The sequence below is a fragment of the Mustela putorius genome, unplaced genomic scaffold (assembly GCF_011764305.1).
Source record: "Mustela putorius furo isolate JIRA1106 unplaced genomic scaffold, ASM1176430v1.1 tig00003983_pilon_pilon_pilon, whole genome shotgun sequence".
NCBI classification, from domain to species: Eukaryota; Metazoa; Chordata; class Mammalia; order Carnivora; family Mustelidae; genus Mustela; species Mustela putorius.
Genome location: NW_025422123.1, coordinates 4,319,352 through 4,377,357, shown reverse-complemented (window position 1 = coordinate 4,377,357; position 58,006 = coordinate 4,319,352). Strand labels below are relative to the sequence as shown.

Sequence of the window (58,006 nt, the reverse complement as noted above, 5' to 3'; positions counted from 1 at the left end):
AATATTTTCATACGCTTCAACCAAAACAACACAATTAGCACAGAAGCAAATCTGAATGTCCAGGGGTCTTCTAATGAGACAGACAAGAACAAGAAAGAGACTTGCAAAACTGGAAAATATAACAGAAATCCATTCTTGGGTTAAATGCCCCCAATCAAAAGACACAGGGTATCAGAATGGATAAAAAAACAAAATCCATCTGTATGTTGCCTACAAGAAACTCATTTTAAACCCGAAGACACCTCCAGATTTAAAGTGAGGGGGTGGATAACAATTTACCATGCTAATGGACATCAGAAGAAAGCAGGAGTGGCAATCCTTATATCAGATCAATTAGATTTTAAGCCAAAGACTATAATAAGAGATGAGGAAGGACACTATATCATACTTAAAGGCTCTGTCCAACAAGAGGATCTAACAATTTTAAATATGCCCCTAATGTGGGAGCAGCCAACTATATTTTGTTATATTAATAACAAAATCAAAGAAACACATCAACAATAATACAATAATAGTAGGGGACTTTAACACTCCCCTCACTGAAATGGACAGATCATACAAGCAAAAGATCAACAAGGAAATAAAGGCCTTAAATGACACACTGGACCAGATGAATATCACAGATATATTCAGAACATTTCATCCCAAAGCAACAGAATACACATTCTTCTCTAGTGCACATGGAACATTCTCCAGAATAGATCACATTCTTGGTCCTAAATCAGGTCTCAACCGGTATCAAAAGATTAGGATCATTCCCTGCATATTTTCAGACCACAATGCTCTGAAGCTAGAATTCAATCACAAGAGGAAATTTGGAAAGAACCCAAATACATGGAGACTAAACAGCATCCTTCTAACGAATGAATGGGTCAACTAGGAAATTAAAGAAGAATTGAAAAAATTCAAGGAAACAAATGATAATGAAAACACAATGGTTCAAAATCTGTGGGACACAACAAAGGCAGTCCTGAGAGGAAAATTCATAGCAGTATAAGCCTTTCTCAAGAAACAAGAAAGGTCTCAGGTACACAACCTAACCCTACACCTCAAGGAGCTGGAGAAAGAACAAGAAAGAAACCCTAAACCCAGCAGAAGAAGAGAAATCATAAAGATCAGAGCAGAAATCAATGAAATAGAAATAAAAAAAAAATAGAACAAATCAACGAAACGAGGAGCTGGTTCTTTGAAAGAATTAATATGATTGATAAACCCCTGGCCAGACTTATCAAAAAGAAAAGAGAAAGGACCCAAATAAATAAAATCATGAATGAAAGAGGAGAGATCACAACTAATACCAAAGAAATACAGACAATTATAAGAACCTACTATGAGCAACTCTACGCCAACAAACTGAGGGTTGCTGGGGGGAGGAGGGTTGGGAGAAGGGGAGTGGGGTTATGGACATTGGGGAGGGTATCTGCTATGGTGAGTGCTGTGAAGTGTATAAACCTGGCGATTCACAGACCTGTACCCCTGGGGATAAAAATATATTATAAGTTTATAAAAAATTTAAAAAAAGTAAATTAAAAAAGAAAAAGAAATCCATTCTTCTCACTGCCCTGTTTACTTGGGGGAAATAGTTATTTTTCATAAAAGCAATATTTTTGTTCATGTCATGGGTCATTAATATGATTCTAAATGAATTAGTAAATGTTTAACACTGTTTTATCCCTACTATGGTAAACATTGATAGATAAAACCCATAGATGCAAAATTACCCTTGGGATCCTCAGTAATTTGTAAGGCCATATAATATAGATAGACTGTGATCAAAATGTTTGAGAATCACTGACTCAGCCACGACTCAGGGAGACTGGGTGATAAAGAGCGCTCTGTGCAGTAAGAGAGGAGTCAGGGCAAAGTTGCAGGTCCCAGGGAAGGCCTGCCTCTCAAGTCTGGTGTCTAGGGCGTGGAAGCCTAGTGTTGGAGAGTTCCCCTCTCCCTGGGTTTCACTTATCCCTCTCACCACGTGTCTGGTCCTCCTGGCGACTGCAGTTCGCAGTTCCATTGGGTGTCGGGGATCTGGCGAAGCCAATCAGCGGCACCGCGGTTCTGGGTTCTAAAGTCCTCACCAGACCCACAGGGACGCACCCACCTCACATCCTGAAGGTCTGGACCATGGGGCCCCGAGCCCTCCTCCTGCTGCTGTAGGGGGTACTGGCCGTGGAAGAGACCTGGCCGGGTGAGCGCGGGACGGGAGGAAAGGGCCTCTGCCAGGCGGGAGCGAAGGGACCCCGGGGAGGGAGGAGGGAAGGCGCCTCTCCGCAGCCCCCGCCCCAGACCCCCAGCGGCCCCCGGCCCCGCCCGGGCCTGTGCTCCCCTGTCCCTCCCTGCTCTGCCCCATTCGGTGCCCCTTCCCCTGCCCTCCCGGCAGTCTCCACCTGGTCCCCCGGAAAGGCGCCGGGAGGAGCGTTGGACGGGGTCTCAGCCCTTCCGTTCCCGCAGGCTTCTCTGAGGTATTTCTCGGCCCGGACGCGGGGAGCCCCAGTACTGGGAAGTCGGCTACGTGGACAACACGCAGTTCGTGAGGTTCGACTCTGCCAGTGGGAGGATGGAGCCGCTGGTGCCATGGATGGAGCAGGAGGGACCGAAGTATTGGGACCAGCAGACCCAGAACGCCAGGCACCACACACAGACTTTCCAAATGAACCTGCATACCGCCCTGGGCTACTACAACCAGAGCGAGGCCGGTGAGCAACAGGGCCCGGGTCCAGGTCACGACCCCCATCCCCACGGACGGGCTGGAGTCTCCCCGGGTGTCCGGGTACGAGCGCCACGCCAAATCTGTGGAAATTCCAGTTCCCCGACCTTAGAAGAGCACCCCGAACTTTCAAGAGGTTTTACTTTATGTTTGGACTTAGTCGCTCGTCCACCAGCAGGGGTGGAGACAATCTGAGAGCTGACCGCGGGGGCAGGGCCAGGGTCTCACACCCTCCAGGGGATGTTTGGCTGCGACCTGGGGCCAGGCGGGCTCCTCCTCCACGGGTATGAGCAGTTGGCCTACGACGGCGTGGATTACATCGCCCTGAATGAGGACCTGCGCTCCTGGCCCGCTGCGGACACGGTGGGGCAAATGACCCGGCGCAAGTGGGAGGCGGCAGGTGCTGCAGAGCACTACAGAAGCTACTTGGAAGGCACGTGCATGGAGTCGCTCCGCAAGTACCTGGAGAAAGGGAAAGAGACGCTGCTGCGCACAGGTACCGGGGCCGTGGGGCCTCCCTAATCTCCCACTACTGGGGCTGGCTTCCCAACAGAAAGGGAAAATGGACTCAAGGTCAGAATACCAACCACCCAATGGGTGAGGAGAGGGAGATCCGCCTTGGTGTTCATATTCCTACTGAGTGACTCACCCAGAATCACTTTTCTCTAAAGGACAATTGAGGAATCCAGTCTCTCCAGGGAGGCAGGTGGAGACCATTCCTGAAATAACACATCAGTAGTTCCCTTTGACCCTGGCAGCCACCTTGGGAACCATGACAACCTCCATCTGAGAATATCTCCAGATATTCCAGATATCTCAGATGGATATTCTCCATCTGAGAACATCTTTGGACATCTGACTCTGGGTTTTCTGATTCAATCACCAGCCACACATTGTTAGGACCAATAGTGTGCTTTCTCACTTAGACCTACAGTGTCCTACCCTGGGCCATCCCTCTATTTTAGAACTTTGCAGGATTAAAAGATCCCAAAGACTGGCCCAAAGGTCAGTCAAAGGTGACTGGACTTTGTACTTCTTCCATCCAAACTAATTGCCTGGTCCACTTCAGGATGGTCACATGAATGCCATTTCAGTGGCCCATAAAGGTAAACCCAAGTGTGGATTTTCTGATTCTTCTTCCTCAGAACCACCCAACACACAGATGACCCAACACCCCATCTTTGACAAAGAAGTCACCCTGAGGTGCTGGGCCTTGGGCTTCTACCCTGCGGAGATCACCCCGACCTGGCAGCGTTATGGGGAGGACCTGACCCAGAACACAGAGCTTGTGGAGACCAGGCCTGCAGGAGATGGGAACTTCCAGAGGTGGGCGGCCATAGTGGTGCCTTCTGGAGAGGAGCAGAAATACATGTGCCACATGCAGCATGAGGGGCTGCGTGAACCCATCACCCTGAGATGGGGTAAGGAGGGTTTGGGGGTAGAGCCTCTTCTCAGGGAAAGCAGAGACCTTCTGGAGAATTTTGGCAAAGTGAGGACTCCTACTACAGGTCTTGGCCCCTCACGTTCCTTTCCCTTTCCAGACCCTCCTCCTCCCACCATCCCCATCACCTGGATCATTGCTGGTCTGGCACTCCCTGTGGTCATTGTGTGGTTGGAGCTGTGATCTGGAGGAAGAAGTGTTCAAGTAGGGAATGGAGTGGGGGGGATCTGAGTTTTCTTTCCCACTGGGGGTTTCTTAGGTAGCAGATTGTCCTGCCTTGTTACTGTCAAGTACCATCCACACATAAGTACTTGCCTGGTCTGGAGCTGATTACTAACATTCACGCTATAGCAAGACATTTATGAAAAGGAAGGACAAATTTTTCATTTTGGTAATTCTGGTGCTGGGACCTGATCCCCAGCAGTCATAGGGCAGGGAGGAAGGTCCCTGCTGAGCATAGACCTTCAGCAAGTCTTTTGGTCCAGTAACCCCACACTTCTTGTCATGTTTCCTCATCCTGTTCTGGATCTTCAGTCACAATTCTGCAAACTTCCTTTTGGATCAGGACTAGGGAGCTTGGACTAGGATCTCATGGCCCAGCCTTCTCCAGGCTTTTGACAAGATGTTTTCTTCCCACAGATGAAAGAAGAAACCACTCTCATACTGGACATAAGTATGGAGGGGGTGATTCCTGAGACCCCAGGGTAGTGTAGACAAGACCCCATGGGGAGCTCACCTATTCCATAGCTCCTCCTTTAGTCTCATCTCCTATGGACTCTGACCATGTCCTCTTTGTTCTCCCCTAGATGATGACAGAGGCCAGGGCTCTGGTGTGTCTCTCATGATAACTGGAGGTGAGACCTCGGAGGGCCTGATGTGGGGAAGGTTGGGTCACTAGAAACAATTTGAGCATGCAGGGGGCTGTTGAGAATGTCAGCTCTTATGTGATTTACCTAAATTTGTACATGATAGTTTATCACAGTATGAGACCAGCTTCCTTGTGGGGACTGAGCGTTGCAAGATTTATTCACACTCCCACTTGGTGACACCAACAATCCCTTTATGCAAAAGGTGTCAGAATGTGTCTGTGTTCATATGAGTATAATGTGAGGAGGTGGGGAGGCTGGTCAACCCTGCCCACCATGGCCCCTTCCCATACTGACCTGTGTTCTCTTCTCTGATGTGCTTTCCTATTCCAGTAGAGGCTGGGCTGGACCATCTCCATCTCTGTCTTTATTTTGTGTTGGGCTAGTACAAATGACTTCCCTATTGAAAATGAGAATCCAGATAAGAGTTTATGTTTTTTAACACTTGGTATGTGTGGCTGATGAGGTAATAAAAGAAATTTGTAAAGTTGAGACAGCAAATAAATGGAAGCACTGAGAACCTTCCAGAATCCATGTGTTTTTTGTGCTGAGTCTGTGGCAGGTGGGGGTAGGAGTAGGCTGTGAGGAGTCAAGCAGAGACGGGGCCTGTGCCCAGTCTGTGCTCAGTGCATCAAGGGCATGACATTCTCACTCTTCAGCTGAGTCATCTCTCTGCTCTCTGTCCTGCCCCTTCTGTGGAAGCTTGTCCCACCAGGACCTGTGATCACAGGGACTTGGACGTCACCTGTCACCAGGAACTTCTGCAGCCAGAGCTTGCTGTCACTGGGTCAGCCTCACCTCAGGCCTGGGTCACCACATAGCTCCCATTTGGGGGTGTTTGTTTCATGGTTTCTGTAGTATCAGGCCTGTTCTTGCTCTTGTATACTTGTCCCATTCTCCCTTGGGTGACCCTGTCAGTTATAGCAGCAGGTGTCCTTTGGGCTGTCATTCCCATAGGCCTAGGTCAGCCCCTGCACACAGGAGTCTCTCTGGTATGGAGGAATGAACTTTCAGATTCATCTATCTCTTCTCTTTCCTCTAGGGCTGTTTTCTGGATTACTATTTAGAGTCTGGAGCTAGAGAGAAGAAGAATCTGAGAGATTCTCATCCTTATTAAGCTTCAGTTAGTTTCTGCCTTCCCTGCTACTCTGGCCTCTCTCCCCACCCTTAGTTTAGTGATCCTAGTGCTGGCTCAGTTCCAAGTTCACAGATTTATAAAGCAGAGTCAAACATAGATTTCTGTGTGGTTGGAGAAAAGAATACAAAAAGCCTAAGTACGGTGTTTCTGAAGAGAACTCTGTGTGCTGTGCTGTGCATGAGAGATGGTGTAGCGGGGGAGGGCCTGAGCAGAGAGTGGGAGGGGAGGGCAGCCCTGTGAGAAGAGAGAGGCAGCCCGGATGGTGAGGTGGGTGCACATGGGGCGGGAGCTGCCTTGGAAGAGCTGTGCCTGAGACTCATCTAGAAGAGGGAGTCCTCTATCTGCTCATTCATTCCACTGATAATTGTCATGTGCCTCATACAGGACACACTCTGTTTACATCTAGGACAGCTCAGTGAGATGAAGAAGAGGCAAAATGTGCTGGTCTCGGGAAGACTACATTCTAGTGGTAAGGGGCATTCTCCTACTTGTCTCTCAATGTGGGGATTGGGGCAGTGGCCTGCTTGTACTGTCAGGAATCCAGGTAAAATTTTGACTCCCCAAAAACTTGAGTACAAAGAGCCTACTCTTGACTGGAAGGCTTAATAATAAAATACACAGTTGCTTAACACATATTTTATATGCTACATATATTATATACTGTATTCTTCTAATAATTAAGCTAGAGAAAATAGTAAAAAATAGTAAGGAAGAAAAATGCATGGATGGTATTTACCGTATAAAAGTCCACATGGAAGTGGTGGTGCCCAGTACAAACCAGGGTCATTGAGAGGTGAACTGTGTCTTGTGTAAGCACAGTCCATAAGGGAAGGGTTTAATTAGGAAGTTGGCAGGAGCTGTGAGGAAGGTGACCCAGAGAGCACCTGTGCTGGGACGGGGACGATGGCTTCTTTACTCCAGGGATCAGGGGAGTCTCACTGAGAAGGTGACCTCTGAGAGATTTGAAGGACATGAAGGAATTGTGTAAGAAGAGGTCTGGGGGGAGTTCTTTCCAGGTAGGGAGCCTCCGGGGCACAAACACTAGGGCAGGAGCATGTCCTGCGTTCAAGGAAGGGTGAAGAGGCCACTGAGGCTGCAGCAGAGAGCAGGTGAGATGAGGTCAGAGGTCAGTCTCATCATGGAGGTCTGAGGACATTAGAAGGTTTTTGAGTTTTCTCTGAGTGAAATGTGGAGTTACAAGAATGAACATATCAACATGACTGATGTTTCTTTAGCAGCACCTGTTTGCTGCTGTGCAGAATCGAGAGGGGCAAGGTAAGCAACCAGCAGAGAAACTGTAGGAAACCAGTGCAGTGTCCCAGGAGGGGGGTGTGGGCTGTATGTCATGGTTGAGAGGAGGGAAGTTACTAAGAAGTGATTGGCTGCTGGAGATATTTACAGATGGATTTTGCAGCATTTCCTAGTGGAGTCATTCTGGGTGGTGAGAAAGGAATCGAGGAGGGTATCCAGTAGTTCAGACTGCAAGTAGAAATGTGGAGTGCCTTCCTTGGAAACAGGGAAGACTCTGAAAGAAGCACATTTGGGGAAGCAGCATCACAGTCATCCACTTTAGAAATGGTGAAACTGACTATGTCTATTAGAAATCCAAGCCAGGCTGGCGGGCGGATAGAGTGCAGGGGAGATTTGGGAGGTGATAGCATATAAATGATGTTTAGAGTCTTCAGCAGAGATGAGGTTACCAGGGGGGCGAGGGCCATAGAAGAGAAAGCAAAAGGTCTAAACCCCGGACTCCTCAGGGCTAAGCAGGCTGATCAGAGAGCATACCCAGAGTGCACTGCACAGGCTGGTTGTGCGTCTAGAAGGCACGTAGACCAGGGAGACCCAGCCTTCAGTGAGCACAGGAATTTCCCGGACTATGAAGATCTAAACAGGCTGGAGTAAAGCGTGAGATCCTGGGTTGATAACAAGGTTGGTGCTGCTGCTGCTGGTCTTCAGATCCCACATGGAGTAGCGAGCAATTGGAGCAGGATCCCCACATGGCCATGCATCAGCCCCTCCTGTAGGGCTTATTACATAAGTGATTCCTGGGCCCTTGTCAAGCATTCTAAGATGATGGGTCTGGGGAAAGGAATGAGTATTTTGTAACAAAGCCACAAGCAATCCTGGGGCTCCTCCAGGTAGGGAAGCACTGAAGTCATTGGTGAGAGCGCTCATTGTGGGAAGAGTTCTTATAGACACATTTAAATGCTTTTTGGGGTATACTTGGGTGGCTCAGCCGGTTGAGTATCCAACTCTTGGTTTTGGCTCAAGTCATGATCTGAGAGTCATGAGATTGAGCCCTGAGTCAGGTTTCCCACTCAGCATGGAGTCTGGTTGAAATTCTCTTCCTCTCCCTCTGCCCCTCCCTCATATGGGCATGTACTCTCTCTCTCTCTCAAATAAATAAATAAATAAATAAATAAATAAAATCTTTAAATGTTCTTTTTGTAGAAAGAAAAATGCAAGACATGCTGGGAGAAATGTATCTTCTCCCCTCTGGGGCAAAGCAAGGCAGATTGAGGAAGTGCTTATCAGCTCAACGTAAAATCTTGGGGTTACTAAGAATGTAGGTCTTAAATGTTCACACCTCATAAAAGGAAATGGTAACTATGTGACATGATACAGGTATTAGCTAATGCTATGATTGTAATTGTTATCATTTTGTGGTATAGAAATATATTAATCAACAGATTTTTATCCTTAAACTTACTTATACGATGCTGTATGTCAATCATAGCTCTATAAAGCTGGAAAAAAATATGCCTGAATTCTTGCTCTTGGAAACTCTTCCCTGCATGGGTTTCTGACTCCTTATGATACATATGTACAGTTACAGAGAGATTTAGGGAAGAGAGAGGGTATACAGGATCTTGTTTTATTTCCAGGAAAGCCACAATAAAGGCTTGAGGCTACACAGCCAGGAACGGAATCCACACTGGACCCTAGAGGTGGGCCCACATACAGCCAGTGCCCGTTACTGGGTATTGATGCCACTGTCCACACCACTGACTCCCCTGAGGGAGGACACTGGATCCTGAAGCTGGGACTGCTATCGCTGCTGCCCCTGACAGTTGCAGGACACTACTGTGACATCACTCAAACCACCTGTGCCTAGTGCATGGACGCTGTCCCTATGTGTCTGTCATGTGTCCTGAGTCAAAGTCTGGCCGGTGGTCATGTGACTATTGACGCTTCATGTCATGTCCAACTGCAGGACTGGCGAAGTGGGTTCTCCTCTCTATGGATGGAGGTAGTCTCTGCCCCATCAAGATTCTTCAAGTGTGGAATTCCTTTACTTGGGAAGAGAGGTACAAGTTCTGGGAGTAGACATTGAGGGCAGGAGTGGAAAAGAAGGACAAATTTCCACGTTTGGAGGAGTGATCTGAGACTAGAACTCAACTGGGTACACTGTAGGCATTCGAGTCCTCTTGCATGAAGGAGTGACTCATAAATGGCACCTTTCAACTTATTCCCTTGATGGTTGTTATGGGTCCAGCTTTTGTGCACTCCAGTTCCTACTCACAGGTAAGTGGAGTAGCACCGTTGGGTCATAAAGTGATTGTTCAACACATCTTCTCCTAGCCTTTTTTCTTCCTGGGATTAAAAACCCAGATCTATATCACTTCAGATGATCCACATATACACGCTGACATTTTACATCTCTTTATATGTGCACATATTTCTGAGGAGAGTGTCCATAATTTTATTAGGTTTTAGTGGCTTCCACAAAAGTCTAAAAAACTTCTCTATTTTAGACACTGTCCCACTTCATCTCTGGTCCATGAACAGCTAATGATCACAGTGTTTTAGCAGATCCAATGATGTGATATTCATGCTCATTTTTGTCTTGGCAATGACCAGTCTCAGACAGGAGAAAGGAGAGCTTCCTTGCTCACGCTCACTTCCAATTTCTGTATGTATCTTTCTGTGGTCTGAATAACAGTTTACCGACCCGGGCTGGTGCACGGAAGACCCAGATCACCATTGGTTTAGGTGACTTACACTCTAGCACCTACGCTGGTGCCTAATAAATAGTAGAGATGAAAAATACTCACTGAGGATTCCATTTCCACTAACACAGTAGACTAAGTTAAGTTTAAGGCTGCCTCTTCTCCTAAAACAACTAAAAATAATAGGAAAAAAACACACAAATCATCCAAAAAGTGCAGTAGAACAATCAAGAGAATAATCATTTAGGCCAAAATTTATAAATGGGCCGTAAGCCAGACAGAAGAGTTGTTGTGATCCTTAGGGTATTTTTCAAATCTAAAAAATCTTGGTTCGGTTTCTCAGGCTTGTGAACTTCACAGAGAAGAGATAAAGCCCAGAGCTTCTTCATGTGAGCAGCAGGAGAAACATCCCCTCCCTGAAAATCTGCAAACCTAGGATTCTATCCTCAGAACAGGGTGACACAAACCAAATCTCTTCTATTTTTAAGTACGAGAATATTTGGGAAACTCAAAAATATGCAGAATTTAACAACACACTTCTACATAAGCAAAGGGCCAAAGAGATATCAAAATGGAAATAAGAAAATATTTTGAAATTAGTAGAAGACAGAGCATACGCAAACCTAGATGGTGTTCCTAAAGCAGTGCTCAGAGGCAAATATATAGCTGTAAATGCCTATATGGAAAAGAAAATTCTCAAAATGATTACCTAAACTTCCACATTAAGTCAAGAAAGGGGAGCAAACTAAATGAAAAGCAACCAAAAGGAAAGGGAAAAAAAGTAAAGGTTAGAGTGTAAGTTAATGAAATAGAGAAAAGAGAATAAAATAATGATATCTAAAACTGACCAAATCAAATATGATCATTTGAAAGATCAATTAAAAAAATTATAAAAAAGAAAGATCAACTAAACTGACAAATCTCCCACTTGACTCACTAAAAGAGTGAGAGAAATGTCCCACATTACTGGGATCATCAATGAAAGAGGGGATATTATGACTGACCACCAAGAAATAAGGAGAATTATATGAGATCATGATGAAGAAGTATATGCCAAAAAGTTAACTTACTTAGACAAAACAAATTCATAGAAAGACACCAAAGACTAATGCTGACTCAAGAAGAAATAGACCATGTGAATGTACCTATAACAAGGTAGAAGATAGATAGACTCAATTGTCAAAATCTATTCCTCAAAAATGCCCAGTTCCAAAATGCTGCATTTGTGAATTATACCAACCGCTGAAAGAATTAGTTACAATTCTTTACAAACCCTTTCCAAATGGAGGAGGGAATCCTCTCTATGAGGCTAGGATTATTCAGATACCAAAACCAGACAAAGACATTGCAAGACAAGAAAACTATACACCAATATCTCTTATGAATGTAGAAGGAAGAAAGAAAGAGGGAAGGGAAGGGAAGGGACAGGAGGAAGAGGGGTGCCTGGGTGGCTCAGTCGTTAAGCACCTGCCTTCTATTCAGGTCATGATCCCAGGGTCTTGGGATGGAGCCCTGCATGGGGCTCCCTGCTCAGCGGGAAACCTACTTCTCCCTCTCCCACTTCTCCTGCTTGTGTTCCCTCTCTTGCTGTGTCTCTCTTTGTCAAATGAATAAATAAAATCTTTTTTAAAAAAGTAGCAAATCGGATCCAGCAACATATAAAGAGTTACATACATGCCTAATGAAATTTATTCCAGGAAAGCAAGATTGGTTAAACATCCATACTAATCAATATAAAACACCATATTAATGTAATAGGGGGAAAAAGCTACCTGCTTCTCTCAACAGATAAACAGATAAGAAGTATTTGATAAAATCAGACACCCTCTCATGATAAAAACTCAACAAACTACTAACAGAAGGGAATTTCCTCAGATTAAATGCATTTACGAAAGCCCTTAAGCTAACATCTTACTTAATGGTGAAAGACTGGTTCTTTTCCTCCTAAGATCAAATAGAATGTCTACTCTTCTCAATTCTTTTTTTTTTTATTTTTAAGATTTTATTTATTTATTTGACAGAGGGAGATCACAAGAAGGCCGAGAGGCAGGCAGAGAGAGGGGTAGCAGGCTCCCTGCTGAGCAGAGAGCCCAATGCGGGGCTCAATTCCAGGGACTCCGAGATCATGACCTGAGCTGAAGGCAGAGGCTTAACCCATTGAGCCACCCAAGTGCCCCTGTCTTACCACTTCTATTAAACGTGCTGGAGGGGCCCCTGGGTGGCTCAGTGGGTTAAGTCTTCAGCTCAGGTCATGATCTCAGGGTCCTGGGTGGGATCCAGCCCCATGGCAGACTCCTTGCTCAGCCAGGAGTCTGCTTCTCCCTCTATTCCTTCCCCCGCTCGTGTTTTCTCTCTCTCTTTCAAATAAATAAATAAAATCTTCCAGCAAATTATCCTGGGTATTCTAGAGCAAGAAAATGAGATACAGTGCATCCTGATTGGGGAAAAACAGAAGTAAAATTACTTCTATTCACAGATGTCTTGTACATAGAAAATCCTGGAAAATTAAGAGCTATTAGAACAATTAAAAAAGTTCAGCAAGGTCGCAGGATATGAGGCCAATATAAAAAAAATCAGTTATATTTCCATACACTTTAAAAAAAAAACTATTTATTTTTTTATTTAGATAGAGAGAGACACAGCGAGAGAGGGAACACAAGGAGGGGGAGTGGAAAAGGGAGAGGGAGAAGCAGGCTTCCCGCCAAGCAGGGAGCCCGACACAGGGCTCTATCCCAGGACCCTGGGATCATGACCTGAGCCAAAGGCAGATGCTCAATGACTGAGCCACCCAGAAGCCCCTCCATACACTTGCAATAAGTAATCCAACAATGAAATTAAGAAAACAACTCCACTTACAATAGCACCAAAATGAATAAAATAATCTATTTCACAAAAGAAGTGCAAAAGATGGACTCTGAAAACTACAAAACATAATTGAAAGAAATTTAAACACATCTAAATGGAAAAATGTTCACAGATCATAAGACTTAGTATTGTTTAAATGGCAATGTTCTCCAAATTCATTCATAGGCTTAACACAATCCCTATGGATACCTAACTAGCTCCTTTTTTTTTTTTTTTAAGATTTTATTTATTTATTTGACAGACAGAGACCACAAGTAGGCAGAGAAGCAGGCAGAGAGAGGAGGAAGCAGGCTCTCCTCTCAGCAGAGAGCCCGAGGCGGGCCTTGATCCCAGGACCCTGGAATCATGACCTGAGCCGAAGGCAGAGGCTTTAACTCACTGAGCCATTCAGGTGCCCCTAACTAGCTCCTTTTTAAAAATTGACAAATTTTTAAAATTTGATTTTTTTAAAAAATTGATTTTAAATTCACAGGAAAATTCAAGGGAGTTAAAATTGTCAGTCTTTAAAAAGGAGACCAAAGTAGTGGGACCTCCAATTCAATAAAGTCAAAACTTGTTGCAAAGCAATGGTAAGATGATGTCAGGGGATTGCTTCAAGATGGCAGATTACGAGGATCCTGAACCCATCTCCTTCCATGGACACAACACAATTACAACTACAAGTGGAATAATCTCCTCTGAAAAAGACCCAAGCCTCCACAACAAAAGATAAAAGGGCAGCATCAAAACAGGTAAGAGAGGCAGAGACACTCTTGCCAAAATGAAAAAAACCCACCCCAGTCACGAGAATCCAAAATATGGAGGAATCGCAAAAATACAAAACTTTGCTGTGAGAAGCAATGGGTTTGTGCTCTACACCAGGCACTAAGCCCTAGGTCCTGACAGGAGAGATGAGCCCCTAACATACCTGGCTTTGAAAACCAAAGGGATTATATTTAGGAAAACCAAAAAACTACAGGGAATGAAGAACTTACTCTTAAAGCCTGTGTATGGAGCCTGTATAATCTCACTTACCTCAGGACTCAGTTTAAACACCAGTTGGAAAGTGCCTAGGATTTAGTAAGGAGACCCACTTACTAATCTTTGTTTTGTTTTCATTGTAATTGCAGTACAGTTAACATACAGTGTTATGTTAGTTTCAGGTATGTAATAAAGTGATTCAACAATTCTCTGGTAACCATCAGTTTGTTCTCTATAGTTAAGAGTCCACTTTTCGGTTTGTCTCCTTTTTCTTCTTTGTCTTTTGTTTGTTTCTTAAATTCTAAATATGAGTGAAATCATAATGGTATTTGTCTCTAACTGACTTATTTCACTTAACATGATAACCCTCTAGATCCATCCATGTTGTTGCAAATGGCAAGATTTCACTCTTTTTTATGGCTGAGAAATATTCCATTGCATATTTAGCTCACATCTTTATCTAATCATCTGTCAGTGGATACTTGGGCTGCTTCTATAATTTGGCTAAATAATGCTGCTATAAAACATAAGGATGCATATCATCTTTTTGAATTAGCATTTTCATATTCTCTAGGTAAATACCTAGTAGTGGAATTATTGGATCACATGATAATGCTATTTTTATCTTTTTGAGGAACCTCCATACTCTTTTCCACCATGGCTGCACTAGTTTGCATTCCCACCAATAGTGCACAAGGATTCCCTTCTCCCCACATCCTCACCAACACTAGTTTTTTCTTGTGTTGTTGATTTTAGCCATGCAGAAGAAGAAAAGGTGTGTGATGATATCTCACTGTGGCTTTGATCTGCATTTCCCTCATGGTGAGTGGATACTGAGAATCTTCTCATGTGTCTGTTGGCCACCTGTATCTCTTCTTTAGAGAAATGTCTGTTCATGTTTTCTGCTTTTGTTCTAATTGGATTACTTGTTTTTTTGGTGTTAAGTTGTATCAGGCTTTTTAAAAATATATTTTGGGTACTAACCTTTTATTGGACATGTCATTTGCAAATAACTTCTCCCATTCAGTATGTTGTCTTTTAGTTTTGTTGACTGTTTCCTTTGTTGTGCAGAAACTTTTTATTTTGATGTATTCCCACTAGTTTATTTTTGCTTGTTTCTCTTGCCTCAGGAGACATACCTAAAAAAATGTTGCTGTGGCCAAGGTCATAGAAATTACTGCTTGTGCTCTTTTCTAGAATTTTTATGGTTTCAGGTTTCACATTTGATCCATTTTGATTTTGTTGCTCCTTAACTCATTTTGAGCTCATTAATCCATTTTGAGTTTATTTTTGTGTATGATGTAAGAAAGTGGTCCAATTTCATTCTTTTGCTTGTAGCTGTCCAGTTTTCCCAGAACCATTTGTTGAAGAGACTTTTTCCCATTGCATATTCCTGCCTCCTTTATCGAAAATTAACTGACCATATAATTGGGGGTTTACTTTTGGGTTCTCTATTCTGTTCCTTGACCTATGCATCTGCTTTTGTGCCAGTACCATACTCCTTTGATTACTACAGCTTTATAATATAACTTGAAATCTGGGATTGTGATACCTCCAGGTTTGTTCTTCTTCAAGACTGCTTTGGCTATTTGGGGTCTTTTGTGGTCCCATTCAAATTCTAGAATTATTTGTTCTTATACAAATTTCTTAAAGATTTTATTTATTTGTTTCACAGAGAGAGACACAATGAGAGAGGGAACACAAGCACAGGGAGAAGGAGAGGGAGAAGCAGGCTTCCCACAGAGCCCGACGCTAGGCTCAATCCCAGGACCCCGTGATCATGTCCTGAGCCGAAGGCAGACGCTTAATGACTAAGCCACCCAGGCACCCCTCTTCTATTAATTTCTATGTAACAAATTATAAATTTGTTAAATTAAATTATTAATTTATTATAGAAATACAATAGTAATATTAATTTATTACATAAATAAAAGTACATAATATATATATAAGAAAAACATCCAAGATTATTTCCATAAAGGAGAGTACTCATAGGGCAAAGCTCATCATTTTATTTGGAATGAGGACAACCATGTTTGGTTATAGAACTGTTCCTGCCCTTACATACTAAATCTACACATCAGTTCTCTGACTTCTAGCTCTCTCCTTCAGATCCAATTTGTTGACTCTACAGATTATCTACCCCAGGCTCTGAACTTATCTACTTCCTACTTACCACCTCCACGATGTCTTCATTTTCCACTAGAACCAGCCTTGAATCCAAGGTTATTACGTCATCCCCTCTTCATCCCCATTGCACCCTCTTATCAAAATCCCAACCCTGGATCCACGCAGCTCCATTTTCTCCAGACAGAGCTGAGCCATGCCAGAAGAACCACACAAAAGTACCTACTGGTGTCACAAGACCTTTCACGACCCCCGTTGTCACCATGCCCCCATGCAACCCAGCAATCATTCTGTCTCTCTCCTATTCTCTGCAGCAGCTATTTCAAACCTTGATCTTCTTCCCCTGTCCAATCCCAATGCTCTGCCTTCCTTCACACGGGTCAGAAAAGATCCTTTCCAACTTCATAGAATAAATCAAACTATCAGTAGGAAAAACCCTCAACCTCTCTCTACCATATTTTCAGACTTTCCTCTCCAACTATATTCTATTTTTTTCTTCTCCCCTTCTGAAATATAACAAGTCCTTATTTTTCACACCCTTCCTAATACAGAGCAAATGGTTGTTTTGCCCCCACACGTCACTAAAACAGCTCTTCCAATGAAATCCCGGATGCTAATCCCATTGATATTTTTAGTTCTTGTCTTACTTGATCAAACAGCAAGCTTCAGCTCTGTTAACCACTCCCTAATTCCTGAAATGTTCCCTTGCTGTATGAGTCAGTGTTCTCCAGAGTGATAGAACCAATATGATATAGGTAGGTAGGTAGGTAGGTAGATAGATAGATAGATAGAAAAGAAGAAAGAAAGAAGACTTAGTATAAGGAAATAGCTCATGTGATTATGGAGGCTAACAAACTCCAGGATCTGCAGTTGGCAACTGGAGACTCGGGAGAACCGATGGTGTAATTCCAGATGAAGGCCTACAGGCTAGCGACCCAGGAAGGGTACATGTTTCAGTCTGAGTCCAAAGATGGGGGGGAAAAAAACCACGTCCAACTCAAGGAAGTCCAGCAGGAGGAACCTCCCACTTACTTAACAGAGGGTCAGCCTTTTATTCTATTCAGGCCTCTCACTAACTTGATGGGGACTCCCACATAGGGGAGGGCAATCTGCTTTTCTCAGTCGACAGATTCAAATGTTAAATTCATCCGGAAACACCCTCACAGACACCCAGAATAGTGTCTGACCAAATGTCTGGCATCTCATGACCCAATCAAGTTGACACATAAAATTAACTGTCACATTTGCCTCTGAGATATACCACCACTTATTTCTCCTACTGTTTGCCTACTACCCTTACTTGGTCTTTGCAGGTGGCTCCCCTTCTGTATCACTGGTCTTCGGTGTTCTGTTTGGGACATTTTTCCTTCAGCCTCCTCTCCCTGAGGGATTTTATTCTCCCTTATAATTCCTGGCACTATCTGTACACATTTGTATCACCAGTCCAGGTGTCACCTCTGAGCTCCCAGCTCTAGGTGGAGAAGTCTCAAAGCCCTTGTGAGACAATTCCTCCATCCCCAAGCAGTAGCTGTCTCATGTCCTGCCTGATGTGGATAGCAATTTCATACAATCGCTTGATAGGGCACTTCTTTTAATCGCAAGTGTCAACCACAACGCTTACTTGAGTGCACTTCACACATGGATTTTTCCACCCTTGCATGAAAGATCTTGAATCAACAGCTCTTCTGCTCCAGCACTTATGCTCTCCCAGTTTGCGAATATTTATCTTGACAGCCAACTTAGTGCATGTTGGAATGGATGTAGGTCTGATATCATGTGGCACACTGATTGCCTTCGGGCATCATGGTAAATTCTCAAATCCACCTGCTAACAGTTGAATTCCTAAAAGCAGCTATCTAGGACTACTTTATTTCTAGCCATTGCTATGGAAGATGATGTCCAGAAGACTATCTGGAAAAACTAAAATGTTTGTGGACTGTGGAGGGGAGCATACTAATTAGCACGCATAGGGATTCACACCATGCAATTTTCTTTTGGGCATTATCAAACTCAACAATCCCCACACAGAAATTCATGCTTGATCAATGTTTCCCCAAACATTTTCCTCTTCCTAAGTTACTTCAGTGAATAATCTCACAGAGATCATTGTCCAAGGCAGAAACTGAGTCACCACCCTAACTCTAGCCTCTCCCTCATCCCCATATCCAATCAGTCAGAAGTCTTGCTCAACATACCTGCTAAATATCTGTGAAATTCTTCACTTCTCCCCATCCCCACTGCTAATGCCTTACTTAACTCAGGATATCTAACCTCTTGCTTGGATTACTGGAATTGCTTAAGTGGCCTCCCTGGATCCTTTGTCTTCCCATCTCTATCTAACCTACCCACCACACAGCAACCAGATTGATCTTCCCCAAACAGAGGAAAATGTCACTCCCCAATTCTAACCTCCAATGATTGGTCGCTGTTCTTAGAATAAGGCCCTAACTCCATACTAGGGACTGGTCACTTTGGCAGCTACATTTTCACTTCCACCAATGTGTGTCCCCTTGGGCAAGTGACTTGATCTCTCATGACCTCCATTTTCTCATCTCAACAAAATGGAATTATAATGGTTGAATTAACAAGAGTTAATTCTTTTAAAGTGCTGGTAACAATGTTACTTATCTATCATTAACTAATACTATTACTTTTCTTTTAGAAACTTTACAATCCATTCACACAGAATGCCTTTCACTTCTTCAAGGAGGCCATGCTCTCTTTCACCTTCATGGCTTTCCACTTATCTCTACCCAGAATACTTCCTTCTCCCCTCCCTCACTCTACTTTCTCCTCATCCTTAACCTGGTGACCACTAGTTGTCCTTCAGGTCTTAGATGTCTAATGCTCTAGGAAGACTTCTATGCCCCTTAGTCTGTGCCTGTGCTCTCTTGACTCCTAGTACTATTACTTTTTCTTTTTTTTTTTCTAATGACTATGAGAACTCAGGTCACTGATCAAGTGGGGATGCAGGGTGTGGCATGGCATCTGCCTTCTCTCTAGGCTTCCAAGATTAGGTCCAGCCCCAGTGTTTATGGGACTGATGGTCAAAAGAAGCTTGAAAAACTGGATATTCTGAAAGTGTCCATGGTTCCAACGGTGACTAAGTGTGGCCTAGAGTTGTGGGGAGGGCTGCTCTGCCTCTGCAGGGGCACCACTGCCATCCTGGAGCAATTCCAGACTGCCAGGAAGGAGATAGCATTCTTGGCCTGACTAGTGGCTTTTTCATGAGAACTGGGAAGACCCAGGGTGAGAAGGCCTTAGGAACCGTGTGGGGAGACGCCAGTGATATCTGACATCTGATAAATGTTTAACTGGCTATCCCTGTGGGGTCAGAGGGGGCTCCAATTTGTGGCACTTTGCCATATTTCCATGATGTAAATAATCTCACCATGACTGATTTCAAACTACCAACATGGCCTCACTGAAGGTAGAATTAGGAAGAGACACACACATTGAGCTCTTGTGAGTCAGGGCACCACTGGGAGAGGCCTAGGTAAGGAGCTGAGAAGAGTCATAGGTCGGGAGAGTCCTTACAGCTAGGCATAAACTCACAAAGGCACATGTCCTAGAAACCTGCCTGGTCTCACCCATCTCCAGGCTCAGTGTGGTGTCAATACTTACTTCAGACACATTTGGGTGTGCCTACCTGGGCTGAAGTCCTGTCACCTTGAAGCTCCCTCAGTGGTCACCTAGGTGACTGCCTACATAGGGCTATGATGGTCTCATACAGTTCTGAGGGGGTCTTCTGGGCCTGCCTCCCATGCTGGGAGGGCCCAAACTTGCCTCAGAGATGTCCTTGACGGCCCCTGGCTAAAGCAGGGAGAGTTACATCTCAAGGGGAGGCAAATGGATGGAAAACACTCTGGCGACCGAGGTCCTGAAGGTATGAAATTTCAGCTTTATATCTTGGAGTGGATCCAGTCTGACATCTGAGGAATGTGAAGACACATCCCATATGCTAGCTCCATAGGCAGCACTGTTAAACCCCTCCCACAGGAATGTAGTAAAGCCTTTCTGGGAAACTTTTGACCCCTCCTAGAACAGACTATAGGCTCACAGCAGCTTTTTTTGTGCCATACCCCAAACACCTAGAGCAGGACCTAGTCAAAAAATGGGTATTCAATAACTATTACTGAATCTACTGGAAACATCCAGAATTCAAATGGCCACTGTCTGACAAAAAAGTTACACCAGATTAAATCATTCACAGAAGCCAAAGGGAAATGTGTAGTGGAGACAGTGGGTCTGGAAATTGGATCTGAGGTGGGGATCTGCTTTAGAATTTGGTAAGGAAACACAAGCAGGAAATACGCATGGAGATTAAAGTAGTGAGCTCTGGTAACCCCTAGTGGGTACACTGCTCCTGGGTGGTACAGACAAGAGAAATACAGCATGTAGATATGGAGCAGCTACTACAGACCCAACCCTCTCCTGGGATTTGTATGTTTTTCTAAATTGATGAAATCACTAATACAAGGCCCATCTTCTCCCCAGAAGCTCCCTACTCATACTGCCTCAGCTCCCATTTATAGAAAAAGCTTAAAGAATTGACCAAGTGGGAAGTTTAACTTCAGAATAACAAGCCCTTGGCCTACTGTTACCAGTGGCAGCATTCTGCTCAAATGAGGTCCTGCACCCATTAATAAGACTGCATCTCTTGGTGGGGGGAAGTGATTACATGATTCTCTTTACTTTTGTAGGTTCTGAGGTTAGGACCACAGTGCAAGTTAGATGTTCCTTCTCTTAATTTCTGTGTCAAATATAGTTAATTGTTAGACTTCTTTAGAGGCCTAAAATGTGTTGTTGAGAACATTTAGGGCATCCCTAATTTCTAGGTTGCCCTTAGATATGAAGCAGGGAGCTTCTATCCAGAGTCAGAATGTAAAAGCAAACAGGAAGCTGGAGAAAACTGCCCATCCCAGGTACTCTGGCAGCTGTGGTGACTACCTGGATAGTCGCTCAGAGAAAACAGTTGTGAGAGAGAAGAGCTGGAGATAGATAACAAGGGGTCTTAGGGCTTTCTGTAAAAACAGTGTCTTCCAATTGGAGAAGCAGATGACAAGTATCCAGCTATCAAAACCACAGAGGGTAAAGTCCCCCGCCTGGGCACGGTCTGATTGCATGCCTAGAGGTAGAGTAAGCCCCTTCTAGGTTAACAGAATCAGATATATATGGGACACCTGCCACTCACTGCAAAGCACTTCACAAAGCAGGCTGGCTGCATTCATCTATGTAATAAAGCAGAATCAGAAACAAACGCTCTTCAGTTTCTTAGAGCCCCATTGTAGAGAACATGCCTTTAATTAGAGTCAGACTACACAGTGGTGGGGCTCTGCTATACTGTGGTTTGGTGCTGTAGGCAGAAAAGTTACCATGTATTTTTCTAGGCAAGCAAAATGCGGATGATGTTTAATATCAGATATCTTTCCAGGGAAAGAACATCCTGTAGCAAAATAATGCAAAAGTTTGGGCTAGTTTTTGGTTTGTCTTTTAAAAACAGAATATTCAGGGGTGCCTGGTGGCTCAGTCATTAATCGTCTGCCTTTGGCTCATGTCATGATCCTAGAATCCTGGGATCAAGCCCCATGTTGGGCTCTCTGCTTGGCAGGAAGCCTGCTTCTCCCTCTCCCACTCCCTTCCCCCTACATGTGTTCCCTCTCTCTGTGTCTCTGTCAAATAAACAAACAAATAAATGAATGAATAAATAAATAAATAAAATTACATTATCATAAAACCATTGCCCTTGATTTCTGACACTGGCTAAAAGAGATTTGGGGGCACTTGGCTGCCTCCATTAGTGGAACGTATGACTTCTGAACTCAGTGTTTTAGTTTGAGCCCCACACTGGGTATAGAGTTTACTAAATAAATTAATAAATAAAATAGATTCAGGAACAACTTCCTGAATCCCAGCTGAGAAAGGGGAAGCCACCTGGTCTTAAAACCAAGTAAGCAGTGACCTACCTCTGGAATGAAAAGGAAAAACAGTCAGGGCCGTAACAGAGCCCCTCTGCTATGGCCATGATCTTGAGTTTGGTTCTTAGGCTGACATTCACTTCAGTCTATCATCTGATACCGACACTTTCTTGGTTGCAATTTATGAGCTGTCAGTGTTTACTTGTGAGACTATGTGGGAGCTAGAAGGGAAGAAGATAAATACACCAAAGCCCAGCTGAGCAACTGATAGGCTTTACATTTTATTTCCAGGAAATGACATCTTGTTTTTACAAAGAGGTAGGCCATCCTCTCCAAGAGAGGCTGCCTTGGCTTTTAGGGTCAGCCGTAGGGGTTCCACCCAACCTGTCCAAAACAAATGTCAACTGACGTGCTTCTGAGGTACCCAAATGATAACAAAAACAATAAATTTAAAAAGCAGAACAGAAATACATAACCCATTCAACACACAGTGAAGCAGTCTATCAAGTACCCGGAAGCAGCCCTCGCAGGGAGTACCAGCATGGCCTCAGAGAGCGGTGGCAGTGTGGCCGGCCAACATGGAGGCTCATGAGGAGGACTTCCTAACTCAGTCTCTGTCCCACGTGGCTCCGTCCCATGCTCTATCTCAGAGCAGCCCAAGACCTGGCCACAGATAATCCTCCAGACCATCCCAAGCTCCCATTGCCTGGCAATCCCTTGAACGCCCCTGGAGCGTGGTCTTCAGGAGAGTCTCTTGGCTTGGAAGAGAAAGAAAAGAGAATTAAAGGAGAAGCCTGTATTTCCCTGGCCTGGCCTCCCTGCTGCCATCCTCATGTCACGCTGTTCAGAGCCTGCTCCTCATCTCTCCCAGAGTATTATGAGTTCAAGGCCCATGAAGGACCCTGAGGTCCTTCTGTGCTACCCTCCTCGCCACCATGGTGTGCTCCACTGGCTGCCTCGCTGCTCCTCCACTACCCCCCCTCAAAAGTGTTCCCCCTTCCTGTGGCCACTGCCTCCAAGGCCTTACTCCAGTACTGCCTTCTCTCTGCCACCTTCCATGACTACCCTACCAAAAATGGCAATGATCACTCTCTGATCCCTTGCTTTTTCTTGTAGCACTAATCACATCTAACTTACTAGATTTTCGCTTCTCTTTCTATTCCTGGAAACTATAGCAGCACTTGGCACAAAGCTGGCCCTCAAAGCACACTGTTGAAGGACGAAGGAATTATATACATAGCGAAGGAATTATATACATAGCACTAGGCAAGGACAGGAGAAAAGGGAGGAGTAGGAGGGATAATTTACTGCTATGTACTGTTTCTGCTTCCTCAATCCGGGGAAGCAGGGATCCCAGCCTAAGAGCACAATAAAGCTACCAAAGAGACTGTCCTGTTCCCTGAGATTGAGGTCCTGAACACTTGGTAGGAGGACCGACAGGATTATAAAATCCTACCCTTCTCCACTTATGGGCAGCCTTGGAGAGCTGAGAGAACTAAGCGAGTCTCCCTTGCAGCTAAGGCTTCACCTAGTAGCACACCAAAAAATAAAAAAAGCCACAAGAAAGAAATTCTCTTGACTCTCCTCAAGCAAACCGCCTTGCCCACCCTCCCACATTAAACCCTTCTCTCTAGATAACAGGATGTACCCTCCCACTTTTAGACACTAATCCCCCCATCTGTTCTATGCATTCCTTGTCCTGCCCTCTCCTGATTTCCAAAGAATCTGGCCCTACCCACTATCTCAACTTCCCAGCAGCTCCTCCTCCACAGGCTCAGCAACTAAACACACTCAGATCTCTCGGTGTCTTCAAAATCAAAAAACAAAACAAAAACTTCCTCTTATCCCACCTCCTCCTCCAGCTATGACCTTCTCTTGGTGATGTCCCTATGTCTTAGTGGTAGCCAAATTTCTTGAGGAACTTGTCTATCTTACTTTACTTCCTAACCTCACACTCATTCTCCAATTCATGGCAAACTAGCTTCTCACCCCACCAGTCCCCCCAAACTTGTACCAGATAAAGTCATCAATGTCCCACACTCCTGCTATATCCAAAAGGCAGTTTTTCCTCTGATGCCCTGCTTACTTTTATCCCCAACACCTGGCACTTAGTAAGAACTGAGAAGGAAAGGCCCAGATGATAGGAATCAAGGAAGAGATACTCTTTGTGGTTGGTTCTGATTCAGGTTTCATGGGACAAGGGTAAAAGGGGTCCAAACTCTCCAGAGTAGGAAAGCAGAAAGCAATTCAAGCAGATGTCTTAGCCAGGAATAGGAGCATGTCTGGTCTCATCAGATTTCTTAAAAATCACAGTGGCAGGCAGTCGGGCAGGATATATATCCAGCTGGTGCAGAGAAGCCCCAACGATGATGCACCTAATTCTATGACATTCTATGGGGGGAGGGAGGAAGAAGCATAGTCAGTGACCCCAGCCACTCTCTGAGATTAGTTCATGGAGATCTAAAAATGATCTGTGTTCATCTAGAATTAAGTGTAGAAACCAAGAAACTCTCAAGGAAAATCTGCTTTGGTTAATAACACTCCTCTGTATTTACACAGGTGGTCTTCTATAATAAGAAGTTCCTGAAAGTGTAGGTCTGTAAAGGAAATCATAAAGTTACATGCTCGGGAAGGGAGAATCCATTTTTTTAGAGAACCAAAATAACTCTATTTTATCATTAAGAAGACAAAAGGGGCGCCTGGGAGGCTCAGTTGGTCCAGCATCCAACTCTTGATTTCCGCTCAGATTGTGATCTCAGGGTGGTGGGATGGACCTCTGCCTCAAGCTCTGTGCCTCAGGCTCTACATTCAGCACGGAGTCTGCTTGGGTTTCTGTCCTAATGCCCTTGCTCCACTTGTGCGCATGTGTACATTCTCTCTCAAATAAATAAATAAAATCTAAAAAAAAAAGTCTAAAGGACTCTAGTCTCAGCAAGCAATCTGAAGTTCTAGGCCATCATGGGCTGCTACTCCACACATGGCAATTAATCCCACAGCTGACCTCTACTCCAATCATGGTCCCCTCCCCCACTGGGGAGACAGTTCCTGTGCTGCCCTTGTCGTTTCCAACTATGCATCTGAGATGCCACAAGGGTGATGGGGGAGACGCCCATCAAGGAAGAAGGAAAGGAAGGACCATAGACAAAAAAAGAGAAGGAAAGGAAAAATAAGGGGAAAAAATGGGAGGTGGTGATGGAAAAATACAAAACTGTTTCTAGGAACAAGTCTACTAATTTTCTATTCCATGATAATTTTGCAAAGGAAGAATCTTTAAAAGTCAAAAAAGTCAAAAATAAGTGTTACGAACTATTTGCGTGCATGCCTGTGGACACCCCAGCCCGTGGCTACCTTGCTGAGAGCCATTTTCCCCTAGATGAACTGTCCTGCGCTGGGCAGGTATGCTGACTTGATGCGTATGACCCTTCAGACTGTCTAGGGGCAAGGCTGGGTGGATTCAAAGTACTTGCTAATAAGTATGCTCTGTGGATGAGCTCAGCTTGCCAGATACCATTACTGCGGCCATGCCCACATACTCCTTTATGAGGCTCTGTCTTTCAGCAGAGGGTGATGGGCATCATCAAGGAAAACCTTGCAGCTAGGCAGGCAGATACTCTTAGATGACTGCCAGTTTCTCCTGTCCCATGTCTAGATCACTCTCCTCAGAGCCCACAGGAAACTGGCAAGAGACACAGGCCCTGTGGTCTGACCTGAGTCTATCTCCCTAGAGACCCTCAACCACTACAAGGGTCTCTGTGTCACAGATTCAGGAAAGCTGTGGTTCATAAATCTTTCTTCTCACCTCAGCATACCTAAAGGCCACAGCCTTGGTTCAATGTAATAGTATCAAGGGAGCCAGGGAATGTAGCTTGAAAAAGCCCCTGGACTGAAAATCACTCTTCTAAAGGACCAACAATTTTATTTCTAGGTAATCTGCTTTCTTCTTTTCTGAGTACAACCCAAAGAAACTGCTAGGGAAAGCTAAAAGTGAGAATGTTAACACTCTGTCAACCAACCAACATTTAATGAGAACAGAACAAACAGAAGAGGGGGCGTAGCTGACAGAAGACTCTGCTCCAGCACCCCACCAGCTCCGGAGGGAGATCCTCTGCAGGGAATGTCAAAAAATGTCTTCCCTTCAGAAAATTTCATGTCAAAATCCCAGAGAGCCACAGTTATTCATGTGACAAGCACTTACTAGATGTCTGTTATCTGCCCCACCTCCAGAGCATCCTTTTTCTAACACAGGATCTGGTCTCCAAGCCTTCTCCTCCTCTCCTCTGTATAATCGGGCCTCACAGAGTTTATGAGGGTCAGTGGCTCATCAGTCATGTGGCATCAATCCTCCCATGGGGATATGGAACTACAAGGCAACCACCAGCCAGGAAGGCCTAGAGTGGGGCTGCTCCTGGTGGAATTAGCACCCTACACTGCCACAGACAGAAGGGTTTCTCCTCCCCGAATCTGTGGTAAGAGCAACCCCTGCCCGGGAGGCAAACAGCCCTTTGGTGGTATCCGAACTCTGACAATTAAGGCCTGCCAATCCTGGTTCCCAGATTCTAAGTCAGGTCCTTTTTAAAAATTCCCATGCACTGGGGATTAAAGCAGCTTTCAATTGGCAAGGAAAGTCGGTATTTGAACTGGGAATTTCCTCTAAACCTCATACTGTAGACCAGTGGAGCTCTTGATGGCTCTGGCACATGTTTCCCTAAATCAGGACTCAGAACCTTCTGTCTCTGTGGAGAACTCCTCAGAACTGCAATTGCTGCGATAACCACAGAAATAGAGACCAGTGTCAGCGCCCCTCCCACTAGGAAGCATGGCGGGGAGTCCGCTTCAGCTCATGAATAGGCTCCGAGGGTTACCAAAAAGGCATAGAGGCACCCTCTGTAGCCTCTGGAGGGAGAAGGGGGGGGGGGTCTGATGTGATTTCTTCTGCAGTTGTAACTCTGTGTGAGGAGAGCCAGAGGTGAACTTAGGACACGGGGCTCTTCCTTCCCTTTCCAGTGCTGCATGAAGCTATCTATGGCACTTGTGCACATGAGAAGAAACCCAGTTAGTGGGCTCAGAGAAGAAAGTACGTGCATGTTCCTCATGCCCTGCTCCAGCACACTCCAGCTGGAAGGCTGACAGTTAAATCTGGGTCCCGGGTCATTGCCCCTCGCAGAAGGCATTTACCACACCTCAGCGGAACACTTCCCAAGTCGGTGGCTGTCCTCACGTTGCTCTGGCACCACGTGGCCATTCTGTTACCTATGGGTCACAAGGAGGCACTGCTAGGAACACTGCAATGCTTCTCTTGCCTCGACCCTTCATTTGCACTGCAGCCTCTGCTTGGGAAGCACCAGCCTTGGGAACCTTGAGACTCTGTTCAAATGGTACTTCCATGAAGCTTCCTACTGTACCTCCACCTGCCCAGGCCAAACTGACCGCCTGCTCCTCTGCAGTGTCTCAGCACCCTGGCCTGGAACTCGTCCCACTGCCTCCCTGCCTTTCTCCCTTCTCCACGGACTGAGTGCTGTGGGAGCTGCAACAATGCTGTATCTTTTTAGTCCCGTGTGGTGTGTACTGTTCCTATAACTGTTGACAGAGTGAGAAGTGAGGGGAAAAGCAACGGGATTCTTCCAGAATCTAATGGCTCCTGTGAGGTAAAAGATCTGGGAGGGCCCAAACTGACAAAATCTATGAGCACATAGCTGTCAATGGAAAACACTTGGGTTCCAAAGAACCACCTGAGGGCTGTCCCAGCCTTCCACAGGTCAGAATGCCTTCCTTGGTAGAAGAGGCTCAAGGCCACTTCCCGCTCAGCAGCTACTTCACCTGGCTCTGCATAGGCTTGCTGCCTCGGCTTTGGCTGACCAGCCAAGTGCCAGGGTCACAGAACAAATGCCTGTATTTTAGTGGCAGATTCCTGGCCTTACTCAAAGTGGCTGACATCCACTGAAGGGCTAGCAGGAAGGAAGTAGCAGACAGATCCTGCTCTTAGCAGCATGGCTTTTAGGGCTTAAGTTTCTCTGGACTTAGAGACAGGTACATTCAGAGACACATATGAGTCTGGGTTACCAATGGCCGGGTGGTGGTGGGGAGCTCCTGTAAGGGCAGTGAGGTTCTGGGTCTTCTTCTCTGCTTGGCCTTTATGTGCAGCCGACTGACATCACAGCACCTTGGCTCTGATGCTCTCCCACAAGGTAGTGCTGTGCTGGATTATTAGAGAGACTGGATCCACCCTGCTTCTGTGAGCTCTCACCCCTGGCTAATAACCAATCCTTTTTCCTCTCCATTAGCTTCCTTGTGCCTTGCCCCAGGGTGCATCTTTTGCCACAAAAACATTTAAGTCTCAGGTGGAGGGGCTCTGCAACCCACAACACAGCAAGCTCCAAGGGAGATGGGATCACTTAGTTGAATAAGTGGATATTCACCAAGGAAGTATGGCTCATTAGGGGAATTCACCCACCCATTTCCCCAATCTCTTTATCCAAATTCTCTCCAACTGGGAAACGAGCTGGTAAACATATTAGAATTCCCAAAGATTAAATTTATCTAATCTGACATCATATCCAATTTGTGTAATTAAGCTATGATTTACTATAAAACATGTATTCTCACCAAGCATTCTCCAATTTGCCAATCTGACTTGTTCATCTCCTGTTGATAACTGTGTACCCAATCCAAAATTTTTGCCAACACTTAGACAGCAACTGAACTGTCTTGGACAACAGCACCATCTAGTGATCAGTACAATAAGCCTTCTGACCTTGTGTTTTCCATCCACACCCATAACCAAGGTACATACAATTAAGTCTCCCCCTTTCTTACTACTCAAATAGGCAAGTCCATTCTCCCTCAACTCTTTCTACAATGTTCATTACCTTTAACTCTCTTTTTTCCCATTTCTCCCTCCTCTTCTTTAGCTTAAGAATCATTTATCTCTCTTCCCAAACCAAAAAAACCTGCTTAAGTTTGTCAGTCTTCTGTTGAGGGAACTCACCTTCTTATTCATACCCACTTACCTTTTCGTTCCCTAATGAGGACAATTCGTCGTTCTTTCACTTCTGAGCTCAGATTATCTACCATCTTATTAATGCAATTATCCAGAACCAGGGAGTGGGTTTTGGACTTGATGTCCTTCCGACAAATGGGGCATTCTACCTTCCGCTTCATCCACTCATTGATACAGTAAGAGCAGAAACTGTGGGCACAGTTCAAGGTGACAGCCTATAAAGGGAATGCAAACACACACATCAGAACCATCATGCTTACTTTTCCAGGGCTGTTGTGATCACAAATCTAGCACAGGCGTTCATTTCCAAGGCCAAATGGAAATTTAACCCTAATTCCATCTAGAGGGCTTACAGATGGTATTAGACTTGTTCTTGAGGATGGGAAATTTTAAGTCAGATTGTTCAGCTTCTTTCTCAAAGGTAAGTTCATAGATATAGGCTGACTGGTCTGTCTTGTTCCACCAACTCAGATGACACTGCTAACGCGGCTTAGCTACCTTGAAAACAAACGTCACTGGACACAAGTAGGACTAGAACGCGTGTGAATGTTTGGTCTACATACATCACTAATTCTCTCATGGAAAACAGATGTATAACCTGCTGATGGTGAATCAGAGCTTCAATTTTAATAGACAATGGGGAGCACATTCTGAATACTCAGTATATAGAACAGTAGGAGCATCATCTATACTCAAAAGAAACAAAAAAGACAGGGTGCCTAGGTGGCTCAGTGGGTTAAAGCCTCTGCCTTCAGCTCAGGTTATGATCCCAGGGTCCTGGGATCGAGCCCCACATGGAGCCCTGTATTGGGCTCTCTGCTCGGTGGGGAGCCTACCTCCTCCTCTCTCTCTGCCTGCCTCTCTACCTACTTGTAGTCTCTGTCTGTCAAATAAATAAATAAAATCTTAAAAAAAAAGAGAGAGAGAGAGAAACAAAAAGAAAACATACGTATAAAGACAATTAAAAAGGCTGGGGGGAAAAAGAAACTAAAAAAATGGAAAAAATGTAATGGGTTCACGGACAGTGACTGAAAATGAACCCTTAAGTAAATAAGTCTGTGAGAGGAGGAAAAGCAGAAGGGAGTCTAAAGCTGAGGAACTCCTCCAAGTCACTCCAATGGTCAGATTTCTGCCAGGGCCCTTTTCACTTCTGAAAATATAAACCGTCCTCTTCATTACACTTGTTTATATACATCTCTTAAAATACAAGTTTTTCTGAGGCTCTAAAGTCTTCATTCCTGCTTTTAGGATAGAAAATAACCAGAAATCACGCATTTTTCAAATGCCAAATCTAGCACAGAAAGCCAACTAGGAGATATTTTGTTAACTATATGAGATAAATCCTCGCAAACAGGCTTCAAAACCTGTCTGATTAACATAAAACCTCTTTTCAACACTGACTTTACGAGGTGACTGTGAAAAGGTCAGGCAGTCTATGGTAAACAAGGGATGGGTCAGGTTGTTTGTCTCTTCTGTCTGTGCAGATGTCCCGGGTGGGGTAACTCATCACCCAGCCCAACGCCCCTTCCCTTGCCTTCCTCTAGAAGAGCCCTGTTAAAGCCACACTGAGTCTCTCCAAAGTAGGCAATCAAATGACTAGAAACTATGGTGGAAACGATGACCCCAAGTCAAACTGGATCCAAGCAAAAGAAACAGACCCGCCCTTCCCAGGAGGCTAATATGCTCACCCTCCCTATAGACTACCAGAGAGAAGGAAGGAGCGTGTGCCTACACTCTCCTTTCTAAAGAAGTCTGGAAAGCACTGTCCTTTAACAACTTGACTTTAAGATGAGTGGTGTAAGATGAACTGGTCACAAATGATAGAATTTGTGACAAATAAAGTCAATGCAAAAATACGACATAATAACAAATGGAAACCTAGATGTTTTTGTTTTCATAGGGAGCCTCAGAGTATCCCTGAAATATGTTCCACTTGGCTGCTGAATTCCCAAAGTGACCACACGTCAGTGACATTTACCACCCTGTTGAAGGCTGCACTACCCACCCACTCTCAGCTCTGCACCCATTCAGAGTAAAGAGAAGCTTTGTTGAGCAAAAATCTAATGCCATGTGGCCCCATTTTCTTCCAACAACAAAGAAATAAAGGCTTTATTGCAGCTAAAAAATAGCGATTGTACCAAATAAACACTCAACAACGGACGAAATAAAAAGATCAGTAAAGGTAAAGAAGACCACAAAAAACAAACGAGATATGGCCACCTCTCGAGGTCACTTTCAGGTCAAATAACTACAATAGATTCCTAGAATAAAAATCTCTTCAGAATGTTTCCCTGTAGCAGAACCTGTGCAGCTGACGCTCTGTTCAGGGTTGAGAGGAACAAGAAGACACGAGCCACTGCTTGTCATTACCTCAATGAAGTATTCGGAGCAAATAATACACTGGAGCTCATTCTCTAGCACGTCATTCACGTGGCTAAGCACTTCTTCCTTCTGTGCCTGCACCTTCTCCTTCTCTTCCTGCAAAGACACACAACCCCAACCCCACCTGTCACTTGGGGGAACCAACAAGAATGCACAACAGGACAGGGAGGAGTGTTAACTATCTGGAATAGGATTTGGGAATCCAAGTAAAATATTCAACCTGGTGCAGCAATAGGAGAATGAAACCCTTTCCCTGGGAGTTACGGTTTCTCACTACTGCTCTCTAATAAAGGGCACTGTCTGCCTTTCTTTCCTCTCTCCACTTTTTGTGTATTTGCATTGTAGGTTCTGTCTCCTTTCCCAGAACTAACAGAAGATAGCATACTCACCCCACTGACCACCCAAGATTAGAATGAGGCATTAAGTATCCTATAACTAACAGCAGTTTAGGGGTGATATAAAATCATCCCAAGCATCCAAGAATTCATTGGACACAAAAACAGACATGAAAAACAGTCCATAGAGGCAGGAAGCCTAAATTAGTTTATAAGGTCCCCTGTGTTCCTTGCAGCTGCCTCTTCTACAAAATGAGGATAATACTTATACTCCATGGACGCAAGAGGCTGAAAGAGGGCCTCTTCCTGGATCTTCGGGATCCAAGCTTTATGATGCTTGTCACCCCTCCTCCTACAAAGGTCTGCAGTCCAATTTCCTTCTGTTTTCACCAAGAGGTCAGACCCTGCTGTGGACACATTTTTTGGGAAGGATCCTAGGTATGTTCTCTTAAAGCAAACATTTATTTAAGTCAGCTCCTTATCCCCTAAGCTGGAAGTGTCAAGAGCCCCTGAAGAGAAAGGTAAGGCCATTTAGGGTATATCTGAGTAACTGATTAGTCTTTCATCTTTTACTGTCACTTCTAATCAAAGCAAAGACTGTTACACTGCCTAGGGCAGAGAAGGATCTGGACTCATTTTAACTAGAGTCAAGTTCCCTGAAAACTTAAAAATTGCTAGGTTTAAAAGATGTGGTTTTTGGAAGTTATGAAAGAAGGTACCATGTGATTTAAACAGAGGATAAGGATCTCAAACCAAATGAAAGTTTAGTCTCCTCTTTTCCATACTCTGCTCCAGGTCTGTCTGTGGGGAAGGGTGGTGGGCTGAGAGATGCAGTAAACCTCAGACATTAAGTTCAGGTCAAAGGCTCCAAACTGCTGGCCTGTGGACTGGATCTAGGGGGCAGATTTGTTTAGTTTGGCCCTCATGGTATTAAAAAATACAACAAAAAAGCCTTGAATTTGTTGCTAATATTTAAAATTGAAACAATTCACATAAACATTTGGATTTCCATCTTTTGTGAAGTCAGAAGCTCTGACAACAGTGGGCCTGCGTTTCTGGATGGCAACAACTGGCTGCAGCAGAGAAGAGCTGCCTCTTGGGGACAGAAGTGGGCAAGAAGGGTGGAGAGTGCCCCTTGCTGGTGTGCCTCTGTCCTCACAACTCCCTACTGCGGAGCCTGCACATAGGTCACTTCACTCACTTCTACTTTCAGTCTTCCCTGGTGAGCACCTGAGTTTAGAACCCCTAATTTAGGGGCGCCTGGTTGGCTCAGTGGGTTAAAGCCTCTGCCTTTGGCTCGGGTCGTGATCCCAGGGTCCTGAGATTGAGCTCCACATCAGGCGCTCTGCTTGGCAGGGAGCCTGCTTCCCCTTTTCTCTCTGCCTGCTTCTCTGCCTACTTGTGATCTCTGTCAAATAAACAAATAAAATCTTATAAAAACAAACAAACAAACAAAACCCCCTAATTTAAGAATCCCACTGATGTGATGTGGGAAATAATGACCTACAGGCATCAGGACGAACTGTTTCTTGACTGTATCACCCCTTAGCCTGTGTCAACGAAACATTCTGAAGGAGCATCTACCACCACAGCCAAAGGACGAGACTGCAGAATGAGTCTCATTCCCAGTGTTTCGCTTCTAAATGAGGGAAGGAAAAAAACATCAGGCAGACCCTTCCACAGGCCTGAATAATTTTACGGATTATTTCCCCTGAGGCAAGGAACCACCATAATCTCTCTCTTCATTCACCAGAGCAACCTTGCACTGTTGAAAATGCTGAGTTGCACGTACTAACCAAATTCTAAACCTTCATCTTCTTTCTAGTACCTTGGTCTGTTCCAATTCTTTGTTCTTGGCTTGAATGATTGCTTCAAAGTCCTTCTTGCTGCGATTTAGTTCTTCCATTAGAGCCCGATGCTGCAGAAACACAGCAGATACACGATCAAGATGAGCTTACACTGCAACTTTCCTTTTAGCCACACATGAGCCTGCTCTCTCCATCAGTAGCTTTGGTTCAAGGTATCAATTTTTTAGCAATTTTAAGAACGCCTTTGTTCCTTCAGGACAGCCCACTTACCTGCTGGTCTTCTTCAGGGAAGGGGGCAGGTAGGGAGGGAGGTCTTCAAATCCATTAATCCCTCTGGGAGTAACCCAACCTCAATGGCCATCCAAATCAACTAAAGAATTTAAATTGCCTTCCAGAGAGTCTGATTCTGTAGGTTTGGCTGGGGGCCCAGGAATGTGCATTTTTTTAAAAAAGCCACCCAAGTGATTCTGAGAACCAGTGTTCAAGAGCTGATAAAGTAATCAGAGGCTATCCAGCACTGGGAGGGGCTTTTAAGAATTAGAGAGAACTGGAATTTCTAGATTATCATTTTCGTTGAAAATAAAAAAGCCCTTTAACCTATTTATTCTACAAATCACATACTACGTGCTTGTAAGGCAGTGCTGGCTGAACCCTGTCCGTGTCTTCTGGAAGCTGGCACACTCAAGAGCTAACAGCTCAATCACTGTGACTAACTGCCTACACTGAATGTCAAGAGATTCTACCTCTATGAAAATTTCTGAGCACCCTCATGCTTACATATAGCTTGCACTTTAATTCTCCTCTCTCAAATCCTTTCTTTTAAAACGTGGAGGGACGCCTGGGTGGCTCAGTGAGTTAAAGCCTCTGCCTTTGGCTCAGGTCATGATCCCAGGGTCCAGGGATCGAGCCCCACATTGGGCTCTCTGCTCAGCAGGGAGCCTGCTTCCCACTCTCTCTCTGTCTGTATCTTTGCCTACTCATCTCTGTCTGTCAAATAAATAAATTAAATCTTTTTAAAAAAATCTGTTTCTTTAAAGAAAAAAAAAGATGGAAAAGCTAAGTATTTCTGAAAAGATATTACTCAAGAAACAAACTTTAAAATGTGTGGTCTTCCCACAAAAAGCAGTTATATCGGAAGGCCCGGGTAGTCATCTTGACCACTGATTACATGTATGTGCCTAAAATGGGACAACAGGTACCCCTCCTATATCAGTGTGAAGAAAAAGAAAATAACAGGTATGAAAGCATTTGGGAAAATTTTTAAAGCTCTATGTAAATGCAAGTTTTTGTAACTGCCTAATACATAAAAAAGAATTACTACAGAGGGACTCACAGGGTGGACCAAAACAACCACTGCTTCAGTTGAGAGAGTGGTATGTCTCTAGGCATGCTGTTATAAACCATGACCTCAAAGTATCCCATTTTAGTCTAATGAATAGAAACAAGCCAAGTACCTCATGCTAAATGTTTTCCTATCTCTCAGGAGAGGGTGAGGAGTTGTGGGTACAAGGTGGTCAAAGATCCCTTGGGGATTTCCAAGTGGCAGAACCTTACTCATTTCCTTACTCAGTCAATATCAAAACAATACCACAATACAATTTAATAATGCCTAAATGAGGCATTACTAAATTTCCCACCTTAGAAAATAAACAACCTTAGAAAATAAAATTCCCAAAAGACTGAATTTTCACCCAATTCTTTTCAAGGCTATTTGCACACCCTTAGGGAAATCAATGCAGGCATTCCCTCAAAGCTTAACAATAATACAAGGCTGTTAGCTCTCTAAGAAAGTTGGGAGTCAGATATGCAATAAAAGAACATAAGGATAAATTCTCCTAAACAAATTCTAATGCAGTTGCTCACTATTCTCAAGGAGATTTGAACTATCCCACTAATCTTCGACAAAACTTGCATCAAACTACTGATCATAAAAACATAAAGGACAGAAGGTAAAGCAGGTTTAAAAGATGCAAAAGAGCTTCTAAAAAAATTATTAGGTGATAGTCAAGTTACATGAAATAAATTACTGGCAATCTTTGAGGGGAATTTTATTCCTGTGAGCCTTGCCCTTTCAGTAAATCGCTATGTTTTCCTGACTGTTAAACTCCTCTCTCAACCTGACCTAAAACGCTTAATTGGAACATTCTTGAATGGTTTCTGGATGGCTTCAGCTCAGGAACAGGGAGGTAATAAAGGCCCTTGCAGGCCCTGGCGGCAAAGTCATAGCTTGAAATTCCCCTCTGCTGCCCTCACCTTTCTGGAAGTGCAGCCACTTCCCCCTCAGAGCCTCCTAATTGCTAGAGGCTCCGTCCCATCTTCACTAGAGCAACATCTGCTCAGATTAAGATGTAAGTTTTCATGCTGAGGTCTGGCATGTCTATGAGGCCAAATCTCCGACCTGACGGTGTGAGTAGCTGCTCTGTCTGCACACTGGAGATGCTCTGGAGGTGTGTGCTAAGCAGAGGAGGCAGCCAGTGGCCATGGGAAGCCCCAGCCCACTATAATCTCAGTACAGTGGCAAGAGACGAGTTACCTCCTGCAGAGCCTGGGCCAGTTGTTGCTTTAGGTCCTCTTCTCCTTGCTCCTTCTCCAAACCCTGCAAAGCCAAAAACAAAATGGAAGGCTTCCCTACAGGGAGGAGGATAAAAGAAACAAAATCTAGCAATAAGCAGAGCAGTCTGGCTTCTGTGAACATCTGGAAACAATAGGGGGCAGGGAGCAGGTGGAGAATCTCCCGTTTTACTTCCAGCAGTTGGCAGTAGGGGCTTTGAGCAGTGCGAACTACCCATAGACCGCACACCTCAGAGCTGTCACCTTCAAGCCACCACTCAGGTTGCTCTGGAGAGAACCCCCGGGGTAATACTGAGTCTCCTTGGCAGGCTAACACCGTGAATCCCAGAAAGACGTAAACTGAGAGCTTCGAAGCCACCAAATATCTAAACTCAGATATGAACCCCTAGGTTGACACTAACAAGTTCTGCCACGCTTCTTCCCTCTATTCTGGCTGCCCTGTCTCTTGGTGTGAGTCTCCACCACTTCTACCCCATAAACTGTTTCGCCTCCTTGCTGCAAATTATGCTCTGTTTTCTCCATTGGCCCCTTCTGATGTGGATGCCTTCCACATCATTGTTTCCCTATGTCCAGCACCTTGTACAAGACCTCTGCACCCTTCCCTCTTTACTTTAAGAATTACCTACCCATTTAATATGCTAACTGGAAATTATTCTCTAATTTAAATATATATTGACTTAAAACTGTCCTGATTATTTTATGTGTATAATATATCTTATCTCATCAACAAGATTTATTAATGGCAAAAACCATTTATTAAGCATCTTTATAAACACCTGAAGTCCAAGTATCGTACACCAAGCAATGTAAGTGCTCCAAAAATAAATAAATAAATAAATAAATAAAAAAATCTGTGTGAAGCAGCTACAGTTAAATGAGTTTCTGAACAAGTAGTAGGAGTAGAATAAATCCTTAGGAGTTGGTGGGAGAGGGAAATGCAGCTCATAAACAAAGGACTAGATATATTTCACCATGAGCTATTTATATATGACCCTCAAATACCCTAGAAATTCTCTAAGCCAGTCCTTTCTCCCTTTACTATTTTGATACAGAAAAAAATTTTATACCGACACCTGAAGAATGATCAAAGCAGTCACAAATATTAATTAATAATAACTCTTGTTCCCGAACATATTAGCTTTTAAAGAGGGTTCTGCTCCGGTGAAGGTGTCATACACTAAATATGTAAAGACGAACTCCCTTTACTGACTTCAAAAACTAGTCCAGGCTGGTAAGGGAAGCAAAAAAGTACACATAAGCAAGTACTGCATACCCTCAGAAAGACCTGTTTAATCCATGGCCTTCGCTCATGCTACCAGTTCAAGGAGACAGCAGAGATTAGGAGGAAACTTATAAATTGTTCAGAAATAAGCCAACACTACTGGTTGTTCCTTGTCCTGAGCAAAGTAAACAAAACAGAAAAGCTTATCCACTTCAATCCTGATTGGTCCTTTATATTTCTAAGTCAACAATGGGGAATTCTTGACATTCAGTATTACCTGAACAAGTAGGTGGGAGTAAATGTGTGTTTCTTGCCAGACAGGAACTGACATTTTGAGCAGGGACCAGGATCAGCTCTAGCCTAGGAGCTTTGTGCAAGAGCTTGCAATCTAAGCAAATGACTCAGGGATGGGGACACATTTGGTCTTACTCTGACACAGCTAAGACAGTCATTATTCTACCTTGCCCCTAAAGGCACTGGGGAAGGTGGCTTATCACTCAGCTCAGCAACTGAGTCATAGTATACCTGTCCCCTGCTCAGGATAGAAACAAAAACATTTTCTGCCTTTCTAGCTTCCTAGGTTAGCTACAGCGTTAACTAACCATCAGAGCTAGTAAGTTGCCAGGTACAACTGGGTATGCCCGACCCATCGCTGTCTTGGGGCTATATGGTTGGCTTTGAAAAGCAAAGAAAAATAATTCATAATGACCTGAAGTGCACTGTGGTTCTGTGGCACCCTGAACTTCATCCAACCTCTCTCTGAACTTGCCTCAGTTATCAGGGGTCTCAGCTTTATATCCTGAGATCAGTTATGTCCTGGATGGCTCTGCCAGCCACCTTACCCCAACACGGCACCCAAGCTCTGGCTCTTGACCATCACACTGAAGCCATAACATTTCACTCCAACCCCTTTTCCCATCTCAGAGTCCTTAGTTCCCATTCCATCTCCTGTCCCTGGCACTCAGGACGTCCCTGACTCAGAAACAGAGAGCTATGGCCAGAGGCTCACCAAGAGCCTGCCCATCCCTGAGGAGCACGGGCAGATCCTTTCCTCCTGTGTGGTACCTGGAGATGCTGTTCCTCTTCCTGGAAAGTCTTCTCTAACTGCTCCACTCTGGCCTGTTGCTGGGCCTGCTCTGCACACAGCTGGGACTGTAAGTCCTGTAGCTCCTGCTCCATTTTCACAATTTTCTTTGAGTTCCCCTTTTGGGTTTGCTTTTTCACCTTCAGGACAGCTACCTGTTTTTCCTGCATTTGTGTTTTCAGCTTCAGAATCCTGGACATGGTCACCTTGAACAGCTCCAAGCTGCTCTGAGATACTGAAGGGTTTGAGGCTTTCTGCTTCTTATGATGAAGCTCTATGACTTTTGCAGAACCAGGGTAAACATGAGCCTCTGTGGTCTTCTCACTTGGCTCAACAGAAGTCAACTTAGGATCCAAATATTCAGCGGGTTGACTGGCCACTTCACCTTTCCCATGAGACTTCACTGGTTGACCAGGTTCGCAAGACACTTTACTTATTTTGGATTTCAAATTTGAGGGGCCTTCAGCTCCAGGACCCTCTAATTCATCCAAACTGAATTTCCTTTTAGTTCTCAATCCCCTATTTTTTCCTGTCATCTGGTCATTCTTTGGGGCAAGACAAGGATACATCCTCTCCCGGTCTTCTTCAGTAACTTCATATTCATACTCTGCATTCTCCTTATTCTCCAGAGGTACTCCGAGCTGGATGTGGTCTCCCTTATGGATAGAATAGACCTTTAAAGGTTCTAAACGTTCTCTGTTCAGCCAAACACCATTCAGACTCTGGAGAAAGGGAAAGAAAGACGAAGTAAGCTTCATGATTTTCCTCCTCTTAGCGGAATTTCTCTCCTGCTGCTGTAAAACCTTCTGCCTTTTCAGAAGGTAAACCCTTGAGAACAAATAGGAAAGGTTCATAAACCATCACCCTTAGAAGCAGCATTCTTCAAACAGCTTTGGCTTTTTACCTACATTTCACATTCATGTCTCCATAGAGAACTGCTCGTACAACAGGCAGGAATCACCTTATTACTGGCCAATGAATTACTCAAATAAATGCAGCAGCATTAAAAGAAACCGCAATTGAATAGTTCCTATTGACCTAAAGTGGGGGCGATGGCCCAAGACTGGAAAAATGGCTATTAGCAAAGGAAGCAGCATCTAACAATGAGGTTCAAAAAGTAGGTTTAGCCAGGAAAGTCACACAAGCACGGTCTCTGAATGTGGCCCCCACAACACATTGGTGAATGAGCAAAGCACCTTCCAGTACATATAAACCTAAAAAGAATGTATCGGTACCTCGTACTGGGGTCAAACTACAGGTGGGATCTAACCCAATTAACAGCACCAGGGGTCCACTGGGGAACACAGCACAGTGGCTAAGAGCTGGTGCTCTGGCCCAGACAGACTTGAGTTCACAGCCCAAATGTACCTTGGCTTTATAAGTTGCCTGGCCTTCAGTGATTTACTTAACCTCCATGTTCCGGTTTGTCTGCAAAACAGGGATAGTTTAATTCCTAACTCATACTGCTCTGTGAGGAATAAATGAAATAATACATGTAAGACACTGAGCACAGTGACTCACGTATAACAAATGCTTGGTAAATATTTACTTTAATGATTTAAATTAAAGCACAGTGTAGGAGTTGAGAGCATGGACCCTGGAGTCACACTGCCTAGACTTGTAATCTGGCTTCATCACTTAATAGCTGTGTGACTCTGGGTAACTTTCTTAACCTCTCCACACCCCAGTTACCACATCTATAAGTTGGAGGATAATAATAGACCTCCCTCATGGAGTTTGTGTAGATTTAATGAGATGACATATGTAATGTACTTAGAAAAGTGCCTGGCACATGGTAAGCATTATGTAAGTGTTCACTACTATTATTATGTTCTGGCGCAATCGACTTATCAACAGTCATTTCAATTCCGTGCTCACCATCTTGCAAGGTAAATATACCCAGTGCAAAAGTAGAAGATATGAAAACAACTTTTAGCAGCTGACTATGGAAAAGAAAACACGAGGGCACACATAAGTAAATGTGGGATTACACAGCATAGCCTATAAATGCAAAGGACTACCATGTAGAGCTGGGCTACAGAAGAGATGCTAAATAGAGATGACAGGTTCTAAAACAGACTTGAAACAAATGCAGGATTTAAAGTTTAAAAAGACAAGTGGCGGGGGGCGGGGGGGCGCTCCTGGCTGGCTTGTTCTGAAAAGCATGAGACTCACGATCTCAGGGTTATGAGTTTGAGCCCCACATTGGGGGTAGAGATTACTTAAATAAATAAATTTGGAAGGGAGGGAGGGAGGAAAGGAAAAGACAAGTGGGCATTTTAACCCATTTGAAGAACTTGTCTTTGGGAGACAGGCCAGAGATGAAGGTCACATGTGAACTTGGACTAAGACTATGTTCAAGTTGTAGCTACAGCTACCTCCTCACAGCTAGAAAAGATACCTGGTCAACCCAAATATGAGGGATGGAGGCTTGACCACAAGGCACAGAGAACTAAGACTAGAGACTGGATCTCAGCTCTGAATTGGTATTACGCCCTTATTTTTTATATTATGTGGCTGGAGGGGAGAGAGGAAGAGAAAAATGAACAAGATACATGCGGAAAGACTGACATTAACTCACTGCCTTGGGCCTAACCTGGCTTACTTGGCCAACCTTCTCCTAACCTCTCTATTCATATTCAGCCTGAGAAATTATGAGAGTGATCAGTTCTGCTGACTTCTGAAACAACACAGGCGGGAGGTGGGGGGGATAAAAGAAGGGGGAGGGAAGCCAAAAGAACCTGTTTGAGAACAGTTCTATAGCATAACAGTCGATTACAGATTATACACATGAAAAAGTCCTCAGGGAAAGGAATATGACACAGGAGGCTACCTACTGCCAAGGTACAGATATTTAAGAAAAATCTCAAAGACAAAGAGAAGGTTAAATAAAAGAAGGTTACAGAAGCAGCCTAAGTCTGGAGCAAATAAGGAACCCCTAAAAAATTGGGGCAGACTTTCAAGACATATTGCAAACCGTCTACTAGATCCTCTGCAGTAACCTGTCTCCTTTCAGAGCCCTTTATACCCAGAAAATAAACTCTCGATATTTTACCATCCTATTGTACCCTTGAATCCCTCTGTTTATCCGTTCACCACTCCTTGGTGACACCTAGTGGTATACTTTGGACCACAGCCCTGAGTCAGGTCTGTTCATAAGGCCACATAGAAAAGGTTGAAAATACCATGACTGTACAAGAACAATTGAGTACTGCCCAGGATATGATCTTAAATGCACTGATTTAAATAAATCAAACTGTGTTCAAGCCTTTCTTTTTTTTTTTTTTTTTAAGATTTTATTTATTTATCTGAGAGAGAGAGACAGAAATAGCGAGAGAGAGCACATAAGCAGGTAGGGAAGGGAGAAGCAGAATCGCTGCTGAGCAGGGAGCCCAACACAGAGCTCCATCCCAGGACCCTGAGATCATGACCTGAGCTGAAGGCAGACATTTAACCAACTGAGCCACTCAGGCGTCCCAGTATTAGAAATTCTATACTAAAGCATAATATACAAACGTAAAAGTGTACAAATCATAAATGTACAATTAGATGAATAATCACAAAGTGAACATCTCCGTGTAACTACAAGGTTTAAAAAAAATTCCACATTCTCAGCATCCAGACCACCCCTCCACCCCTTAAGGCCTGCTTCCCTCTAGTCACTAAGCCCCTCCCCCCCCATAGGGGGACTACTAGTCTGGCTTAACATCACACATTAATTTTGCCTAGTCTGGACAATTATATAAATGGCATCATATAATACATATTCTTTAGTGTTTGTCTTCTTTCACTCAATCTTGTTTGTGAAATTAATCCATGCCACTGGATACAGGAGTTCATTCACATTCTAATGTTTCACTGTAAAACTGTATCCACTCTTGATGAATACCTGGGTTGTTTCCTTGGTAGTGAAAATATTGTCAGAAGGTGTATATATATGTGCAACTGTAATAAATAATGCCAAATAATTTTCAAAAATTGTTGTACCAATTTATACTTCTACCAAAAGACTATCTGCCCTCTATCCTTGCTAATGCCTGTGACTGTTGGTATTTAATTTTAGCCACTCTGGCGGGTATATAATCGTATTCCATTGTGGTTTTAATTTGCATTTCCCTGATCACTAATGAGGTTGAACAACTTCTCAAGGATATTGAGCATTTGGATATAATCTTTTGTAAAGTGCCTGACTCTTGCCCATTTTTAAAACTGGGTTATCTTTTTTTTCTTATTGATTTGGAGTTCTGTACTATTCAAACATAAATGCTTCACTGGTTATGTGTGTAGCAAATTTCTTCTTCCACTCTGAGTCTGCCTTCCCACTCTGAATGGTGTCTTTTGATGAATGGAAGTTCTTAATTTTAATGTGATAAAGCAGAATTTTTTTAAAAGAACCCTAGGTAAGCCCAAAAACTGGAAATGGGTTTGAGAGCCACTGTTCTAGCTGCTGGAAGACCAGAAGCTGAACAGTCCCAAGCAAGAAGGTTTGTTCACAGACAATCAAATTCACCAGAGACATTAAATGCCAGAGCCTTTAGAAGCATGAAGGTAGGAATCACCAGGGAGCAGACGAACAACAACATGAGAGGAGGAGAAGAATGAGAAACGTTCAAACAGCACGCCTAAGTCTGGAGGACTGAAGGCAAGCAAACCCATCCAGGCATTTCAGACTGACTCTGAAACAACCAATTTTCTGAAAGAGCTTGATATTAATATATAAGATGAGCTATCTGAAGAGCTTTTCAACTGAAATGTACACAACTACAACATTCTGTGTGTGCAGAGTCAGCAGTCCTCCAAGGTTTATTTTTTTTAAGCCAATTTAAACTAAAATTGCATTTGTTGCAATTTTTGGATCTGTACTTAAGCTTTCACTTTCTGGCCATTCCAGCATATAAGAGATAGCACTTAATGAAGAGAGAATGTAGTTCTGAGTTTTGAATTACTAGAAATCTCTACCTCTTGAAAAGACTTGGCAAGTGACTTCAAATATGACCATAACAATAATGTCCTGCACCTGAAATTCAAATCCTTCATCAGAAGAAGAGGACTACCAAGGCATCATGCCAGAAAGAAGTCACAAGTAAAGGAGCATCTGTTAAGGAAAAAAAAAGGCAGGGGCGGCGGGGTGCTTTTACCTGTAAGAACAGTTGCTCCATCAAACACTCGAGTCACAGCTTCTCTTAAAAATCAGTTACCTCACAAATGGAATCAAAGCTAAGAGGCTTAAGCCAACAAAGACTTGGAAGAATCAGGAGCCTGCCTCTGCTCTGCATTATCTGTCTGAACCCTAAAAGAGGAGTCTCATGGTAACAACAGCCCTAGAAGAAAAGGTACATGGCAAATGCTGGAAAGCAGCCCAGAAGCAGTCATGATCTGTGGCTGGAGTGGGCTGTCTCTGTGTCCCTGAGGCTGATGTTCAAGGAACACTAAAATCAGTCAGCTGGTGGCTTCCCAACCTCTCAAAATCCACTATCCCATAAATGGAACACATCCATACTGCATATAACAAGGACAGAAGCATGAGAGAACTCACCTTTCTAATACTACAACCCCATTTCTCAGACAGCCAATTCTGATAAGGAAAGCACCTTTTCCTAAGGTGATCTGATATAAGCTATTGCAGGGCCTTTAAAACCTGGCATCTATGACTTAGATATGCATCATTAATTTTTTCTTAATCCTACAACTGGTACAGGTTTCCCCTGATGTTCAAAAGTAGAGTGTTCCCATGTCTCCTTTCTTCATAACCCAATGGTGTAAAGCAAAGCAATTATCATTAACTTATATGGAAAATTTTTTATTGTTCCCAAACTCAAAATATAACCTCTCATAGGCTTTTCTGCTACCTTAGGACATCACCTGCTAATGGATGCACAAAATAAATCGAGATTAAAGTACAGATGCTCACGGACACAGTTCAAAGCTATGGCACCTTGACGCTGAGATGCTGACTGTAGTTCCCTGGGAAAGAGCTTAGCAGGGCCACTCTCAAGGCTCTGGTGTGTGCTGCCTCTATCACAGCTCACTGCAAAACAAATGGTAAATACTATTTTTGCCTTTTTTTTTTTTTTTTGTAAAAATGAAAATCCTCTTCTGATTTCTTTTCATTAGCAAATACAGGCACCAATGCAGGTCTTTTGTAAAAGCAAAATGTAGGATAGGTAATGTGAACTTTCCAAAAGCAGGGCAAAACTATAGAGCAAATTAATGTACTTCATAGGTGTTTGACAATAGGACATAGCAGAGACTTATTTGAGTTGGAGCCCTGGCTCATGCACTCACTCAACCAGTCAGAAGGCCTGGGCAAGTCAATTTCTCTCTCTGGGTCTCTGATTCCTCTGTTCCCAGAAGAGGTTAAACTTGATCATCTCTGAGGCCCTCTTTACAGCACACAGATTCCCATTCTACTCCTAATGACTTGCCAAGAGTGCCAAACCAATTTACTTAGCACTCAGACCCTCTCCTTCAACATAGTGCCAACTTAACTTCATCCTAGTCAGGAAGGTAGTTTCTCAACAGCTTAAATCTAGCAGTTTTAAGAATGCAAAATGAGGCAGGCCTGCGGGGTACCTGTGATATTGTGAATTATAATAAGAAATACATATTTGGTCTTTATCCCAGTTTCTAGCACAGAGCTACTAAAAACTCTTAGAATTTCCTAAGTAGTGAGACAGAAAGTTGTCTGTTAGTATGTTAATGAGGCAACCCTGGTCCAGCCCCAGGTTACGTTAATGGTAGGGTCTATTTGCTAAGGGAAGCAAACCTATCATTAGAAGGTTGAAACTTCAGTCCCACCCCTCAACCTTCTGGGAGGAGAGAGGGGCTGGACATTGAATTGATCACCAATGCCCAAAGATTTAATCAACTCTGTGCTATGTAATAGAGCCTCCATAGAAACCCAAAAGGATGGGTTCAGAGAGCTTCTGGATTGGTGACTACATGGAGGTATTGAGGGAATGGCACACCCAGACAGGACATGAAAGCTCTATGCCCTTTCCCAAATACCTTGCTCTACACATCTCTTCTGCCTGGATGTTCATCTGTATCCTTTGTTCCTAGCCTTTCATAATAAACTGGTAAACATAAACAAATGTCTCCCTGAGTTCTGTGAGCCACTCTAGCTAATTAATCAAATCCAAAGGGGGAGGAGGTCATTAGAACCAACTGTTTCCAGTTGGTTAGAAGTACAAGTAAACAACTTGGACTTGTGACTGGCATACCTGGAGCCTCTAATCTACAGCTGTTAGTCAGAAGCATAGGTGCTAACCTGTGGAATCCGACGCTACCAGAAGATGAATAGCAGGACACTCAGCTGGAGCCTCAAGCGTTGTTTGGCGGTGTAAGGGTAACCCCTGCACCCACCCACCACACACACCTCAGAACTGGTCTCAGACCGTTTACTACCTTTCCTTCTAACAGAAACCTGTACAACCCTTCCCACCAGAGCAGAGTAAGATGGTGTCTGAAGACATTTCCTACTTCCTAATGACTTAGCTGTCAACATTCGAATTTCAGCACACAGTCTCTATTTCCACAGTACCCATGGGTGTGCTTGTGTATCTGCACTTTAGGTGCTTCCTAATTGCTGGGCTTTACACACTATTTCACTTCCCTTAGTATTCACACCAGACCAGTGCTTTTCAAATCTGTTTAAAGCAGGAAAGTCCTGTATTCAAAGGAAGTCTTCCTCAAGACATGAATATATAAAATGGACTTAAGAGGGGGTGGGAGTTTTGCTCTGATAGAAAGGTACTAGGAATGGAAGGAGCTAAGTGCAGTCAGCTCAGCTCCTTCCTCCTCCCAGCGCTCTAAACTATATGCGTACTCCAGAATATGCATCAGATTTTTCCCAAGGTCTCTGTACCTGTGACTCACAAAGGCCAATTCCTCCAGTAACTTAGTCTAGTTTCTGGAGCAGGACCTACTGCCCCAATTCAAGAGTTTCCTTCAAAGCAATGAACTTTTGTTCATGTCATTAGAAATTATTTTGGTATAACCTAATCTCTGGCAGCAGCATACAGAAATGGTTGTGGGGAAGACAACTGGGTGGCTAGGGGAGAAGACTTACTTTTGAACCTTTTAATTTTATATTCTGTATTACCTATGCAAAAAAAAAAAAGGTGATTTAAAAATAAACAAAAATTTAGTAAAAGTCATTAGGCATCTGTAGATTCCTGTACCTTATTGTCCATAATTGTCCACTGGCCCTCGACATTCTGCTTCAAAACACAGTGGTTTCGGGAAATCATCAGAGGGCAGATTTTTGATACCAGCTGGTATGTGACACCAAATCCTCGCCCTATCGTCACCTAGGAAGACAACAACGTAAGAGACAATCAGTCATTTTGCTGAAAGGGAGGTCCTTTACAATCTTGTCAAGAAGCAATACTCAGGGGCACCTGGGTGGCTCAGTGGGTTAAAGCCTCTGCCTTCAGCTGAGGTCATGATCCCAGGGTCCTGGGATCCAGCCCCACATCGGGGTCTCTGCTCAGCAGGGAGCCTGCTTCCCTTCCTCTCTCTGACTGCCTCTCTGTCTACTTGTAATCTCTGTCTGTCAAATAAATAAGTAAAATCTTAAAAAAAAAAAAAAAAGAAGCAATATTCACACATCCCGACTTATGAAACCAGACCCTCATAAAACCCATACTGCGTATCAGCTATCTCCTTCTGATACCACAGGAGCCACCAGGTAGAAAAAGGCAAGAAGTTCTGACAATAAGAGACAGCTGAGTGAAGTTAGTCATGGAATGTCAGGATTGGGACGACCCTGAGTTTTCATCATGAGATGGAGGAATCCTTTCCACATACCCCATCAACTAGTCTTAAATGCTGCCAAGAACTACAGCCTCTATACAAGACAGTCCTTCCAGTTTTTCAATGGCCTTGATTTGGCATCTTTCTTCCTATAAATTCCATCCGTTGGTTCTGGCTCTCCCCTGAACACCATGAAAAAATCTCCAATACCCCTTCCACTTGACAGCTATATAGTATCCACCTAGTCTTCTCTTTTCTTGGCCCTATGTTCCCAGTTACTTCAAACTTAACTCCCATGACATAGGTTCGCATCCCTTTGCTAGCTTAATACATCTGTTAAGGGGCTCCTGGTTTATTTTTATTCCTAGATATCACATTTTAAAAAAATAATTTTTATAACACAGTCAAATTCAAGCATCACTTTCCCAGTTCTAGATATCATCACTGGGGCATATAAATTGCATTAGCTTTCACAGCAGATCTATCATGCTGCCAATGTATCCTCAGGCTTAGGAATGATTAAATTTCTTGGTCTAACCTTCCTCCAAGAATTGCTATGCTAAGTCATGTCTCTTCTGTCCTATACTTGACTAGTTGGTACATTTGGATTCGAGTGCAGGACCTTACATTGATTCCTATTAAATTTCATCTTGTTAGTTCAGCCTATCGCATGAGCTTGTCAAGACCTTTCTGAATTTTTAATCTGCCATCAGACATACTCAATATCCCTTCCAGCTTTGACTCATCCACCATATTGATATGAGGCCTTCTAAACATTCATTTAAGACACAGATATAAAGATTGAAACAGGAGGTAGCCAAAGGCAAAGCTCCCAGGGAAGCCTAGTAAACATTCCACTACACTATCTGGGTACACTTTTAACCAGTTGTAATTCAACCAAAAGTCTTTGGATCAAGTCCATATTTTCTATCTTATCCATGAGAACAGCATGAGAGCCTTGGAAAAAGGTTGCAAAGAAGCCTCAGTTCTTATCTGTCACACTTTTCTGATGGACCAGTCTAGTTTATAATAACCCTGTCAAGGAAGAAAATGAAATTCCCCTGAGATTTAGATCTTAGAATCCCCTGCTGCTTCTTTTTGGTGTACAAGCCACCTCTATAATGACCCATACCACAACCTTAGCTAAGAACAGTAAGCCAAATGGCCTGTGGTTTTCTAAAAGTTACCCATTTTGTTCTTTTTGAAAATCTTTCAGAATCATGCCAGTCCTCCTCAGTTCCTCAAAGACCATCATGACTCTCCTTGCCCCCAGTCAATGCTTCCCCTAAAACTGCCATCACAGTAACTGACACTAGCAACTGCTTAGCCCAAAACCCAGGAGCCATCTTTGATTTTTCTGTCCCACCTCCTCACATTCAAATCATCAGCAAATTCTACTGGTTGTAATTCAAATATAACCCAAACCTGTTCACTTCTCTCTATCTCTATGGCCAATACCTTAGTCCAAACAACCTGACCTCCTCCAGCTGTTTTTACTCTTGCCCTGCATTCCCTTACTCCGACCAACTTCATTCTCCACACAGCAGCTGGAGTGGTAATGCAAAATCTTTAAAACAGACCATTTCCCTTCTTTCCAAACTACATTAATGATCCAAACTTCCTTCCATAGCCTGTAAGGCCTGAATGTCCCAACCCCTACGGCTCTTTAGTCTTATCTCATATTACAGTCAGAAACACCACTACCTGAAGGTCTTTCCTCCAGTCCCCTCTACTTAGAACACTCTTCTGAGACATCTGTAGGGATGCCTTCTCATCTTTCAAGTTTCAACACCTCAAGGGCCTACCCTGATTACCCTAAAGTTGTTGCCTGCTCCCTCCCCCACCACTGCATTCCTTCATTTTGTTAGTATGCACTTACCACAATCCAAAATTATCTTGTTTCCTTTACCTACTCCCTACCCCTTACTAAAACATAAATTTCATAAGCAGGGACCTTATCTATCTTGTGTACCACTGTATTTCTGTACCTGGGACAGTGCTTAGTAAATATGTGTGAGTGAATAAAGGAATAAAGAGCTTCTGAGAGTCCTCCCAGATTCAAGGATGAGCACTTTTCAGGTCAGAAGTTGGAAACTGGGTTATTATCACTGGAAACTATAGTGCAGCAGCCAGGAACTCTTACAATTTGACTTAAGTTCTTCAGTTCTTTTTTTTTTTTTTAAGATTTTATTTATTCATTTAATAGAGGGAGAGTAAAAGCAGGCAGAGCAGCAGGAAGAGTGGGAGGGAGAAGCAGGCTCCCTGCTGAGCCAGGAGCCAGATGTGGGACTCAATCCCAGGACCCTGGGATCACGACCCAAGCCAAGGGCAGCTGCTCAACAAACTGAGCCACCCAGGCATCCCAGTTCTTCAGTTCTTTGAACAGTTTGCCAGAAATGCCATTTACTATCCAACTTCTCCTGAATATATCTATATTATATATTTAAAGGATATTTAATTACATATATATAAATTTAAAGGATAAGTCTATTTATTTATTTATTTATTTATTTATTTATTTATTTATTTAAGAGATACATATGGAGCCTGGGTGGCTCAGTCGTTCAGCATCTGCCTTCAGCTCAGGGCTGGGACTGAGCCCCACATCTGGCTCCCTGCTCAGCAGGGAGCCTGCTTCTCCCTCTCCCTCTGCCTGCTGCCCCCCCTGCTTGTGCTCCCTTTCTCACCCTGTCTCTCTCTAATAAATAAATACAATATTTTAAAAAATAAAGGATAAAAATGAAATGTTTAGGGGCGCCTGGGTGGCTCAGTGGTGAAGCCTCTGCCTTCCACTCAGGTCATGATCTCAGGGTCTTAGGATTAAGCCCAGCATCGGGCTCTCTGGTCAGCAGGGAGCCTGCTCCCCCCCCCATCTCTCTGCCTGCCTCACTGCCTACTTGTGGTCTCTCTGTCAAATAAATAAAATCTTAAAAAAAAAAAAAAAAAAGGAATGTTTAGGGGCACCTGGCTGGCTCAGCCAGTAGAACATACACCTCTTGATCTCAGGGTCATGAGGTCAAGCCCCAGGAGAGGCATGGAGCCCACTTAAAATCACTTATTTATTTATAAAATTTTTTAGAGATGAAATGTTTAAGGGTTTATCTGTCATCCTGGAACAGTTAAGAATTTCCATGTAGGTAGCTTTCTTTCTTTCTTTTTTTTTTTAATTTGAAAGACCGCTGAGCATGGAGCCTATAATGGGGCTTGATCTCATGACCCTGAGCTGAAATCAAGACTCACCTGCCTAACCAACTGAGTCACCCAGGTACCCTGGTAGCTTTATTTCTAATAAAGGAAGTACTCCACAGGCCATTTTAATACTTGAGAGGAGACAGCCAGGTTGCCATTGAGAGCTGTCTGGATAAAGTATTGCAGAAAAGGGAGATGAGTGCCTTTTTCTGAAATAGTCTCCTACAGACTCTGAATCCAGGGAAGTAAGGAACCACTCTTTTTTGTCGTTCCCTTTATAGTCTGGTCCTACAATTTACCTAGGTACACCAAGGTTAGAGTCTGTGGTGTGCTTATCCAGATATTTCAGCATTATTTGCACATAAAAGTAAATTTCCCATGGGAACTGAGTGCCAACAAACCACCTATGCAAGTGTTGGGGGCTGTTCCTATTTACAACGGTTTTGCAAGCCATTGTTCTTACCCTTCTTGGTTGCTAGCTCATTTCTCCTGGGCATGATTCCTATTCTTTCCCAGATGGCCAGCAAATACTCTAGAACCATCCTTTCCCTTTTCCAAGACCTTAGGGCAAAAAAGCTTCATGAAAACCAAATACAAAAAAAGAAAAAGAGAAAAACAAGAATAATATGGTTCTTCCCAAAGACCTAGATACCTGTAAGACCTAGATAATTCACAATACATCTCTACCTAATTTGTTTTTCCCCCAAACTCTCTGGATTGGTTCAAGAAGTTTAAGGACAGGGGTGGCTGGTTGGCTCAGTTGGTGGAGCAAGCAGCTCTTGATCTCAGGGTCCTGAGTTTGAGCCCTACTTTGGGAGCAGAGATTACTTAAACAAAAACAAAAACAAAAACAAAAAAAGGCAAACGAAAGGCCTCTTTGGGGGGGAAAAAGGAAGTTTGAGTACACCCATTCAGACAGACAATTTACTGCTGTATTCCCACCAGTGAAATGAGAAGAACGTTGTTTTATTCTTTTATCTGGGAAATAGGAGACTTTGAGGGGTACTGGAAAGGCAGGAAACTGATTCTGCTGCTATAACTAAATCATATAAGTACACCTCCTAAATCTTGTGCACACCACCTTGTGCTATGGTTTCGGGCCCACTAAAATAAGTTAGACTTCATCTCTTGTCTTAATTCAGACCTCTCTTCATACACACTGCAGGCTATGCTCCAACTACTTCCTAAAACCAACCCTGCAGACACCCAAGCCTGGCAGGTCTCTTAAACTGCACCCCAGGCAAGCCAGTCTTCCTACTATGTCTTTATCATTCACTTTGGTTTGGATGTGTCTCTCCCCACAGAGGTGGCTCGACACAAAATTATCCAAAGGTTTAAAATACATGTAGGAACACTTTACAATTCCTCTTACTTTTGCTACAGGGGCTTTAATTCTTTTTGCCCCCAACTCCTATTTCCACTCCCAGTGCTATCAAGCTATTCAGAAGTAATGAATTAGGCCACATCAACTGAATATGAAAGAATGTTCACAACTGACTAAGTACTTTATAGGGCTGTGTGTGAGTGTGGGACACTTGCAGGGCTCAGATTAAGTAATACTTACAAAAGCCCAAACCCAATACAAAATAGGGAATAGCTACTAATATTTAGGTGTAAATATCTTCATTTGTTAAGCTTCCCAAAGGTAAATGCTTTTGGAAAAAGCCAGGCAGGGAAAGGTCAATGTTCAAGCTAAAAGAATGTGTGCTGAGAGGTGCCTGGGTAGCTCAGTTGGTTGAGCATCGAGCTGTCAGTTTTGGCTCATGTTAGGATCTTGGGATTGTGGAATTGAGTCCTGTGAAGTGGGATAGAGCCCCATGTCAAGTCTGCACTCAGCAGGGAGTCTGCTTCAGATTCTCTTCTTCTGCCCTCTCTCCAATGGGCTCTCAGTCTCTTTTTCTAAAATAAATAAATAAAATCTTAAAAAAGGGGGCGCCTGGGTGGCTCAGTGGGTTAAGCTGCTGCCTTCGGCTCAGGTCATGATCTCAGGGTCCTGGGATTGAGTCCCGCATCGGGCTCTCTGCTCAGCGGGGAGCCTGCTTCCTCCTTTCTCTCTCTGCCTCTCTGCCTACTTGTGATCTCTCTCTGTCAAATAAATAAAATAAAATCTTAAAAAAAAAAAATCTTAAAAAAAAAAAAAAAAGAAAGAAAAGAATTTGTGCCTAATCTGGACTCCAGGCACTGATACCTGGATAGAAGAGAGATTTGGGGGAAGAGGTGTCTTCCTGCTGTTCTTCAAATCACAGCAGCCAAGGAACCATTTAAAACTTCCTAATCTAGCAGTTAAGGCTGGACCGGACTACCATCTCTGACTTGGGGAACTACTGTTCTAGGACAGTACTAAATAATACATGTCTTGGCACTTACTGTACAGCCTGCATGGCTCTCTCAGATCGTTTCACTGTATAAAACTGTCTTCCCCATCCAAGCAATAAACTCTCTCAGGGCAAAGTCGCTATTATTTGTCCCTCTCATAATACACCAAAAAGCATAAATAATAAATATCTGGGAGACTGAACTGAGACTACGTAGCTTATAGAAAAAACATATAATTAAACATATATAATAATCAAAAGACTACTTTATTTTTCATACAAACTATTTCCAAAACCCAAGTGGTTCCCAGTCACCACCACAAGCTGGTCCCTGGTCCATCCGGCTCTCCTTCCAGAGCTGACAGCACTCCAACTCGCTCTGCTCCCTCTTCTATCACTCTCTCTAAAGCACCACACCAGCGGCCTCCAACTGGAACCGTGCCTCACCCTTCCTCTTTTTCCTTTTTTGCATTCATGCATTAGAAAACATTACAAGCGACCTCTGGAGAAGGCAGCTCTAGTATTTCTGAATCCCTACCCCCAACCCACCTCAGGGGGTGCCACTCGGCCGGTACCAAGACTCACAGGATAAAAATGGACCCTCCCAAAGCGTCAATTTTCAAGAGTTTTAAAGGAAGACATTTTTACATTAATATTTACGGCTTTTAGAAGGACATGGCCTAACCTCACAGTCTTTCTCAAAAGAAACTCTAGAAAGTTCATGCTTTTCCGCTCCCACCCCCCACCCCGGACACCGGGCGCTTCGGGATTCCGTGTGGAAGTTGGAGCAGCTCCGCCGTCAGAGCCGGACACCACAGGGCTCCGTCCGATCCAAACAGGGGCTGTCTCAGTCCCCTCTCCAACCCAGTCGTCTCCTTCCCCTCCAAACGCCAGCAGGTCCGCACATCTTCCACGCCCACCCCTCGCCCAGCCCCTCCAACAGCTCCTTCCCGCAACCCTGACTCCCGCCCGAACTCGCACGGCAGGCCCAGGCCTCTCTCAGAGGGGCCATCTTTCCTCCCGAGCAGTCCCCACGTCCCCCCTTCAAACACTTAGCACCTCGACCCCCCCCAACCGCTCGCACCAGAACCCCTTCCTCCTCTCCCTCAGGAACCCCTCTTCACATCTCTCCCCTCCCGCCGGCTCCCACCTCCTCTCTTCCATTCATCCCTCCCGCCCGGACGCCCCCTGACTACCTCCCGGCCCTGCTTCCTCCAACCCCCTCCTCCTGCCCAAGGACTCCTCCCCCTCACCTCGTTTCCGTCCTCCAGCAGCAGCCATTCGGCGTTCATCCCTACCCGCCGCAAGCACCAGCTTCGGCCACCGGCGCGGTCTCCCATGACCAACGAGCCGGGCTCCTCCATAGCCCACTCAGCCCTGGGTCGCCGTCAGCACAGAGCGAGACCCCCGCCCGGGTTCCCGCCGCCTCTCAGGCTTGTCGCCGGCGCCATACCTAAACAGACAGAAGCAATCGCTACGCGCTCGCGATCGATGTGAACACCCGCTCGGGCTTCGCGCCCCGCCCGCTCCGCCAGTAAACCGGCGTCACTGCGCCTGCGCGAAGGAGGCGGTGGCGAGGGTGGCACAGGTGTGCGGTGTTTTAGGCCCAGGTGGACCAGGGTTGTCCGGAAGCCGCTTTTCTCCAGAACCTCCACCCGAGTCCTAGCCGCGGGTAGGTGGAATCTCTCTTACCTTACTCACCCCCACCTTTTGAATTTTGATTTTGCGGGGCGCCTGGGTGGCTCAGTCCTTAAGCGTCTGCCTTGGGTTCAGGTCATGATCTCAGAGTTCTGGGGTCCAGTCCCGCATGGGGCTCCCTGCTCAGCCCGCAGCCCACTTCTCCCTCTCTCACTCCTACTTGTGTTCCATCTCTCGCTATGTCTCTTTCAAATAAATAAAAATTTTTTAAAATATATATATATTTTTGCTTTATGATGAGTTCCATGTTACCTGAAACTTTAACCAACTTTAAAGCAACTTTAAACTTGTGATAATTTAAAAATATGTTAAGTCTGGGGGCACCTGGCCGGCTCAGTCAGTAGAAGAGACACTTGATCTCTCGCTGTGAGTTCAAGACCCACCTTGGGTGCAGAGCTTACTTAAGAAAAGAGGAAGCGAGTGAGCACAAAATGTGTTGAGACTTCCTAAATAGCATCTGTTTTGCATGATATCCTTTTACTACAGAATTTTTCAAAACTTATATTAGATAAATCTATGGAGGCAGAAATCAGTTATCTGGGGCAAGGCGTGGGAGCCAGGACTAAAGGCAGAACAGACATTAAAAAATTTCGGAAGGTGATAGAAATGTTCTGAAATTGGATTGTGGTGATGATTGCACAATTATATACATTTACTGAAAAGTCCTTGAAGCATTACATACACTTCCATTGAACAAATTTTATGGTATGTAAACTATCCTCAATAAAGCTATTAAAAACACCACCACCACCTGAAATTATTATTATTTGGGGGGGGGGGGTCCCTCCAGCATAATGTGGTAGCTGTTCCCTGTAGAGAGTATCTCCATGATAACTCAATACCCTCTCTTGTCTTTTCCATTTTCCAATACCTGGTTAACAATTTTCTTAAATTCTGTCAGGGGAAATATATATACTAAATGAATTATACAAAGCACAACAGCAAAGGGCTAACATTGAGAACAAAGTGCCAAGAACTAGGCCAAGCACCCTACATACTTTATCTTATATGCTCCCCACAAACGCTATGATGACAGTGATTACAACAATAATTCTTATTTTAAGGTTGATAAGAAAAGAAGCACAGAGAGGTTTAGCAGTCTTCTCCAAGGAACACGTTAAATGGTAGAGTAGAATACAAATTCAGTTCTAATTTCCTAATCATAGTTGCAACCCCAGCCTGGAGTTTTATCTGTGTGATGTGGTCAGGTCAAGAATTTCGGCCTAAGGGGCACTCAGCTGGTCAAGCACGTGACTCTTGGTTTTGGCTCAGGGCAGGAACTCAGGGTCTCCACACTGTCTCCAAGCTCAGCATGGAGTCTGCTTGTCCCTCCCTCTCCCCCTCTACTCTTCCCCAACTCCCCCTCAAATAAATAAATAAATAGATAAATATCTTTAAAAAGAAAAAGAATTTCAGACTATGATGTCAAAGAGGGTCAGGAAAATGGGTGGGAGCCACAACTGTACTCATGCAAATGCTTCCCTAGGCTGTGGATTATATGTCTCTTGGTGCCTCCATCCCCCACTTAGCATTCCATCCAGGAACAGCAAGTGCATCCAGAGGCTATCCTGACATTGCATTGACATGTCCACTTAGGCTCCTCTTGGGTGTGACAGTTTCTCAGAACCTTGTTTTTGAAGACCTTGACAGTTTCAAGGAATACTGGCCAGGTATTTTGTAGAATGTCCCTAAACGGGGATTTGTCTGATGTTTTTCTCATGCTTAGACTGGGTCTATAGGTTTTAGAGAGGAAGACCATAGAGGTAAAATGTCATTCTCATCATATCATACTGAGGGTACATACTATCAACATGAATTATTTCTACTGATGTTAATCTTGATCATCTGGCTGAGGTAGTGTTTGTCAGCTTTCTCTTCTGTAAAGTTCCTCTCCCCTTTTGCAGACTTTGCTTTTTGGAATTATCACCACACACAGCCTACACTTAAGGAGTGGGGAGTTGAGGTGCCTGGGTGCCTCAGTTGTTAAGCATCTGCCTTCAGCTCAGGTCATGATCCCAGGATCCCAGGATTGAGCCCTGTGTGGTGCTCCCCACTCAGCGGGAGGCCTGCTTCTCCTCTCCCACTCCCCTTGGTTGTATTTCCTCTCTTGCTGTCTCTGTCAAATAAACAAAAAAATTATAGAAAAAAAAAGGAGTGAGGAGTTCTGCTCCACTTGCCTAAGAGCAGGGTATCTACATAAATTGCTTACAATTCTTTTGCATTGGAGGGGCACCTGGGTGGCTCAGTGGGTTAAAGTGTGTGTCTCACTCTTGGTTTCAACTCAGGCCATGACCTTAGGGTCAAGATCGAGCCCTGTATCAAGCCCAGCATCAGGTTCCATGCTCTGAGGGGAGTCCGCTTCCCCTCTCCTCTTGCCTCTGTCGCTCATTTCCCCCCACTCGCCCATTTTCTTTCTCTCTCTAAAACAAATCTTAAAAAAAATAATAATAATTCTTCTGCATGGGAGATTTATCTCTTCTCCCCAGTTATTCATATTGGTATTGACTAATGGATACTTATTTTATACTTTGCTTTATAATCCAATACCACTTTATTTTATTGCTCAAATTGTTCCTAACTTTGGCTACATTGTCCCTTTGACATACTTGCATCATTGTGCTTTATAGAGCATACCCTTACTTTCTGGCACAAGATGTTCTAGGCCTAGAGTCAACCAGTTCTCAAGGAGCCCTGTTTCCTTTTATTGGGAAATGGATTTGTTATTCCATTGGGAAATGGAATTAGAAACCAAGCCTGGACCCTAAGTGCGCTTGTTGCCACTGTTACTGCTCCTAGGTTCTCTCAGCTGACAGGGAAGTAAATATTTGTATGAATACTAACTTCTACATATCCCTGTATCTATGAATGTTTAAAATGTATGTATGCACTTATGTTGTATGTAGGTATGTATGTGTGTAGTAACACATATATCTCCATTGGTAAGCTCAATATATGCATACAGATGGCTTACTACTCGAAAGCATTACCACCTCGCACCTGGATTGTTCAGATCATCCCCCTACCCTTGCTTATCTGTAACCTTTGACTCTAAAACTGAAAAAGCCTGGCTCCCACCATAAGCCATCCATTTATCTAATCATCATTGCCAGTATACATACAGTGTTTTCAGAATTGTTAACCCCTACACTTTATGGCAAACACTTCATGAACTAGAATGCACTACTTATGCCCAGGTCTTTGACTTTTAGTCTTACAGACTTCACTCATTTCCAAAGTTACTTAGGTGCCACCCTTTCCCCCTACCTACTTCAAAGAAGTTATTTCATAGATTCTTTTGTCATGCTCTGCATTCTCTCTAGGATCCCCTGACCTCCTACAATGATCTTTTAAAATTCATAGACATTAAGGCTCACTTTGTAAAGTTCCATGGGTTTTGGCACATGTGTACTGTCAAGCATTATAGTATCATAGAGAATAGTTTCATTGCCCTAAAAGTCTCCTGTGCTTCATCTTCTTGACCCTCCCCTATACCCTGTTCGTTTTATTTTACAACATATCCTAGGAATCACTCCATTGCAGGACAGATCTATATTCCTCCGTCCTCTTTGCAGCTGTGTAGTACTCTGTTGTGCAGAAGTACCCTTGTTTCTTCAACCAGTCCTTGAGTGATACACAGTTTGGCTCTTTCCAATCTTTCGTTACCACTCATGGCCCTACA

General features: G+C 44.0%; 1 protein-coding gene across 8 annotated transcripts; it reads right to left on the bottom strand.

Annotated features, from left to right (window-relative positions):
- Positions 1-2,330: 2,330 nt before the first annotated feature.
- RNF8 (ring finger protein 8) lies at positions 2,331-54,152 on the bottom strand. 8 transcript variants are annotated; one of them, XM_045071167.1, is made up of 9 exons: positions 53,883-54,149; positions 46,552-46,680; positions 38,524-39,090; positions 36,025-36,087; positions 33,512-33,601; positions 31,337-31,444; positions 28,977-29,181; positions 5,309-5,411; positions 2,335-3,166 (listed from the first exon to the last, which is right to left on the bottom strand). In XM_045071167.1, the coding sequence occupies exons 1-9, from the start codon at positions 53,991-53,993 to the stop codon at positions 3,127-3,129; spliced, it is 1,416 nt and encodes a 471-aa protein (XP_044927102.1). In that variant the 5' UTR covers positions 53,994-54,149; the 3' UTR covers positions 2,335-3,126. The 8 variants fall into 8 exon arrangements, with proteins under 8 accessions (XP_044927101.1, XP_044927102.1, XP_044927099.1 ...); XM_004740012.3 differs by having other exon boundaries at positions 2,339-3,166; positions 38,350-39,090; positions 53,883-54,147; XM_045071164.1 differs by lacking the exon at positions 31,337-31,444 and having other exon boundaries at positions 38,350-39,090; positions 53,883-54,150.
- Between the last annotated feature and the right edge of the window lie 3,854 nt (positions 54,153-58,006).

What these genes read in the sequence shown, in the direction of transcription:
- RNF8 (XM_004740012.3), bottom strand. Translation starts at nt 53,993, where the DNA reads ATGGAGGAGCCCGGCTCGTTGGTCATGGGAGACCGCGCCGGTGGCCGA. An exon ending in TGCTGGAGGACGGAAACGAG is followed by an intron (nt 46,681 to 53,882) that starts GTGAGGGGGAGG and finishes TTGTCTTCCTAG; the next exon opens with GTGACGATAGGGCGAGGATT. An exon ending in GCTCCGAATACTTCATTGAG is followed by an intron (nt 29,182 to 31,336) that starts GTAATGACAAGC and finishes TTCCCTTTATAG; the next exon opens with GCTGTCACCTTGAACTGTGC.